This window comes from Arachis ipaensis, chromosome B01 (genome assembly GCF_000816755.2).
Source record: "Arachis ipaensis cultivar K30076 chromosome B01, Araip1.1, whole genome shotgun sequence".
NCBI lineage: Eukaryota > Viridiplantae > Streptophyta > Magnoliopsida > Fabales > Fabaceae > Arachis > Arachis ipaensis.
Window position 1 is genome coordinate 89,154,366 of NC_029785.2, and position 72,089 is coordinate 89,226,454.

The 72,089-nt window shown below is 38.3% G+C and overlaps 1 protein-coding gene and 1 long non-coding RNA gene across 2 annotated transcripts; both read right to left on the reverse strand.

The window, feature by feature from the left end:
• LOC110271198 (cinnamoyl-CoA reductase 1-like) lies at positions 36,561 to 38,127 on the reverse strand. The gene is made up of 4 exons (XM_021121597.1): positions 38,059 to 38,127; positions 37,312 to 37,454; positions 36,979 to 37,131; positions 36,561 to 36,819 (listed from the first exon to the last, which is right to left on the reverse strand). The coding sequence occupies exons 1-3, from the start codon at positions 38,081 to 38,083 to the stop codon at positions 37,042 to 37,044; spliced, it is 258 nt and encodes an 85-aa protein (XP_020977256.1). The 5' UTR covers positions 38,084 to 38,127; the 3' UTR covers positions 36,561 to 36,819; positions 36,979 to 37,041.
• On the reverse strand, positions 38,293 to 40,656 carry LOC110271590. The gene is made up of 3 exons (XR_002362189.1): positions 40,240 to 40,656; positions 40,056 to 40,162; positions 38,293 to 38,473 (listed from the first exon to the last, which is right to left on the reverse strand). It is a non-coding gene; the product is annotated as an uncharacterized LOC110271590 (long non-coding RNA).

A 72,089-nucleotide genomic window follows, 5' to 3' on the forward strand; every position in this document is an offset into this window, starting at 1 on the left:
AGGGATCTACTTGGATGAATAAGCTCTCAGGGGTGCTTTATCACTTGGTAACTTGGGTTAACTAACCCGGGATTATCAGCTAAAAATCCACTATCAAGAGTAACCCTCACTACAGAGCATTTAGTAACCCAAAGAGGTGCTGGACACCAAGGTCTCAAGAAAAGAAAATAAACAAACTATATGCCCTTGATTCAAGAATACATTGTGCATTTTACATTATTTCATGAGGATTTTGCATGAATTTATTGACAAATTGTATGCTGCATTACCCATGACTTGGTGAGGCAAAGGGGTACAATGGAATGTTAGTGAAAATGTTAAGTGTCACTAACGTCCTCGAACTTATACTTTCACTAAATGTTAACACCCCTAACGCCCTGAGCTGAAGTCTCTGCCCACTTAGCACTTTCTCTCTGCAAGTAAAGCCAAGCCCAAATGAAGAAAAGAACTGCTTCAAACTCAAGATCCAAAGGCCCAAGACTTGAAGAGCTAACTAGAAGCTGAGAGAAATAGTATATATAGGAGTAGCTTTGAATTGTTAAGGAGCTCTAGTAGGCTGGAAAAAGGAGAACTACTCTCTGTATTTTATCTTCTCTGCATTTTCTAGAAATATGATGTATTCTCCATCTTTGTTTTCATTTTTAAGAGCTATGAACAACTAAACCCCTTTCATTGGGTTAGGGAGCTCTGTTGTAATTTGATGGATCAATACTAATTTTCATTATTCTTCGTCTATCTTTTCTCTTGATTTTACTTGAAAACTTTCGATCTTCATCCAATTGAGTAATTATCTTGGAAGAGAAGCTATTCAAACTTGGATCTCTTTTGAACCTTGAAAGAGGAATGAAGAGATCAAGCTAGAAATGCTTTCTCATGCTGGACCAAATTGGGTTTGGATGGGTATGTGACTATAACCATTTTATTTTCTGCAATTCTCAACCCGAATTCTGGATTCGCTCAACTAGAACATTCTTCTAATTAAAGTTGCTTGATCAATCAATCCCTGTGGGATTCGACCTCACTCTATTGTGAGTTTTTACTTGACGACAAATTCGGTACACTTGCCGAAAGGAGATTTGTTGTGAGACAAGTTTTCCCCGCATCATGACCTACCAAAATTTTGAAAATTTCTGCAGTAAACTTGCTTTAAGAATGTATTTTGGAACATAGTGATTGAGTTAAGAACACAAGCATGAAAGTTTTGAGCCTATTGCATGGTTACATCTTTTAACCATTATTTCCATTCTTGTGTGCATATCTCTCTCTCTATGAGTGTGATCCTTGCTTTGTCTAATTCTATATGTCCATTGCTTTGTGTATGAATGCATTTGCATGATTGAGGCCATCATTTCAACAGTCAATTTTCCCAAATAGCCTTAAACCTTATATCTACCATTGCCAACCAATTTTGAGCCTTTGATAAACCCTCTTGTTCTTAAACAGAGCACATTAACAACCCTAAGTGAAAAACCATGAATGTCCCTAAATTTGAATCCTTGATTGGCTTAGGTAAGTTAGGATGTGTATCATTCAAATAAGGGGGTATACTTTGGAAATTTGGGTAGGTATATAGGCATGTATTTGTAGTGTAATTGAAAATTTTGGGATTTTGGAAACATACTCATGTGCTAAATGATTACACCGTATGCATTGACACTTTGGTTCACAAAGAAACCCCCAAAGAAAAGGGAATGATGATAATGCTTAAAAAAAAAAATGAAAGGGGACAAAAATGCCCCAAGATAAAGTAATAAAAATAATGCATATAGTAGGTGGATTGAAAAAAATGCATGAGTATGTAAAAAGGGTAAATTTCAAGGGTAGCTAGGAATGTATTGTAGTTGTATAGGTTGTTTTAGGTGTCTAGTGGGATCCGAGGTTGATCAAGGACTCAAATTTTAAGCCCACTTAGCCATATACATCCTTACCTTCACCCTAACCCCATTACAACCCATAAATAAGACCTCATGATACTTGTAAGTATGCATTAAGTAATTGTTGATTGATTAGATGAAAGACAAATCTTGGAAAGCATGATTAGGAGGAGATTGAGTGATGAACCCTACACACTTGAGCGAATAGAGCGGATACACTTCTGGTGAGGGTTCGAGGCTCAATGCTTGCTCCCGGCTTTCACAAGCGTTCGTTTAGCAAGTTATATGCACTCTATGGTGATGTTCAATTTGGTAGGATTCATGAATTGCATACTATTTTCACCCTATATGCTCACATGTATTCTTGAAGGATGGATTCACTTTTGACCAAGTAGGTAGATGATTTTACATTAGTTGCATGCATCCGTTTAGGTACTTAGCATTTCATAAATCCTTTCCCATCATAATCTTTGTTCACTTCCCAATACTACTCCATGATGAAAAACATGCTTATTTTGCCCTGAAATTGCCATATTTTAATCCTCTTCTATTGCCATTTGATGCCGTGATGTTTTTGTTGAGTAATTTCAGGAATTATAGGGTAGGAATGACTTAGAAGAGAGGGAGAAAGCATGCACAAAAAAGGAGGAACATGAAGAATTGAAGTCTTGGGAGCAGCAGCATCGGCTCGCCCGCGCACTCCACGCGCACGCGTGGATGGGATTGGCTGGAAGCGGCGCGAAAGGATGGACACATCCGCGCAGATTGGAAGATTTCTATCGACGCGCACGTGCAACTGGCGCGCACGCGTGGATCACAAAAGTAATCGGCGCGCGCGCACACATGGCGCTTTCCGCGTGGGAAGCTGCACGTGACCTCATTAAGAGAAATCGTGCCTGGCGATTTCTGAGGCCAAGGTGGCCCAACTTCAAGCTGTTTCTACATGGAAAAGACCCAAGGATGCTAGGGGGAAAAGAGAGATCACTCATTTTTACACTAGGACACAATTTTAGCTAGTTTGAGGTTCTTTGGTTATTCTAGAGAGAGAAACCCTTGTTCCTCTCTAGATCTAGTTTCCATTTTGATCTTCCCTTGTTGATTTGTGAATTGGATCTTGTTAATTACAGTTTTAATTGTTCAATTTGAATTCCTTATTACAATCTTACTTACATTTAGTGATAGTTTTATGATTCTTGTCAATTGCCATTTCATACCCATTTCTTGAATGTTATGAATCTTGACTTGTTGATGTTACATTGATGATTTCTATGTTTAATCTTGTTGATTGCTTGATTGTATGTTGATAATTGTTAGTGGGTATTTGTGGAATTTAATTCAATTGCTATTTTGAACATGTCTTTTATCAATGCTTACCAAGTGTTTGATGAATTGTTTACTTTAATTATGGAGTAGTCTTTTCCATTCTTGGCCTAGGTCAAGGGAATTGGGTAAACTTGAGTCATTGGGTCTAATGGATTTGATGATTTGGGAGCCCTTGGTGGTCAATTTGATACTCATTGACGCCAACCCACTACTAATTTAATTAGTAGGTAGGTTGGGACTTATGGGTTGATGTAACCAAAGCCATTTGACGTACTTCAAGTCTAGGGGTAGATATCACGTACTTAAGACTTTGGGGGTAGACTTAATGAGCTTGGTTCCTCATAATTGTCAAGATATAGTTGTTGGACAAGGATTGTGATCCCAATTTCCATGCCTAGCCAAGAGTTGTTTTTATCATTCATATTTGAAAACCAATTTCCAATTTCAATTGCCTTAGTTATAGTTGCTTGTTTGGTTTAAGTAGAATTTAATAGAATACTGCTTGTTCATTGGAATTGCTCAAGTTTTACTTAGGTGGTTGAATTAGTTTATTGAAATTTAAGATTACTTGCTTGTTAAGATTTCCATTTATTTTCATGCTCATAACTCACAACCCCGGATTTCTAACCAATGTCGAAGCACATGTTTGCCCATTCCTTGTGAGACGATCCGAGGTTTGAATACTTCGGTTATTTCTATTGGGGTTGAACTTGTGACAACCAAATCCCTCTTCTAAATTTGACCCCCCAAGGATTATTGTTGGTAGAGCTATACTTACAACGAGGTGTTATTAAAGAGAAATTTACCAATACACCCTTGGGTGCTCAGCCCGGTCATTCTTCCAACAAGATTTGATAAGACAACCAAGAAATTTTGTGAATTTATTTTTCAAACAAAAATGAGGAACTAACAAAACTGTCATGGTGGGGTCAAGAAATTTTTGGTGGGGCCCATGAAAATTGAATTCGGCGTTGCCTCCCCCTTAATTATAGCTCTTCCATCATGCCCTCATTTTTATCTCGTCCAAACCTACGAGACAAAACTGAACAGAGTCAAATATTCACAAGTTATTAATAGAACTTAAATCTAAAATTCCCAAACTTTTTCTCAAGGTGCAGAATCTGTCTTCACAGAGGGGTTTTGTAAAAATATCAGCAATTTGGTCTTCAGATTTTAGAAATTGAATATCAATATTACCCTTTTGCACATGCTCTCTAATAAAATGATATTTTATCTCAATTTGCTTGGTTCTTGAGTGCAGAACAGGATTTTTTGAAATGTTTATAGCACTCATATTATCACAAAATAAGGGTATACTATTGATTTTTAATTTGTAATCTTCCAATTGTGTTTTTAACCAAATTAATTGAGAGCAACAAGCAGATGCGGAAATGTATTCTGCTTCAGCCGTGGATAAAGCTACTGTGGCTTGCTTCTTGCTTGACCACATGTTGAGTGAGCTTCCAAGGAAGCAATACATGCCGGATGTGCTCCGTCTATCCACTCTATCTCCTGCATAATCTGCATCACAAAACCCTATTGCACAAAAGTCATCAGATTTAGGATACCATAATCCAAAATTACAAGTCCCCTTAATGTATCTAATGATGCATTTAACAGCCGTAAGATGGGATTCTTTTGGGTGAGATTGAAACCTTGAGCATACACCCACACTTTGGACAATATCCGGTCTAGAGGAGGTAAGGTACATAAGTGAACCTATCATTCCTCTATACCTTGTTTCATCCACATCTTGGCCATCATCATCCTTTTCAAGTTTTGTGTTAGGATGCATTGGTGTACCCATTGGTTTGGAATTTTCTAGGCCAAACTTTTTGATAAGTTCTTTTGCATACTTTCCTTGGTGAATAAAAGTACCACTAGGAGTTTGTTTGATTTGGAGGCCAAGAAAGAAAGTTAGCTCTCCCATTAAACTCATCTCAAACTCACTAGTCATAAGTTTTCCAAACTCTTCACACAAGGATACATTGGCCGATCCAAATACAATGTCATCAACATAAACTTGAACAAGGAGAATATCATCATTAGATGCTTTAATAAATAAAGTAGTGTCGGTGGTACCCCTTTGAAAATGATTTTCCAACAAGAAGGCACTAAGCCTTTCATACCAAACTCTTGGAGCTTGTCTAAGACCATAAAGAGCCTTAGATAGTTTGAAGACATGATTTGGGAAATCTTTATGTTCAAAACCGGGGGGGTTGAGCCACATACACTTCTCTATCAATAAAGCCATTAAGGAAAGCACATTTAACATCCATTTGAAACATTTTGAAACCTTTATGGGCAGCATAGGCAAGAAGCAACCTAATTGCTTCCATTCTAGCTATCGGAGCAAAAGACTCATCAAAATCTATACCCTCTTCTTGATCGTAACCTTGGGCCACTAATCTAGCCTTGTTACGAACAACTTGTCCATCCTCACCAAGTTTATTTTTAAACACCCACTTAGTGCCCGTAACTTTCTTACCATCCGGATGAGGTACTAGTGTCCAAACCTCATTTTTGTCGAATTGAGCAAGCTCTTCTTGTATTGCTTTGACCCAAGATGGATCTTCAAGAGCTTGTTTGACATTGTTGGGCTCCATTTGAGACAAGAATGCAAAATTGCTTGGTTCGGATTGCCTTTTGGTGGAGGATCTTGTTGTTACTCCTTGAGAGGGATCACCAATTATGAAGTCATGAGGATAACCCCTCATAGACTTCCATTCTCTAGGCTTCCGAAGTGGTGTTGAGCTTTGATGAGTTTCTGATGGTCTCACTGTTTCAGTTTCTCGTGTCTGTTCAGGAGATAAAATGGAAATGTCTCTTCCAATCTGACGAGACAAAACTGGTCTGGCAGATTCTTCATTTTGAGCAGATTTGGGATTTTCTTCACTTGTTCCAGCCTCTTCACCATCTGAATCATTATCTATCACAACACTGGGAATTAAGTTAGAATCACAAAAAGTAACGTGTATGGATTCCTCTATGGTTCTATGTTCTTTGAGATAAATTCTATAAGCCTTGCTTGCGGTGGAATATCCAACAAACATTCCTTCATAGGATTTTGGATCAAACTTCCCAAGGTTTTCTTTATTGTTAAGTACAAAGCATTTGCATCCAAAAATATGAAAGTACTTAAGATTTGGAGGGGTTCCTTTCCATAGCTCATAAGGGGTTTTTTTTCAACCCTTTTCTAATGATTGTCCTATTCAAAATGTAACAAGCTGTATTCACAGCTTCACCCCATAAAAATTTAGGAATCTCATTCTCACAAAGCATAGCCCTAGTCATCTCTTGAAGGCTCCTATTCCTTCTTTCAACCACCCCATTTTGTTGGGGGTTCTAGGGCATGAAAAGTTATGAGAAATTCCTAAGTCATCACAGAATTTTTCAAAGTGTTGATTTTCAAATTCTTTTCCGTGATCACTTCTCAAATGAGCAATTTTTAAATCTTTTTCATTTTGAATTTTCTTGCAAAGAGTTGAGAAAGCATGAAAAGCATCATTTTTATGAGCAAGGAAAAGTACCCAACCAAATCTAGAGTAATCATCTACCACCGCAAGACCATAGTGTTTACCTCCTAAACTTTGAGTTCTTGTTGGTCCAAAAAGATCAATATGTAACATCTCTAATGGCCTTTTGGTTGAGACTCCATCCTTAGGTTTAAAGGAGGATTTTACTTGTTTGCCCAATTGGCAAGCATCACAAGTAAGATCCTTATCAAATTTGATGTTTGGAATTCCTCTAACCAGATTTTTCTTAACAAGCTTAGAAATTTGGTAGATGCTGCATGACCCAACTTTCTATGCCATAGCCATTTTTCAGATTCAAGAGATGTAAAGCATGTCACATTTTGTTCTTTTAAGTCCTCAAGAGTTAATCCATACACATTATTGTATCTTTTAGCTTCAAATAAAATATCCCAAGTTTTCTCACAAACAACTAAACAAACAAACTTCCTAAAAATAACTTCAAAACCTAAATCACACAATTGACTAACATTAAGCAGATTATGTTTCAATCCATTTACAAGAAGGACATCATTTATACAAGATGAAAAATTTTTACCAACTTTCCCAACAGCCACTATTTTTTCTTTTGCATCATCACCGAAAGTGACAAGTCCTCCATCATATTCATCAAACTTTATGAAGAAGGTTGTCTTTCCGGTCATATGCCTAGAGCATCCGCTATCCATATACCACATATTTTCTTTTCGTTTGGATGCTAGGCACACCTACAAAACAAGCTTAAGTGACCTTAGGTATCCAAATTTTCTTGGATCCTTTCACATTAAACCATCTCTTATGTCCTAAGCCATTGTAATCAAAAACAACTTTACAAACTTTATCACCAATCATTCTTTTACCAAAAAAACATTGAATAGGAAAGTGTCCATTTCGATTGCATAGTCTACAAAATCTTGGAGTTGCTGTTTTGTTAAAGTAGGTGGGATCTTAAAATCTTGTATCATTAGAGGATGAAGCAAAGTTTTCAAAATGAGATTTTTCAGCAGATTTATAAAACCCCAACCCAGCCTTATCATAAAGAGGTTTTTGACTAGCCAAGATTTGATTCAGATTTTCAGAACTTTGGGTGAACTTGGCTAAGTCTTCCTTAAGCCTCTTAACCTCGTTAAGCAACTCTTCATTTCTTTTAAAACAGTCTATATATGCAAGAACAGAATGATCACTTTCATAGCTCTTAATTTGGGCTTTTAACTGCTTGTTTTCTTCAACAAGATCACAAGCAGTTTCGGCCTCCCTCACTTTTTCTTTAAGAAAACTGTTTTCAGCTTTAAGAATGGTGATTTGTTGTTCAAGTTCTTGATTTTCCAGCAGAAAGCATCTTATTTTTTTAGAAAGGTGGTCTATCATAAGATGAAGATCTTCAGTGTTAGGGTTATGAAAGACTACCTGATCTATGTGATCTGCCATGAGACAAGGTTGTGACTTGGTCTCGGATTCTTCATCATCATCATCCGAGTCATTTTCCAAATCTTCTCATGAAGCCATCAGTCCCTTCTTCTTTCCTCTTTTTGGCTTCTCTTCCTTCTTTAACTTGGGACAATCAGATTTAAAATGCCCCATTTCCTTGCAGTTGTAACAAGTTACTTTGCTAAGGTCTTTCTTCATTTTCCTTGAGCTGCTGCCTTTGCCTTTGAGCTTCATGATTTTCCTGAATTTTTTTGCAAACAACACAAATTCATTTTTAGATGAGTTTTCACTGGATTCATCATCTAGAGGGTTAGTAACAGAAGAAAAAGCTATTCCTTTCTTTTTTGAATCTTTTTTCAAGTAGGTGTTTTGAAAAGCAAGTAAATTTCCTCTCAAATCATCATAAGTCATAGAGTCAAGACCACTACTCTCAGAGATAATTAAAGCTTTTGTTTCCCACTCTTTTGTGAGACATCTCAACACTCTTCTCACTAGCACAGATTTAGGATACTTGATTCCCATAGCGTCCAAGCCAACAATAATGGTGTTGAAGCATTCAAACATCTCATCAATGGATTCTCCTTCCTTCATTGCAAACATTTTATACTCTCTGTTTAACATATCAATCCTGGTCTTTTTCACAATGGTTGTTCCTTCATGAGTAACTAGGACTTTATCCCAGATTTCCTTTGCTGTTGTGCAACGTGATACCCGTCGGTACTCCTCAAAGCTGATAGCACAGTTGAGCAGATTGATGGCCTTGGCGTTGAGCTCCACCTTTTTTCTATCTTCATCCGTCCAACTTGCTTCTGGTTTGAGAGAAACAACTCCTTCGGCACTTGTAACAGTATTGAGGCCCTCCCAGGATGATTTTCCACAGTCTGTAATCCACTGCCTGCACAAATATCTTCATCCTCTCCTTCTAATAGGTATAATTTTTCCCATTGAAAAGAGGAGGTCTGTTGCTTGATTGTCCTTCGGTCAGATTGTAAGATACCACATTTGAGCCACTATTTTCTGCCATGAGGATCTTTACTCCAAGCTGCAAAGCTTGATCTCTTTGAGACCAAGCTGTGATACCAATTGATGGTTATCAGTGGCTAAGAGAAGGGAATGGGTTGAATCTTAGCCTCCTTTTCGCTTGATAAGACTTGCTGACCTTTGAAACCAATTTTGAAAACTTCTTGTCTTTTTATCTCGTCACTAGCCACGAGACTTTTTCTTTTGTCTCGTCCCTAGCCACGAGACTTTTCTTTTTGTCTCGTCACTTGGCACGAGATATTTTTGGTTTTTTCTCCTGTGCAGTAGAAACAGAAATGGAGTAGAGAAGAGAGAAAATTACACCCAGATATATCCTGGTTCAACTGCTAAGTGCAATGCAGCCTACATCCAGTCTCCATCACAAACATGATGGAATTTCACTATAATCTTCCTGATTACAATCTGTAAAGTGCTAACCCAACTTACAAGGGGATTCCCATAGAATCATGAAACACAACATAGATGAACAAAGGAACTCTAAGGACATCTATGGCTTTTTCTTTTAATTTTGCACTCTCTGCCTTTTTCCGCTCTATGGCTTTTTCATACAAACCTCACTGTTTCCCTTTTCCATGAGACTCAAGACATGACAAAATTAAACAGAAAAATTACAAAACAGAATATATTGAAGGAGAAGAGAAAACTGTTAGCTCAGATAGCTTTGAGAACCCTGTGCCTTTGCACTCTCACACTTTTTCCTTGCTCTAAACAGTGGCTGTTCTCCCTTTTTATAGAAGAGAGAAGCCTCTACTTTTGAAGCCAAAAACCAAGCCAACTTCTTCTTCTCCAAGAAACAGATCCAGTTCGGCCACACAGAGAGAGAAGAGATAACCATGCAAAACCCAACATGCAATTACCTCTAGTCCTTCCTTGATCATCACTCTTCATCAATCCGAGCGCTCCATCCTTGGCTTGCTCTCCAAGATGGATTTTTGGCCCTTAATGCTTCATGATGATGATGGCTTCATCTGCTCCAATCTCTGTCTCTTCCATTACTTCGCCACTCTAGCTACTTCCTATGGTGGTTGAGCAGAATCAAAGACAAGCCATGCCTCCAAGAATCTCTTCCTTGTTGGCCGAATCTTCTTCTTTCTTTTTGAGTATGAAGAGCTCGAGATTACCTCACCAAATCTTACCATTTATGGTGAAAATCTCAGCCACATCATACTTTTATTTTGTTATGTTTTCTTGCCATCATTGAGATGGTCTTGTAGAGTGTTCTTCTTTCACTTTGGTAGCTAATTTTTGCTTTCATGGTTTCCTGGGTAATGACCAAAACAGAGAAGGAAAGAGATGAGAGAGAATAAACAACTTGGAAGGAAAGAAATTAAATGAGTTAATCAATTTAATTCAAAAGATGCTTTTACTTCCCTTTAGAGTGGCGTGTAGCTTAAACACATCAATCATGTCACTCATTTTCTCTCTCTCATTTAAAATCCATCCTTAATGAAAGTTGGAATCCATCCTTAATGAAAGTTGGAATCCGTTGGAAAGCATAGGACAAATGATAACATTTGCTTTCCTGATGGATTTTGGATCAAGCATTGGATCACTTATCATAGATCTTGGGCTTGTAACAATAATAAAATCAATTTGGCCTATTATAACAACTAGCTTCAGCTACATTAATTTGGACATTCAAAGCTGAGCTAATAGTAAAACACTTGGGCTTGTCAATTTTCTTTTGTTTCGGCCCAAAATCAATTCAGCCATACTCATCATGTATTCTTGCATTAAATCAAGGCTGAGTATAATTGGGCTTGCACCAGAATTTTATTTTCGGCCCAATTAAAATCTGCATCACAAAATTATTAATTAACATATGTTAAATGAAAATCAAATTAATAATATTGTGATTAAATATTTCAATAATGTTTGTTCATCATCAAAATTAAATTGGAGTTTTCCAAACTCATCAAAGTTGTATGATTCTAATATTTTTCCATGACTAGTGTATAAGAAGTTACCTGTACGGTTTGATGAGGAATGAGGGGGACTTCTGAACTGGTGGAAGGAGCCAATAAACTCTGTAATTGACGTGGGGATGATACCTGCAATGACACTCCAATACTCAAGTCAAAGAACTACAAAAGTAGGGAATTAGTGTTTAGCGTTGGAAAGTTCATACCTGGAGGAGGCACGGTGTCCCTTTTTTTTATAGAGTTGCTAGCTTATCTTATTTGAAAGGGTGTCTTTCCTTTTATAGAGGGTTTTCCAGGGTGGTTAAGCTTGTTTTGGCCGAGCTAGTGATGAGCAAAAATTCACTGTATCACTACAATAAACCCCTCTTGGCAAGTATACCAAATTATCGTCAAGTAAAAACTCACAATGAGTGAGGTCGAATCCCACAGAGATTGATTGATTGAGCAACTTTAGTTAGCAGGGTACTTAGTTAAGCTAATCAAGAATAGTGTTGATTGCAGAACTCAAAATTACAGAATTGTAAATGACTGGAAGATAAAGGAAAGCAATAAAGTGCAAGAATGTAAAGAGCATTAAGGTAAATTGCTAAAATGTAAATGACAGAATTGTAAAGGGGAATGGGTTGATGAACAGAAAGTAAAGAAAGCTATAAAGAATAGGAAAGATAAGAATGGGGAAGATTTATTGGGGTTAGGAGATGTTGCTCTCTTTGGATCAAATTCAGATCATCTCATCTTCAATCATGCAACTCATTGACCTCTTGACAATCATGATTGATTGAATCCCAATTCCTTGGTGATTCAATCTCTCAAATCTTGATACTCAGCCAATTCCTTGGTCTAATTGCTCATGAAGAGAGATAAGCTTGGTCCCTGATTTTACCACACATCCTTATAGATCCAAGTAATGGGTAAATTTCATGTCACCATATCTAATCCCAAAATCCAGATCTACTCAATGTGAGAAGGGATTTCAAGCATGATTTCATTTTCCTCTTCCAAGGTTCCCATGAAACCGAATTTGTATTCAATCTCTTTTTCAAGATAATTGAACAATAAGCATGAAGAACGAAATTCCTTCTAGCAAATCAAAGAGAGATGAAGAGAAGAAAAAATTCATTATCATTAATCCATCAAGTACAACAGAGCTCCCTCCCCCAATGAGAGAGAGTTTAGCTACTCATAGTTTAGAGAAAAGTACAAGAGATGGAAGAAGATGAAAAGTAAGTCAAGTAAAAGTTCCCAGGCCCCTTTCAGTACTCTTCAAGGGGTATTTATACTAATCCTATTCTAGAAATGAAAAATTACAAAAAGAAAAGAAAATTACTATTGAAAACAAAAGAGAATAACCATTCATTAGAGGCATGTGAGTGGCGTGCCACGCCCAACTCTCAAGTGGCATGCCCCAGAGTGAAGCTGGCTTTGGCGTGCCACGCCCAATTCTCAAGTGGCATGCCCATGATGATTGGCCTGGCGTGCCACACCCAAAACTCAAGTGGCACGCCCCATGGTGCAGTCTTCCATCTTCTTCTCTAGCTATTTGAACTGGCGTGCCACGCCCTTAGAAAAATCTTCATTCTTCTTCTCTGGAAGGTTGGCTTGGCGTGCCACGCTAAGGTTTGGCGTGCCACGCCCTTTGTTGGTGCATACACACTCCTCTCTGGTCCAGTAAGCTGGCGTGCCACGCCCATGGTGCTAGCAAGGTTAGCGTGCCACGCCCAAAACACCAAGTGGCATGCCCTCGATGAGGTCTTGACCTTTCTTTTCTAAATAATTGGCTTGGCGTGCCACGCCTTAAACCTGGCGTGCCACGCCCTTGTTGGAGTCCTCAATCACCCCTTCTGGTAAAGTGAACTGGCGTGCCATGCCCAGGACTCAAGTGGCACGCCCATGATGATGGTTTGTGCTCACAAGCTTGGCGTGCCACGCCCCTAGTACCAAGTGGCACACTCATTTATGCTGCTTCTTCCCTTCTCCTCTGGTCAGTTGCATTGGCGTGCCATGCCCTTGATAGCTCTTTAAAACCCCTTTCTGGAAATCATAACTGGCGTTCCACGCTCATAGTGAATCATGGAAAGCCTTCTCTGGACATTCTGCCTAGCGTGCCACGCCGATAAACTTTCAACATTCTTCTTTGGAAAAGATAACTGGCGTGCCACACCCATTGTAATTCTTCATTGATTCTCTTATGGAATTTATAACTGGCGTGTCACGCCTGGCCTTGGCATGCCACGCCATTGAAATTCTCTAAAGACTCCTTCCTAGTTCATATGCCTGGCGTACCACGCCCAGCAGTGGCATGACACGCCCATAGTAAAGCTCCATTGCTCCTCTCTGGGAAGTATAGTTGGCGTGCCACGCCCAGCTCTGGCGTGCCACACCTATAGTAAAGCTCCAAATTTCCTTCTTGGAGATAATAGCTAGCGTGCCATGCCCAATAGCTGGCGTGCCACGCCCAGTCAAAGATCCTGGTGTTTGCTTAAAGTGGCACGTCCCACACACACGCCAGCATCCTTACTTGATTTCTTCCTCTTTTGTTGTTTTTTTCACCTGAAATCCAAGTAGAACTCATTTCAAAGTATATTCTTATAAATCTATGATATAACTCTTATAAATGCATCAAATGAATGAGAATTAATCACTTCTATGGCCCTTTTTGTTGAGAGAAAGAGGTAGATAATACAAGTCATCAGCTAGGTCGAACCGATTGGCGAAGCCTGCATGGCATTCCTAGAACAGTTACTTCCGGAGCATGATTTTCCATTGGGTCGAGTCCCAATGATACGGTGACAGGCTTGATACAAGGAGCTGTGAGGTCGCTGCAGTTTGTAGCCTTGTGCAGACAGGCATGGTAGAGTCATTTTTGTTCGAGACTCTTTACCTGCTTGTTGCACTTTTCGATGATGGGATGTGTCTTATTTTTTAAGGTTCCATAATGGCGCAATGGTGGGTGAGATGAATGGTTAATTTCCAAATTTGGCCTCCATTTTTGATTTTTCCTTTTTGCCCTTCGGCCTTACGTATTTTTGTTTTTTTGGGGGGGGGGGGAGAGGTTAATTCTCATTCAATCGTTAGCTCCTTCACTTTCACCACTTTTTTCACTCTCTTTTTTCTTTCTCTTCTACTGAGTTAGCCACACTCTTTTCTCTCTTGTTCTATCATTTCTTCTGTAACTTGGCTTGGTTCTCCACTTTGCATCTGCTGTGTTGCTACTACTTGGGTGGACTTCTGACAATTTTGCCATCTTCTCTTGCATGAAAGGTATGCCCATTGTTCCTTCTTTATCATTTTTTGCTTCTTTCTTTTCTCCTAATTTGCATAGGGAAGCTGAGTGTTGTTGGTTTTTGGGGTTTTATTTTCTGTATCTCCTATACAATGGTGGTAGGTAGGGGGAGGGTACCACAGTATTAGCATAGTTGGAAATTGGTAGGTTTAGCATAGCTTTGATTTTTTTATGCTTTAATTTTTGGTAGGTTAATCATTCTCACTATCTCTCCATTAACGTGATTGACCTCGTCCGCGAGTTACCATTTGGGGTCCTGTCTATACCAAACAATTGATATCGAGGTGATCAATCTTGATATCTCAAGTCTAGTGCTTCAATTATCCCCTAAGGCACTCACAAACAAGCATGCTATGAATATGAAGTAGATAACCTAAATAGCATGAAAGAAAAATGACCCAGAGTGTGCAACAAAGCATATTCGGTCCATCCTTTAGGCTCACCAGGACGAACCGTTCTGATACCACTAAATGTAACACCCTATCACCCTAAGCCTTACCTCGCGTCGTAAAGTGAAAGATAAAAAAGTTCCACAACAGTTCTAAGGCTCATATAATATTATATAAAGAAAGAATTAGTAATACTAGAAGCCCGATGAAGGAATAAAAGCTCAAAAAAGAGATAGAAAAGCGGAAAGCGTTCACACATGATAACTAACCGCATCGGTACGAACAGAACAAGACATAATATATGTAAAACCTTGTAGATAGCTTTAGAATACACAAGGTAATAATTAAAATAAACAAGATATAAATATATAAGTATGATATACAAAAAGAGGACTAGTCACAGCCTGCGGAGTTTAGGCCGGCTAATCAAACTGAAATACAAAAGAGTTTTAGAAGTTTAAAATAACTTATACAACTTATCTCTCAAATCAAGCCTCTAAGGCCATAAAGTATAGAATACAAAACGATGAGAGAGTAACTATATCAAACTAAAGTAGAATAAAATAAAGGAGAAATCATATTCTACTCTGTCACCATGTTCGTAAACTGATGAATGGATAATTGATGGTTTAGAATTCACTAATGAAATCTCATTGTAAAGTATAGTTTCTAGACCAATCAATAATCCTTTCATACAAACATTTGTTTGTCACAAGTACAAACCCCTAAAGTTATAAACTGAAGTATTTAAACCTCGGGTCGTCTCTCAAAGGAATTGCAGGGTAGTGTTCTTGTTATTCGTTATGAGTTGTATATTTTAGGGTTTTGGATAAGAAACAAGAAAAGTAAATGACAATGGAAATGTAAATGATAAAGCGGTCTTGGCAAGGTTTGGTGGTCAAGGATCTCTATCCTTATTACTAACCACAACATGAGAATTGGCAATAATCAATCCCATTAAATCATCCTCTAACTAGTAGTAAAGGAAAGTCAAATGAGCTATATCAATCCAAGTCCATAAGTCCTAGTTCTCCACTAATTCAATTAGTGAGATCTAGAGTTAATGGCTCCCAATCGTCAATTACTTGGACATTAGTAACTCAAGAGTTCCTAAGTTACCTTCCCAAGCCAAGAGCATAAAATTCTATTCTAAAATCCAACCAAGCATTTTATCAAAAACTTGGAAGGCACAAAAGGAAGGCATAGTAAATTGACAACAAGAATAGAATCTAACAACAATTATTGCAAGAAATTAATAACAACAATCAAAAGAAACACAATTATCATGAATTACCTCAAATTGAATTGAAAGAAAATAGAATGAACAAAAGTAGATCTACAACAAAGCCTAGAAACAAAGTAGAAGAAATTATAACAAACAATAGAAGAATGATAAATGTAACAACAAAGAATTGAAGAGTAGAAGTAGATGAAAGCATGAATTAAAACCTAGATCTAAGATTATTGACCTAAACCTAATCCTAATCCTAATCCTAGAGAGAAGCGAGAGCTTCTCTCTCTAAAACTAACTAAAACTAGTCCTAAGTGTGTTGTGTGAAGTGATGATGTGAATGATGCCTTCCCCTTCATTCCTTCGTCTATTTAGCCTTTTCCCGCCAAAAACTCAGTTTCAAATGGGGCCAGAAACCCTCCAAAATCGCCAGGCACGAGTTCTTCTTTAAAAATCACGTGCGACCTTCGGCGCATACGTGTACAGTGCGCGTACGCGTCCCTGGAGTATTTCGCAATCCGCGCATAGGCGCATAGTGCGCGCGCGCGCCCATGGGCTTTTTCCAAATCTTTGGCTTTTCATAATTTCTCCACTTTGTATGCTTTCCTTTCACTCCTTTGATCCTTTCCTAGCCTTTTTCAATTTGAAATCACTAACAAACACATCAAGGCATCTAGTGGAATCAAAGGAAGATTAAAACTATCAAGTTAAAGGTTTAAAAAACATATTTTCACATCTAAGCACAAATACGGAGACAATCACAAAACTATGGTAATTCATTGAATAAATGTGAGGAAAGGTTATCAAAATGCTCTAAATTCAACACAAGATGAACCCTAAAAATGGGGTTTATCACAAACTCACCGAGGTAGATTTGCGACATGCGTCTGAAAAATAACAACATATGGTATGAGAACCGGAGGTTCTCAATATGGTAAGAGTGCCCAATATATAAGATGTAAGGTTCTGGGACACAAAAGGCAATCCTAGAACTTCACATCGATACAGATATTCAAGCTTAACAAAATAAATAACTTAAACCATAAACAGGTTATTCTAACTTAAGGAATTTCTAACTAGCACTAGTCTCTCCTGTCCCACAGCCTTCACCAACCTATCCTCCATGCGATCCCATCGCCACCACCTACAGAGCCTCCTCAATCCCAGTAGAAAACATAGGTAATGGAAATAAGTAAAGCACAAGTAATATACATATACAGCAAGTAAACAAATAGCAAGTAGGCATGTGATTCATTTAGGCATAACTGAAGTTAAGCAAAGTGATGAATCCACATTTCATGATATTTATTTGCTCTATTTGGGTGGATTTCATCAACTTTTGTTGTATTTATCTATTGAAATAGCATAGTGGTGCGTGAAATTTGAACTCACACAACTGAACCGGTGATAATGAGATTTGCTCAATGGTCTAGATTTTCTTCTTATGGAAAAGAATTACTTCGTTGTAAGCATAGCTCCAAACCAACAAACAATTCTCACATAAAAAATTTTGGTTGTCACAAAGAACAAACCCCAATAAGAATTAAATGGAGTATTTGGACTCCGGGTCATCTCACGAGGAATTGCAATGAAGTGTTCAATTATTGGCTATGAAAATGCAAGGGGGTTTGGTTTATAAGGGGTGAAAAATAAATGGCAAGAGAAATAAATCAAGCATGCAATTAAAGAAAGCAAGTAAAGAAGAGAGACATTCTTGGCAAGGGTTGAGATCATAGGCTTTCTATCCTAGTCATACAATGATTAATTCATCTTATTTAGTCAACTCCAACAAACGGAAGAAGGTATCATGTCATCTTCACATAGGGAGAATGTCAAACAAGACTAATTAATCATGTCACAAATATAAACAAGAATTTATCTTATTACGTCATCTCCAACATTGGAAGAAGATATAGGTTATCTTCCATGAGAGAAAGTCTAACAAGACTAGCTAATCTCAATCCAAAAGTCCTAATCAACTTACTAATTAAATTAGCAAAAGATTAGCGTTAATGGAAACAATATTAGCTAACAACTCTAGATCACCAACATAAGTTGGGTTTTTATGACTCAAGATTGCCTAATTACTCTTTCCAAGCCAAGAATGCTCAAAATCTACTCTAAGGCCCAACTAAGCATTTTGTCAAACACTTGGTGGGTATAAATGAAAAGCATGGTAAATATGCAAGAATTATAAATCTATCAACTACCAATTGCAATGAAAGTAAGATTACTATTCAAATCAATAATAAAAGAACATCAAACATTAAATTGCATTAATAGAAAATCCAAATCCAACAAGTGTTCATCAATCCTAAACAAAGAGGCATGAAAAGGAAAATTAACAAGAGAGAACAAAAAGATTACATCACTAGAGCATGAAAATGTAGAAGAAACAAGATGAAAGCAAGGAATTAAACATGGATCTATGATGCAATTAATCCTAGGAACCCTAATCCTAGAGAGAAACTAACCTACATGATGCTACACTACAAACAATTGCTCCCCACTTGTCCAAGCTTGAATTTTGCATGAAATAGCATTAGAAATGAGTTGGGTTGGGCCCAAAGTGCTTCAGAAATCACTGGGGCTGATTTCACTTTAGTGGGCCACGGACAGCATCGGCGTGCACGCATACATGGCACGTGCGCGCCCCTATACACGAAGCAACATATGAAATATTTTATATCATTTCGAAGCCCCAGATGTTATCTTTCCAACGCAACTGAAACCGCCTCATTTGGACCTCTGTAGCTCAAGTTATGGTTGATTGAGTGCGAAGAGGTCGGGCTTGACAGCTTTACGGTTCCTTCATTTCTTCATGAGTTCTCCCACTTTGCATGCTTTTCTCTTCACTTCTTCCATCCAATAATTTCCTTATGAACCTGAAATCACTTAACAAATATATCAAGGCATCGAATGAAATCAAAGTGAATTAAAATCACCAATTTTAGGGCCTAAAAAGCATGTTTTTACATTTAAGCACAAATCAAGGGAGAATTACAAAACCATGCTATTTCATTGAATAAATGTGAGAAAACGTGATAAAATCCCCTAAATTAAGCACAAGATAAACCACAAAATTGGGGTTTATCAACCGGCAAGTGCACTGGGTCGTCCAAGTAATACCTTAGGTGAGTGAGGGTCGATCCCACGAGGATTGTTGGATTGAGCAAGCTGTAGTTATCTTGCAGAGCTTAGGCAGGCGAGTAGAAGGTAGTTGTTGTTGTTGGGGTGCGCATAAAACAAAATAATAAAGAAAGTAATACCAAACTGGTGTAGAAACAATGATAGAAAATTAATTAAGGCTTTGGAGATGCTTATTCTTCCGGATTAATACTTCTTACTGACTACTTTAACACTGAGTGATTTATTTAATGGCAAAGCTGTAAGTGATTAAAGCCGGGGCTAATGGTCATTAATCTCCTCTGATCCACATCAAACGCCAGTGCTAATGGTCATTCAATATGAACGAGGGTGAAGCTCACACAATTCAATCTCTGGTGATCCTACTCAAAACTCCACAGACAAGGTCAGATCTTCCGGATCGGAGAATGATGCTCAGTATTCTAGCCTTAATGCTACACAGACCTCAATTACCCATGGCTAACAAGATTTTATGTCACTTATCCCAATTAGCCCAGATACGTGTTGGAACCTGTGATGTATCCTCAAGCTGCAGCTTAATACTATCTGGCTAAGGCTTCGCAAGAGCTCATGTAGAATAAGGGGTCATACTCTCGTTCCACCCCAAATTCATAAAGATGAAGAACGACAATACATCATAGAACAAAATCAAACATTTATTAAAGTAGAAAAGTAATGATATTAATCCATAGGAATGAGCAGAGCTCCTATTCTTAACCTAGGCGGTTTAGTTGCTCATACTTTACAAAGAAAATAGAAATAATGTATGATAAATCTGGAGAAGATCCTAAACATGAGTGATCTTCTCCTATATTTACTAATCTAATAATTAGAAATTACAAAAATAAGATAAACTAAACTAAAGGGTGCGAAAATCCACTTCTGGGCCCACTTGGTGAGTGTTTGGGCTGAGCTTAGCATCTAACTTAGATGAGTGGGCATTGAACGCCCACTATGGGGTGTCCATGCTGCCTTGTGCTCCCTTGGTGGCGTTGAATGCCAGTTTTGGGTGTTCAACGCTGGCCTTGGTCCTTCTTGGGTGTTGAACGCCAGAGAGGGGTTAAATTGGGCGTTCAACGCCCATTTTAGAAAGACATTTCCAAAGAAAAGTATAAACTATTATATATTGATGGAAAGCTCTGAAAGTTAGCATTCCGACGCCATTGAGAGCGCATCAATTGGACCTCTGGAGCTCAAAATATGCTCGTTGGAATGCATGGAGGTCAAGATTTAACAACATCTGCTATCCTTTCTTTGCCTCAGAATTAGACTTTGCCAAAACTTGCCAGTTTCACCAAAAAATCACCTAAAATCATAAAAAAAATACAAAAACTAAAAGTAGCATCCAAAAGGTAAATTTTGCACTAAAACATATTAAAAATAAATAAAATACTACTGAAAACACTCTAAAATTGCACTGAAAAAGGGTATAAGATGCTTCGTCATTAGAACAGCAAACTTAAACTGTTGCTTGTCCTCAAGCAACCAAAAATAAAGTGGGACTAAAAAAAGAGAAATATACAATAGACCTCAAAGTGTCAATGAAGCTCAATTCCAAATATTGAATTGGACTATTAGCTCTTTACTTCTGAATAGTTTTGGCATTTCATTTTCCTTTGATGCTCAGAAATACTGACATCCCTTGGAACTAGAATCCGGATGATATTATTGATTCTCTTCTTATAGCTTTTCTTGATTCTTGAACACAGCTTCTTTTGGTGCTTTGCACCTTTTTTAGCCTAGCCGTGACTCTAACCGTTTTCAAGTATTACCGCCGGATACATAAACGCCGCAGGCACTTAACTGGGGGAACCCTTTGGATTCGAATTTAGCTTTGCTTAAATTCCCAGACAGTGGTGCCCAGAGTTCTTAAGCATACTCTTTAGCTTTGGATCACGACTTTAAATGCTCAGTCTCAAACTTTTTACTTGACAGCTTCACACCACAAGCATTTAGTTCGGGATAGCAACTCATTTGAGCTTTTTAGGCCAATTTTGACCCTCCTAACCATTGATTCTCAATGCCTTGGATCCTTGCTCTTTTGTATTTTCATTTTGAGATTTTTTTCTTTTTCTTTTTCTTTTTCTTTTTCTTTTTCTTTTCTGTTGCTTTTTCTTGCTTCAAGAATCAATATTTTTTATTTTTCAGAGAACCAATAATACTTCTCTAAATTCATTGTTCTTCAAGAGTCAACATACTCAACTCCAATATCAACTATGCACTGTTAATTCATACATTTAGAAATAAATGCAAGGCCTCCTCATCTAATTAATTGAAATAGCTCATGGTATACTCGAAACTTATGTATCTCACTATTCCTTTTCAATTAAATTTTTCTTTTAAGCTTGGTGAGGGATACATAGGATATCTTATAACCAAAACAAAGGAAAGGTAATAAAACTAGAAGGAATAAACTAGAACAGAAAACAGACAATAAATTAAAGTACCATGAAAACAGAAATAAAAAAATAGAGGGATAACGGGACTTAAGAACCTCAGTGATGGCGGCTGCTACTCCCTTTGTAAAATCCAATGGAGCGTTTGAGCTCCTCTATGTCTCGCCCTTGTCTCAGCTGTTCCTCCATCAATCTTCTCTGATCTTCTCTCATCTCATGGAGTTTAGTGGCGTGCTCCTTATGCTCTACCCTCAGCTGATCCACAGATGAAGTCAGCTCCCCTATTGATGTATTCAGTTGGTCACAATAGTCATGGGGAGGAAAATACATCCCTTGATGCATCTCAGGGATTTCTGGTGGAGGTGGCTGCACAAGTTCTTGCTGTGATTGATGTGCAGGTTCTCTCACATGCTCCATCCTCCTCTTTTTGATGGGCTTGTCTATCTCAATGAGGGAGTCTCCAGCTATGCCAATTCCAGCTGAATTGCATAGGCGATATATGAGGTGAGGAAATGCTAACCTCGCTTGGGTGGAGGGTTTGTCAGCCACCTTGTACAATTCTTGAGGTACCACCTCATGTACTTCTACAACATTCCCAAGCATGATGCAATGAATCATTATTGCTCGGTCAATGGTAACCTCAGATTGGTTACTTGTGGGGACGATGGAGCGTTGGATGAGCTCCAACCATCCTCTTGCCATGGGCATCAGGTCAAGCCTACTGATGAGCGGATAATTTATACGCTTTTTGGCATTGTTTTTAGTATGTTTTTAGTATATTTTAATTAGTTTTTATTATATTTTTATTAGTTTTTATTTAAAATTCACTTTTCTGGACTTTACTATGAGTTTGTGTATTTTTCAGTGATTTCAGGTATTTTCTGGCTGAAATTGAGGGATCTGAGCAAAAATCTGATTCAGAGGCTGAAAAAAGGACCGCAGATGCTGTTGGATTCTGACCTCCCAGCACTCAAAGTGGATTTTCTGGAGCTATAGAAGTCCCAATTGGCGCGCTCTCAATTGCGTTGGAAAGTAGACATCCTGGGCTTTCTAGCAATATATAATAGTCCATACTTTGCCCGAGATTTGATGGCCCAAACTGGCGTTCCAAGTCAGCTCAAGAATTCTGGTGTTTAACTCCAAAACTGGCACAAAAGCTGGAGTTAAACGCCCAAACTGGCACAAAAGCTGGCGTTTAACTCCAAGAAAAGTCTCTACACATGAAAGCTTCAATGCTCAGCCCAAGCACACACCAAGTGGGCCCGGAAGAAGATTTCTGCATTAATTACTAATTTCTGTAAACCCTAGGCTACTAGTTTTCTATAAATAGGACCTTTTGCTATTGTATTTTAATCTTTTACTCATACTTTTGATAGACCTCATCACGTTTTGGGAGCCTGGCCTCATGGCCATGCCTGAACCTTGTTCTTATGTATTTTCAACGGTGGAGTTTCTACACACCATAGATTAAGGTGTGGAGCTCTGCTGTTCTTCAAGAATTAATACAAAGTACTATTGTTTTTCTATTCAACTCAAGTCTATTTCTTCTCCAAGATATTCATTCGTTCTTCAACTTGATGGATGTGATGATCCGTGACACTCATCATCATTCTCACCTATGAACATGTGCCTGACAACCACCTCTGTTCTACTAGCAATGGCTTGAATGCGTATCTCTTGGGTTTCTAATATAAGATTGGAACCTTCGTGGTATAGGCTAGAATTATGGCGGCCATTCCTGAGATCCGGAACGTCTAAACCTTGTCTGTGGTATTCTGAGTAGGATCTGGGAAGGGGTGACTGTGACGAGCTTCAAACTCGCGATTGTGGGGCGTGTGACAGACGCAAAAGGATCAATGAATCCTATTCCGACATCATCGAGAACCGACAGATGATTAGCCCTGCGGTGACAGCGCATTTGGAACATTTTCACTGAGAGGACGGGAAGTAGCCATTGACAACGGTGATGCCCAACATAAAGCTTGCCATGGAAAGGAGTATGAATGATTGGAAGAAGGCAATAGGAAAGCAGAGGTTCAGGAGGAACAAAGCATCTTCATACGCTTATCTGAAATTCCAACCAAAGAATTACATAAGTATCTCTATCTTTATTTTATGTTTTATTCATCTTTTAATTATCAATTCTCCATCATCATCTGAATTAGCCTGACTGAGATTTACAAGGTGACCATAGCTTACTTCAGGCCGACAGTCTCCGTGGGATCGATCCTTACTCACGTAAGGTATTACTTGGACGACCCAGTGCACTTGCTGGTTAGTTGTGCGGAATTGTGACAAAGTGTGATTCACGTTTAAGAGCTCTAAGTCCTTTGGCGCCATTGTTGATGATCACAATTTCGCATACCAAGTTTTTGGCGCCGTTGCCGGGGATTGTTCGAGTTTGAACAACTGACGGTTCATCTTGTTGCTTAGATTAGGTACTTTTCAGAATTTTTAAGAATGAATTCTAGAGTTTCAAGGTGATGTTCTTAGCATCACAAAAGCTGATTGATTCTCATCAATTTAGTTATTGAATGTAATGTCCTGCTAAAGCTTGGCCAAACATGTCTAATCTTTTTAGACTGAAGCTTTAGACTAACATTGCATGATTCCTGGAATTCTCATTAAAAGTTTTGATTTCTCTTTATTTTCTTTTCCATATAAGTTTCGAAAATCACAAAAAATTTTATAAAACCATAAAAATCAAAAATATTTTATGTTTCTTGTTTGAGTCTAGTATCAATTTTTAAGTTTGGTGTCAATTGCATTCTTCTTGCATTTTTCGAAAACATGCAATATGTTCTTCATTGATCTTCAAGTTGTTCTTGATGATTTCAGTGCTCTGATCTTTAAATTCTCTCTTTTTGTGTGTTTTGTTGTTTCTCATATGCATTCTCAATTTGTTAGTGTCTCTTATATGAATTTTTTTTTAAGTTTGGTGTCCTGCATGCATTGTTTGATTTGAGTTTCCTAAGATTAGTTGTATTTTGATTGTTTCTCATCTTTAAAAATTCAAAAATATTTTCAAAATCGTGTCTTTTCAAGTCAATAATATAGAGAATTGAAGATTCAGAACATTCAGCAGAGGAATCAAACAGAAAAAGCTGGGCGTTCAAAATGCCCAGTGAAGAAGGAAAATTGGCGTTTAAACGCCAGCCAGGGTACCTGGCTGGGCATTTAACGCCCAAAAGGGTAGAGTTTTGGGCGTTAAACGCCAAAATGGATGCCATTCTGGGCGTTTAACGCCAGGATGACACTAGAGGGAAGATTTTGTTTTTAATTTAGAATTTTTTCAAATCTTCATAATTTTTCAAAATCAAATCTTTTTCAAATCATATCTTTTCAATCATATCTCTTCAAAATCAATTTCTTTCCATTTTTTTATTTATTACTATTTTCGAAAATCCTTGTTATAATTAATGATTTACTTCAAAATTTTCTAGTTGTTACTTGCCTATTAAGAAAGGATCAAAAGTTTTAATTCTAGAATCATATATTCTAATTTCTTGTTAGTCAAGTAAATCAACTTTAATTTTAAAACTTTCTCTTTTTAGTTTGATTTTCAATCACATCTTCTCAATCATATCTTTTCAATCACATCTTTTTCAAAATTAACTCTCAATCACATCTTTTTGATTTCTAATTTCAAAATCTTTTTCAAAAATCACTTAATTTCTTTCCTAATCTTAATTTTCGAAAATCTCAATCAATTTTTTTCAAATTTCTTTTAATTATTTCAAAATCTTTTAATTAATTTTCGAAAATTCTTCTCCTCTTCTTACATCCTTCTATTTAAAGGACTAACACTCCTCCTCAAGGTACAATTCGAACTCCCTCCTTCTTTATATGTTCGAATTCTCTTCCATCTACCTCCTCCTTCTATTCTTCTTTTCCTCTGACACCACAAGGAATTTCTATACTGTGACATAGAGGATTCCCTACTTTCTTGTTCTCTTCTCTTTTATATGAGCAGGAACAAAGATAAAGGCATACTTGTTCAAGTTGATCCTGAACCTAAAAGGACCTTGAAGAGAAAGATAAGAGAAGCTAAAGCACAATTCTCTCTAGAGGGCCTAATAGAGCTCTTCAAGGAGGAAGAAGCCATGGCAGTCGAAAATAACAATGCCAACAATGCAAGGAAGGTGCTTGGTGACTTTACTGCACCTACTCCCGACTTCTATGGGAGAAGCATCTCAATCCCTGCCATTGGAGCAAACAACTTTGAGCTTAAGCCTCAATTAGTTTCTCTAATGCAACAGAATTGCAAGTTTCATGGACTTCCATTGGAAGATCCTCATCAGTTCTTAGCTGAATTCTTGCAAATCTGTGACACTGTCAAGACCAATTGGGTTGACCCTGAAGTCTACAGACTTATGCTCTTCCCTTTTGCTGTAAGAGACAGAGCTAGGACATGGTTGGACTCACAACCTAAAGAAAGGCTGAACTCTTGGGAAAAGCTAGTCAATGCCTTCTTGGCAAAGTTTTTTCCACTTCAAAAATTGAGTAAGCTTAGAGTGGGAGTCCAAACCTTCAGACAGAAGGAAGGTAAATCCCTCTATGAAGCTTGGGAAAGATACAAGCAATTGATCAGAAGGTGCCCTTCTGACATGCTTTCAGAATGGAGCATCATAGGTATTTTCTATGATGGTCTGTCTGAACTATCCAAGATGTCATTGGATAGCTCTGCTGGAGGATCTCTTCATCTGAAGAAGACGCCTGCAGAAGCTCATGAACTCATTGAAATGGTTGCAAATAACCAATTCATGTACACTTCTGAAAGGAATCCTGTGAATAATGGGACAAATCAGAAGAAAAGAGTTCTTGAGATTGATACTCTGAATGTCATATTGGCTCAGAATAAAATATTGACCCAACAAGTCAATATGATTTCTCAGAGTCTGTCTGGAATACAAGCAGCAACAGGCAGTACTAAGGAAGCTTCCTCTGAAGAAGAAGCTTATGATCCTGAGAACCCAGTAATGGAAGAGGTGAATTACATAGGAGAACCCTATGGAAACACCTATAATCCTTCATGGAGAAATCATCCAAATCTCTCATGGAAGGATCAACAGAGACCTCAACAAGGTTTCAACAACAATAATGGTGGAAGAAACAGGTTTAGCAATAGCAAGCCTTTTCCATCATCTTCTCAGCAACAGACAGAGAACTCTAAGCAAAGCCACTCTGACTTAGCAACCATTGTCTCTGATCTAATCAAAACCACTCAAAGTTTCATGACTGAAACAAGGTCCTCCATTAGAAATTTGGAGGCACAAGTGGGTCAGCTGAGTAAGAAAATTACTGAACTCCCTCCTAGTACTCTGCTAAGCAATACAGAAGAGAATCCAAAAAGAGAGTACAAGGCCATAAACATGTCTCACATGGACGAACCTGGAGAGGAGGAAGAGACAGTAATCTCCACTGAGGAAGACCTCAATGGACGTCCACTGACCTCCAAGGAGTTCCCTAATGAGGAACCATGGGAATCTGAGGCTCAGACTGAGACCATAGAGATTCTATTGAATCTACTTCTGCCATTCATGAGCTCTGATGAGTATTCTTCCTCTGAAGAGGATGAAGATGTTACTGAAGAGCAAGTTGCTAAGTACCTTGAAGCAATCATGAAGCTAAATGCCAGGTTGTATGGTAATGAGACTTGGGAGGATGAACCTCCATTGCTCATCAAAGAACTGGATGACTTGACTAGGCAGAAATTACCTCTGAAGAGACAAGATCCTGGAAAGTTCTCAATACCTTGTACCATAGGCACCATGACCTTTGAAAAGGCTCTGTGTGACCTAGGGTCATGCATAAACCTCATGCCTCTCTCTATAATGGAGAAGCTAGGGATCATTGAGGTACAAACTACAAGAATCTCACTGGAGATTGCAGACAATTCAAAGAAACAGGCTTATGGACTTGTAGAGGATGTCTTGGTAAAAGTTGAAGGCCATTACATCCCTGCTGATTTCATAATCCTAGAGACTGGGAAGTGTATGGATGAATCCATCATCCTTGGCAGACCCTTCCTAGCCACAGCAAAAGCTGTGATTAATGTTGACAGAGGAGAATTGATCATTAAAGTGAATGAAGACTCCCTTGTGTTTAAAGCTCAAGGATATCCCTTTGTAACCATGGAGAGGAAGCATGAAGAGCTTCTCTCAATACAAAGACAAACAGAGCCCCCACAGTCAAACTATAAGTTTGGTGTTGGGAGGCCACAACCAAACTTTAAGTTTGGTGTTGAACCTCCACATTCAAACTTTAAGTTTGGTGTTGGGAGGTTCCAACATTGCTCTGAACATCTGTGAGGCTCCATGAGAGCCACTGTCAAGCAATTGACATTAAAGAAGCGCTTGTTGGGAGGCAACCAAATTTTTACTTATCTATATTAAATTTCTATTTTCTTTTGTTATTTTATGTTTTTTATAGGTTGATGATCATGTGAAGTCACAAAAACAATTGAAAAAAATCAAAAAAATAGAAGGAAAAATAGAATGAAAAACAAAACACCCTGGAGGAGAAACTTACTGGCGTTTAAACGCCAGTAAGGGTAGCAGAATGGGCGTTAAATGCCCAGTCTGGCACCATTCTGGGCGTTTAACGCCAGAAATGGGCACCAGACTGGCGTTTAACGCCAGGAATGGGTAAGAAGCTGGCGTTAAACGCCAGAAATGGGTAGCAGCCTGGCGTTTAACACTAGGATTGGCAGCAAGGGGCGTTTTGCATGCCACATGGTGCAGTGATGAGAAATCCTTGACACCTCAGGATCTGTGGACCCCACAGGATCCCCACCTACCCCACCTCTCTCTCTTCTTCACCCATTCACCAATCACCTCAATACCTCTTCCCCAAAAACCCCTCACCTATCAAATCCTACCATCTTCTCCATAAACCCTTCACCAATCCACATCCATCCATCATAAAACCCCACCTACCTCACCATTCAAATTCAAACCACTTTCCCACCCAAACCCACCCATAATGGCCGAACCTTACCCCCCTCTCCACTCCTATATAAACCCATCTTTACTCCTTCATTTTCACACACTACTTCTCCCCCTTGGCCGAAACACTAAGCCCCTCCATCTCCTCTATTTCTTCTTCTTCTACTATCTTCTTTCTTCTTTTGCTCGAGGACGAGCAACCTTTTAAGTTTGGTGTGGTAAAAGCTAAAGCTTTTTTTGTTTTTTTCATAACCATTAATGGCACCAAAGGTCGGAGAAACATCTAGAAAGAGGAAAAGGAAGGCAAAAGCTTCCACCTCTGAGTCATGGGAGATGGAGAGATTCCTCTCAAGGGTGCATCAAGACCACTTCTATGAAGTTGTGGCCAAGAAGGAGGTGATCCCCGAGGTCCCTTTTAAGCTCAAAAAGGGCGAATATCCGGAGATCCGACATGAGATCCGAAGAAGAGGTTGGGAAGTTCTCACCAACCCCATTCAACAAGTCGGAATCTTAATGGTTCAAAGTTCTATGCCAATGCATGGATCACCAAGAACCATGATCAAAGTGTGAACCTGGACCCTAAGAATTGGCTTACAATGGTCCGAGGGAAATACTTAGACTTTAGTCCAGAAAATGTAAGGTTGGCATTCAACTTGCCCATGATGTAAGGAGATGCACACCCATACACTAGAAGGGTCAACTTTGATCAAAGGTTGGACCAAGTCCTCATGAACTTATGTGAAGAGGGCACTCAATGGAAGAGAGATTCAAGAGGGAAGCCGGTTCAACTAAGAAGGCATGACCTCAAGCCCGTGGCTAGGAGATGGTTGGAGTTCATCCAACACTCAATCATTCCTACTAGCAACCGATCTGAAGTTACTATAGACCGGGCTATCATGATTCATAGCATCATGATTAGAGAGGAAGTAGAAGTTCATGAGGTTATATCCCAAGAACTCTACAAGGTGGTGGACAAGTCCTCCACTGTGGCAAGGTTAGCCTTCCCTCATCTCATTTGTCACCTCAGCAATTCAGCTGGAATTGACATAGAGGAAGACATCCTCATTGATGAGGACAAGCCCATCACTAAGAAAAGGATGGAGCAAGTGAGAGAACCTCACCAAGAGCATGAGGAAACTCCTCATCATGAAATTCCTGAGATGCCTCAAGGGATGCATTTCCTCCACAAAACTATTGGGAGCAAATCAACACCTCCCTAGGAGAATTAAGTTCCAACATGGGACAACTAAGGGTGGAGCACCAAGAGCATTCCATCCTCCTCTATGAAATTAGAGAAGACCAAAGAACCATGAGAGAGGAGAAACAAAGGAAAGGAAGAGACATTGAGAAGCTCAAGCACTCCATAAGATCCTCAAGAGGAAGAACAAGCCGCCATCACTAAGGTGGACCCGTTCTTTAATTTCCTTGTTCTTTATTTTTTGTTTTTCGAATTATTATGCTTTATGTTTATTTATGTTTGTGCCTTTATTACATGATCACTAGTGTCTAAGTGTCTATGCCTTAAAGCTATGAAAATAAATCCATCACCTTTCTTAAATGAAAAATGTTTTTAATTGAAAAAGAAAAGAAGTGCATGAATTTCAAATTTTAAACAGTTTAATTATTTTGATGTGGTGGCAATACTATTGTTCTTCTGAATGAATGCTTGAACAGTGCATTTTTTTGAATCTGATTGTTTATGAATGTTAAAATTGTTGGCTCTTAAAAGAATGATGGGAAAAGAAAGACATGTTATCTGATGATCTGAAAAATCATAAAAATCGATTCTTGAAGCAAGAAAAAGCAGTGAAAAGCTTGCAGAAAAAGGATATATGCGAAAAAAAAGAGAAAAGAAAGAAAAAGAAAAGCAAGCAAAAAAAGCCAATACCCCTTTAAACCAAAAGGCAAGGGTGATAAAAAGGATCCAAGGCTTTGAGCATCAGTGGATAGGAGGGCCCACAGGAATAAAATCCTGGCCTAAGCGGCTAAACCAAGCTATCCTTAACCATGTGCTTGTGGCGTGAAGGTGTCAAGTGAAAACTTGAGATTGAGCGGTTAAAGTCGAGGTCTAAAGCAAAAAGAAGAGTGTGCTTAAGAACCCTGGACACCTCTAATTGGGGACTCTAGCAAAGCTGAGTCACAATCTGAAAAGGCGTTTTTATTATATTTTTATTAGTTTTTATTTAAAATTTACTTTTCTGGACTTTACTATGAGTTTGTGTGTTTTTCTGTGATTTCAGGTATTTTCTGGCTGAAATTGAGGGACCTGAGCAAAAATCTGATTCAGAGGCTGAAAAAAGGATCGCAGATGCTGTTGGATTCTGACCTCCTTGCACTCAAAGTAGATTTTCTGGAGCTACGGAGTCCGAATTGGCACGCTCTCAATTGCGTTAGAAAGTAGACATCCTGGGCTTTCCAGCAATATATAATAGTCCATACTTTGCCTGAGATTTGATGGCCCAAACCGGCGTTCCAAGTCAGCTCAAGAATTTTGGCGTTTAACTCCAAAACTGGCACAAAAGCTGGAGTTAAACGCCCAAACTGGCACAAAAGCTGGCGTTTAACCCCAAGAAAAGTCTCTAACACTCATCATCATTCTCGCCTATGAACATGTGCCTGACAACCACCTCTGTTCTACTAGCAATGGCTTGAATGCGTATCTCTTGGGTTTCTAATCTAAGATTGGAACCTTCGTGGTATATGCCAGAATTATGGCGGCCATTCCTGCGATCCGGAACGTCTAAACGTTGTCTGTGGTATTCTGAGTAGGATCTAGGAAGGGATGACTGTGACGAGCTTCAAACTCGCGATTGTGGGGCGTGTGACAGACATAAAAGGATCAATGGATCCTATTCCGATATGATCGAGAACCGACAGATGATTAGCCGTGCGGTGACAGCGCATTTGGAACATTTTCACTGAGAGGATGGGAAGTAGCCATTGACAACAGTGATGCCCAACATAAAGCTTGCCATGGAAAGGAGTATGAATGATTGGAAGAAGGCAATAGGAAAGCAGAGGTTCAGGAGGAACAAAGCATCTTCATACGCTTATCTGAAATTCCAACCAAAGAATTACATAAGTATCTCTATCTTTATTTTATGTTTTATTCATCTTTTAATTATCAATTCTCCATCATCATCTGAATTAGCCTGACTGAGATTTACAAGGTGACCATAGCTTGCTTCAGGCCGACAGTTTCCGTGGGATCGACCCTTACACACGTAAGGTATTACTTGGACGACCCAGTGCACTTGCTGGTTAGTTGTGCGGAATCGTGACAAAGTGTGATTCACGTTTAAGAGCTCCAAGTCTTTTGGCGCCATTGTTGATGATCACAATTTCGCATACCACCTACCTAGTTGGTAGGGCTTGCCTTGTGCATCCCTCATCCACTGAGCTCTTTCCACATAGATGTCCGCAAGGAATTGATCTAGTCTTTGGTCGGAGTTGACCCTTCTAGTGTAAGAGTATGGATCACCTAGCATCTGTGGCAATTGTAGTGCCACTCTCACACTTTCCGGACAAAAATCCAAGAGTTGCTCTCTCACCATGATGCACTAGTTCTTGGGCTTTGGGTTCACACTTGTGTCGTGCTTTTTGGTGACCCAAGCATTAGCATAGAATTCTTGCAACATTAGTGGTCCAATCTCTGAAATAGGATTGGCCAGAACTTCCCAATCCCTTTTCCAGATTTCTTGCTGGATCTCCGGATATTCACCTTCTTTGAGCTTGAAGGGGACCTCGAGAATCACTTTTTTATGCCTCACTACATCATAGAAGTGGTCCTGGTGCACCTTGGTGAGGAATCTCCATGATTCCCAAGGTTCAGAAGTGGAAGCGAGGGCTTTCCCTTTCTCTTCCTTGAGGATTTGTCGGCTTTTGGTTGACAATGAAAATTGTTGTGGGTAAGGAATTTCACAAAATATTTACGTTGCAAGTATAGCTCCAAACCAACAAACAACTCTCGCATCAAATTAAATTTTGGTTGTCACATGTACAAACCCCAAATAAGAATTAACCGGAGTATTTGGACTCTGGGTCATCTCACGAGGAATTACAATGAAGTGAATGATTATTGGCTATGAAGGAACAATGGGGTATGGTTGATAAGAGGGGCAACAAAATAAATGGCAAGAAGAGTAAATCAATCAAGTAAATAAAGAAAGCAAGTAATAAAGAGAGACATTCATGGCAAGAATTGAGATTATAGGCTTTCTATCCTAGTCGTACATTGATTAATTCATCTTATTTAGTCAACTCCAACAAACGGAAGAAGGTATCATGTCATCTTCACATAGGGAGAATGTCAAATAAGACTAATTAATTATGTCACAAATATAAACAAGAATTTATCTCATTACGTCATCCTTGACGATGGAAGAAGGTATCATATTATCTTCACACTCGAGGAAAGTCTAACAAGACTAGCTAATCTCAATCCAAAAATCCTAATCAACTTACTAATTAAATTAGCAAAAGATTAGCGTCAATGGAAACAATATTAGCCAACAACTCTAAGTCACCAACATAGGTTGGGTTCTCATGACTCAAGATCACCTGATTACTCTTTCCAAGCCAAGAATGCTCAAAATCTACTCTAACATCCAACCAAGCATTTTGTCAAACACTTGGAAGGCATAAAAAGAAAGCATAATAAATGTGCAAGATTAGTGAAATCTACCAACTACAAATTGCAAGAAAATAATATCAACAACCCAAATCAACAATAAAAGAACATCAAATATTAAATTGCATTAAAAGAAAATAGAAGAAGAAAGAGTGCATCAACAACAAAGTAAGCAATTACAAGAATGAAATACAAAATTAGAGAGAGAAAGAGTAGAGGAACAAGAAATTGTAAAGGAAAAGTAAATCAAAGCATGAATTAAACCTAGATCTAAGAAATTTTAATCCTAATTCTAGAGAGAAGAGGGAGCCTCTCTCTCTAGAAACTAAACTGCATGATGCGAAAACTTCAAACAATTGCTCCCCTTTTTGCTTAGACTTCAATTCTGCATGAAATACACTCAGAAACAAGTTGGATTTGGGCCTGGGCAGCTCAGAAATCGCCCCCGGCGTTTTTCCTTTAATTGGGCCATGTAAGAGTATCGGCGCATGCGCGCCATGTCCGCGTGCGCATCGATTCGTAAATTCTCCATCCGCGCGGAAGCGGCATGTACGCGTGCACGCCTTGTGCGCGTGTGCGTCCTTCGATACATTCCCAATCTCTATTTCTTCATGCATTCTCCCCTTTGTATGCTTTTCTACTCATTTCTTCCATGCAATACTTGCCTTATAAACCTGAGATTACTCAACACACATATTAAGGTATCGAATGGAATTAAAGTGAATTGAATTTAGCTATTTTAAGGCCTAAAAAGCATATTTTCACATTTAAGCACAAATCAAGGGAGAATTGCAAAACCATGCTATTTCATTGAATAAATGTGGGAAAAGGTGATAAAATCCCCCAAATTAAGCACAAGATAAACCACAAAATTGGGGTTTATCAAATCTCCCCACACTTAAACTAAGCATGTCCTCATGCTAAAATCAAAAAAGAAGCAAAGGGACATCAACATTTATTCAATGCAAACTAACTACATGCAACCTATCTATATGCAATCTATCTACATGAATGCATCCACTTAGTCAAAATAAATCAATTTTCAAGAATACATATACAAACACAAGGGCTAAGGCAATAGCAATCACTCAACCCACAATTGAATTGAATTATTTAAAAGATTTTACAAACTTGCAAGAAAAGAGATGATCATGGGTAGAAACATGTAATTGAGCAATCGAACCCTCACTGGATGTGTATCCGCTCTAGTCGCTCAAGTGTATGGGGTTGATTCACTCAATTCTCTCCTAATCATGCTTTTCAAGATTTGTTTTTTATCTAACAATCAACAATTACATCATGAGGGCTTTCCCATAGGTTGTAATGGGGCTAGGGTCAAGGTAGGATGCATATGGTCAAGTGAGCTTGAAATTTGAATCTTTGATTAACATAAACTTCCCACCTAACCTATGACAACCTATACAATTCTAAACAAACCTAACTACCCATTCTTCACTTTTTCACACACTCATGCATTCTCTTTTTTATCACCACCCATATGCATTGACTTTTATTGAGCCTTGCTTTGGGGCATTTTGTCCCCTTCTTATTGCAATTCTTTGTCCTTCTCTTTCTATTTCTATTATTTTTTTTAGAAATATATACAAGAACATCAATGCATATGGTTTACACATGATTAATACATGAGTATGTACCCAATTCCCATGATTTTTCAACAAAAACATAAACACACTTTTATCTCTACCCAATGTTCCCAACTCTCCCAAAATCAAATGATGGACACTCTTACTAGCCTAAGCTAATCAAAGATCCAAACAAGGAACATTTATTATTTTTCACTTAGGCTTGTAATGTGCTGACATTAAGAACAACCGGGTTAAGCATAGGCTCAAAATTGGCTAACAATGGAAGATAAAAGGTAGGCTATTCGGGTAAGTGAGCTATTTGAACAATGGCCTCAATCATATAAATGCATGTATACACAAAGTAATGGACATAAAGAATCAAACAAATCAAGGATTACAATCATAGGAAGAGAATAATGCACACAAGAATGAAAGTAAGTGGTTATGTATGATGTAACCACACAATTAGGCTCAAATCTCACATGCTTGTGTTCTTAGCTCAAAAATCATGTTCCACAAAGTATATAATTCAAGCAAGTTCTAAAAAAAATTTTTTTTTAATCAATCAATTGGGTTGCCCTATAGATAAAATCCTTGGAAAATATCATGATTTTGACTAAGCTTAATATATACATATGCAATGCAACCAAAAATCCTAAGACCTAAAAATGAAATGCAAAAGTGTTGGGATTAGAAACTTGTCACCCAAAAATGCCAAGCGGTCGGACGACCTCCCCATACTTAAAAGTTTGCACCGTCCTCGGTGCATCCAAAGATGAACAAGGGGGTACGGCGACTTTTCTAGTTGCTACCTTCAGTTGGTAGGTCAACCGATGCTGCGTGTTCTTCTCCCGCTTCCATTTTTACTTATGATGACTCATCCTGAACATAGACAACAGGAGATAATAAGACAAGTAAATGCACAAGCAAGGAAGCATGAATTGTTGGAATAAGATAAATCACTAGAAATGAGTGAGTGAATTAGTGTGACATTAATGAAAAGTAAGTGTGTGGGTCCTAACTTGCATGCGGTTTAGAACTCACACCCTAGTATTTAAAAATCATGTCACAAGTATACAAAAGAAAACATGCACTTCACTCATTCTAGTGTGCTTGAGATACTTTAAAAGACTTGTAGGTTAAGTCAACCACACAAGTAGTGAAGAGGCATGAAAACATTCAAGCAATTAATCAAGCAATTGTGAAATTGGATAATGCATGGACATTGATTGATGTGTAGGTAGACTTAGTGAACAAAATGGTATATGAAACTCACACAACCACTACAAGAAAATAAGCTTTCTGCCACGCTTTTAAAGCGTGCTGAAAAGTGCTAAAAAATGTGCTGATAGCTTTTCGCCACGCTTTTTGAGCTATCGGCACGCTTTTGAAAGGGTCACATCTGCCAGCGTGCCGGTTGCTCTATCACCACGCTTTTGTGGATCTATCGGCACGCTTTTTTTTTGTCACGCTTTCAACTCTTGCAACGCTTAAAAGCGTGGCCATAGGTGTTAATCTATCGGTACGCTTTAAAAACGTACCGAAAAGTTCACATATCGCCACGCTTTTGAAGCGTGCCGATAGAGCACATACAGCCACGCTTTTAAAAGCGTGGCTTTCCCACTAAAGCCTTTTGCCACGCTTTCAAAGCGTGGCCTATTCCTTTGTCAAATTAAAAAAAAGGAAAAAATTAGAATGCATAATAATAATTGAAAAATTACAATTCTATAATAATAATTAAAAAGAGAAAATTAGAAGGCATAAGAATTAATTTTTTATTGATTTACATGAATTATTTAAGTGCTATAATAATTTAAATTAAAACTATAATGTTCCCAAAGATATGAAGGATGGAAAACCAAAATGTGATATACAGCAGAACTATGATTAACAAAAAGTTGATGTGGGAAGAACTCCTGCTACCATTTGCTTTTAAAACTCCTCATCTTCACTGGCCGCAGCTTCTTCCTTATCATATTTTTCATCAGCCCTCTTCATGATCTCCTTCTCCTTCTCCCTTTTCTCTTCCTGCTTCAGCAACATTATAACTTTCCATAGCCTTCTCATATTCTGCTTTAAGCTGAGCAACTTTATCGGAATAAGGCTTCTCCTGAACCACATATCAAGACACTTGAATCAACATCACATTGACAAACACATCATAAGAGAAAGATAAGCTTTATAGACTTACACATTATATATTGTACTTTTATCATTTACTATTTCAATTTTCATTTTGACATGCAGAAAATAGAATTTTAAAAATTACCATTAGTTACATTCAAAACACCAGCAGCACTTGTGTTAAGTACTAGTTGCAGAAGAGGTCTAATCACCATTGCTGGGTTAATTTTTTTTTTTTTGCAAATTTCCAAGCAGCATCTTCAGCCAATGTCTTTGAAAGCACATACCAGTACCATGACTGAAAAAAAAAAGGAAAATGGGAAACAAAATTGGTGGTACCAAAGTCTCAAATTTACAAGGGATTGAGCTTATTCATATGAATCAAAATTAAATCAGCAACACATAAAGCTAATTTCACTCCTACTAATTTGGCCTAATTAGGGGAATATGATAACATTTGTAGGGACATGGCACATACCTTCGACTCCTTACAAAGTTTGTGATCGAAAAACCAGGTATCATCAACTACTGCTTTAGGAGTCAGAAGCCTTCCATTAAATGTAACAGCAGCAATTGAAGAAGTTAAAATAACGTGCTTCACCAACTGCGATTTCACAAACACTGCAAAAATGAATCAATTAGAACATGTTCACAAAACATAGCGTCTTCGCTTGCCAATAAAAAAGCTGATTAAACAACTTTGCAATGCAATATCAAAAATTTGACCTTCCACTCATTAAGAAATTATATATACTTTGCATATTAAAACTTAAGATTCCTACAGAAAACCAAATCCCCCCAAAACATAATATTAATAAATCATTCATCATGCTGGCCACTCCCAGAAAGGAAATAATCAAGCCATCAAAGGCAAGGAAATCCCTAAAAGTCATGGGCAAAAAATAGTTACTATTCAGAATCCCAAACCTAACATGCGAAAAACCAAATTGCAAAGCTCTGTCTCAAATAAAAAAGGTGCTATCTCCACTAATCAAACCAAGAGGAATGCTCTAATTAATCAAAAAGGAAAACAACAAGCAGCTCTGGCTAAGCCTAACTCTCATGAAACAAAAACAGCAGCAGAATAGGTTCTTAATAAAAGCAGGGATAAACAAGGAAACCATCAGGAATATTGGAAAAGCTTTAGCTATATGCTGAATGATCAATATAAGGTGTACAAAGAAGGAGGTTATGTGCCCCTAGCAGGTGAGGATAAAAATCTTACCATTAGTGACATGATGAGTTCTCATGGGGATGCATCTTGTTCAAAGGTGGTTCAGCAGCATCCTAGAGATTAAAATAATGAAAGACTAGAGAAAATTCTGAAACAGAGTAATGCCAAACAGAATAGAGCATTAATGAGACCGAAACTTACAAGGTTTATCATTCAGTTTCCTTTGTATCAAACTATTCATCTAATTTGTATAATTTGGTAAAAAAAATGAAAATCAAATTCAGCGAAAACTAATGCTCAAATATCTTTAAAAAAATATTAGATTCACACCAGATATTTTTTTCCTTAAAAAAAAAAAAGCAGTTCAGGAATCAACACAGATACTAAAACGGTATCTTGTGAAAGTTTTTTGGTTACCTTCTCCTCCCATGATTATTAATCTAATTAGCAAAAGAACAAGGTGGATCTGTATCAAGAAAAAGAAATACGTAAGTTAGGGGTGCTTCACTAACTATATATTGACAATTTATATATAATAGTAGTCACAAATATAAGATATATAAGGGCTTAATATAGATTAGTAACTTCAACTTGTGTAATATTATATGATTATCTTGTGTTATATATAAATAAATGTATTAAAAACTAAACCCAGTCCCAAATCAGTTTAGTTACTAATTCATCAATGTAATGGTTGGAGAAAAAGCCAACCCCTGAAGTGTATGTTCCAAAGCCAGACCATGACAATAGTAGCCACTGCTAGAAGGTGAGCCACAAAGGAATCAAAATCATTTGCTAAACAAACCATGCAAATTAAAGTTCAGATCAGTTCAATGACATTTGCTAAACAAATAGAGGAATCAAAACCATGCTCAAATTCTCAGGAAACAGAGGAATCAAAATGTTTACAATCAATTAACCTGAAAATAGACAATTGAAGAAACAATTTTAGAGCTCATAGACCCACCTCGGTTTATTAACAAGAGAATTAAAATGGGTGATGCAAAAAACAAAGAAACTCAGAGAGAGACAGAAAAAGAAACAACCTCATGAATATATAATGTAAAAATTGACCTGATCAGATTTGCCATCACTTTGTGCATTGATAAAAATAATAATAGCAGTAAGTAGAAGTAGAAGTAAAAGTATCGATATGAGGTGCTCCATTAAATGATTTACATCTCACCATGTAAACTTTTATATATATCAAAGAGTTAATTGCCTTCTGGTTTTACCAACTTAAATATTGGATTATACAAGGCAATGGATTTGTATGTATTAGCCAACCAGCTGTTGCAAGATAAAATTAGGAGCATGATAATGAATTAAGTAGACATATAGACCAAACACAAAAGGTTTAATTCTTGCAAGAAAGAGGATTTTATAATTTCAGAAATCATTGCATCTCCATTATCACAGTTGCAGTTTTATTTACCTCTTTTTACTGTATAAGATGAAGAATGAGTTTTAATAATACCCATGCATCCCTTCAACAAACTAAAGCATGTATAACAAGCATTTGTTATAGAAACATTTTCAAAAGTATAGTAACCATCAATTAAGACATTTGTTTCCTATTTAGAAAATCTTAATATCAAGGTAATATTAATTAAGAAGTAATGGCTAAGTCCAATTATTCTGACAGTTAAGTACCATTTTTCTTGCTAGAACATGCAATACGACCCCCAATGCTTAGCCCATCAATACAGTTCATGGCAGCAACCCTTATAGCCTAAAATGAAATTCAAAAGATTGAAAATTTGGACCAAAAATAACAAAAACATAATATAAGATGAGTACTCAAATCACGAAAATGTTATCAGTATGAAAAAAGACGAGAATTGTGGTGTTGTCTAAGAAGCTATTGTATTGAGTTGTTCATATTAGAGAAGAAGAAGCAGAAGAAGAAACAAGTCATGATGTGTCTCGTCATATGAAGTCCAGTGAGGTATTTTCACAAACAACAAATATTCAAGAAACAGAAAATGAAAAAAAAAATCCTAAAACAGAACTGAAATTCAAGGAAACAGTTAGTTAGAAGTTAGTACCCGGGTTGGGTAGATGAAGTAGACTAGAATATTGCATAGCTCCACTGGATGCTTCTCACAGACAAAGCAAGCTGTTCTTTGAAGTTCTCTGGCAACATTTCCTTGTTCTTTGGGTTCCGGAAAACATTAATCAGCGTTATGGTGAGGGTTGAAATAGAGAAACAAAAAGGGATTAAATCTGTACCTTCTTGTGTTACGATGAGGGTTGAGCGCCGATTGAGGGAGGAACGACGATTGAGGGAGAGGCAATGATGATTGAGTCAGCGTCGATGGAGGTAAGGTTTGAGCGAGAGAGAGCGAGCGCCGATGGAGGCCTTGCGAGCGAGACTGAATGCCAACGGAGGGCCCACCGATGGAGGGTGCGCCGACGGAGGCAGCACCGATTGAAGTTTCCAAGAGTTACAAAAGTGGGATAAAGGATTGCAAGAGAAGGATAGAGTGTTGCAAGTTAAGAGGGGGCTACGAGCTGAAAGATGAAGGGATTCTCACTTCTCAGTGATGAAGAGGGCTGCGAGCTGAGAGGGCTGCGAAGGTTTAGGGTTCTTAGTTGAGTAATGAAGAGGCTTCGAGGGTTTGGTTCTCACTTCTAAGTGAGGGATGTTTTGAGAGTTTTGATAAAAAAATGAAGTGTTTGAGTGAGAAATTAAATTAATTGGGAACCCTATTGTCACGCTTTTTTAGGGTTCCAAATCACTAGAGGATATAGGCATGCTTTAAAAATGTGCCCGTATCCCGACAAACCAGCCATGTTTTAAAAGCGTACCTATTTCTCTCTATGGCCATGGTTTTGAAGCGTGGCAAAAAAAATGGTGGTCAAATCATAAATTAGTGGTCACCCTCATAAAAGCGTGCCAAAATCTCTCTATGGCCACGCTTTTGAAGCGTGACAAAAAGAAAACGTGGCCAAATCACAAATCAGTGGCTACCCTCATAAAAGCGTGGCCATTGACCACTTTTGGCCACGCTTTTAAAGCGTGGCAAGAAAAAAGGGTACCGATAGGCCTTTTTTCTTGTAGTGAACAATCAATGACACCTATTGAAGTTGTTGCAACACCTAAGTGACATAGAGGTGAAACACATGGATGCTATGGAACTTAGGACAAAGAAGATAGAAGTGGAAATCAATCACATAGCAAGCATGGTCCACAAAGCTTTACAAAGCTCAAAAATATGTCACTAGGTAAGCTTTGATCCAATTTCACAATTCCACAATCTCAATGCATGAAATAAGTGACGTGAATATGGGTAAACCATAAACAAGCATCACCTAAAAAAATGCAATGAGAATATACAATTGCCTAACAATGTATGATGAATGCATGGTGGCCAAAACATGCAATTCAAAAAAAAAGTTAAGAAGCTTAAAGGCAATGTAACACTCACTTGGTATTCACAAATGTTCAACACGAAAATTTAAGACCAAGTAATAAATTGCAACCTCAACAAAGGAATCCAACAATGACAATAGTGACAATGATGTTAAACTAACATCCCATTAGTAATAAGCAGCAATAAATGGTAAACAAGATTAGTAATCCAACACTTATAATGGAAAACAAAAATTAAACTAACTAACTAACTAAAAGAAATGGTGTTATATGATGCTTGGTAGTGTTGGATGATGATTGAAGGGTGGAAAGAGAAGAGAAAAAGGAAAGAAATGGAAAGAGGAGAAGAGAAGAAGGTGAGTGAAACAGGGCAATCCACGCGTGCGCGTCATGTGCGGGTATGCATGCATGGCAAAGCAGAAAGTCGATGCGTACGCGCAAGGTACGCGTTCGCGTGCCCTGGGCACAAAGTTGGCACACTTTAGGCATAACTCTCGGGTGAATGTATGTGAGGTGGGGAAAATTAAATCCACGCGTACGCGTACATGGCGCGTCCGCGTGGATGGCTGAAATTGCTTGATTCACGCATACGCGTGGAGTGCGCGTGCGCGTGGGTGGTGCTCTGTTTTGCAAAATTTCTATGTTTTTGCACCAAACCAAGCATTCCAAACCTCCAAACAACTACCAAAACATAAAACCTTATTTAACCTACTAGACTCCCAAACAAACTTAACAAATCAATCAAAACATGAGATTAAACCTATTTTACCAATATGTACAAAAGGGAAAATGAAAAGATGTTACCATGGTGGGGTGTCTCCTACCTAGCACTTTTGTTTATTGTCCTTAAGTTGGACTTATGGGGAGCTCCTCATCAAGGTAGCTTGTGCTTGAATCCATCCTTGAACATCCACCAATTCTTGGACTTCCATTGTGCTTCATCATTCAAAGTGAGTAACTCCAAGCTTTGATGGAGTTCTTCACAAACCATAGGCTCCCAAAGTTGATCTTCCTTGTGCGATCTGGGATCCCACACTTTGTTTTGACACCCATCTTCAAATTGATCATTATGATTCCAATTGGGTGGCATGACCTTAGAATTCTCAATTAAGTATCCAAACATTCTCCTAGACCCATGCAATTTTGTTCTACACCAACCATTGCTATTCAACTTTGAGCATGCAACCATCATGAACTTAGAGTGATGTGTCCAACCACTACACAAATCTCTCTTACTCTTAACTCCACAAAGATCTCTAAGTTGACCATCATTTTCAATCAAACCATATTCAAGTGAGAAGGTAAAGCTTAGGAATAAGGATTTTACCCACTTGAATGTTGTGTAGGATGGTGACTTAGGAAGGGAAACCTCCCCACACTTAGCCAATGTGAGATCCATTCCCTTGTGCTCTTCCCTTGTAACTTCCTCCACCTCTTACCAACTTTCCTCAACTTCAACCTCTTCCTCTTCCTCTTGGTGGCTCACTTCCAATTCAATTTCTGCTTCATTGCTCACCAAGGGCATGAGAGATTGTGTATCTCCTTCTTTGACTTCAATTTCAAGCCCAATGGGAGAGGATTCAATTGTAGATAGGAATTCCTCAATGATTGAATTTATCTCTTGATCAACCTCTTCAAAGTTTTCAATCAAGATATGCTTTGGAGGTTGTACACCCTCCTCAACATCAATATCAAGCTTCTTGGAAGAGGACTCTCTAATTCTACATTCCCATGGACTTCCAACATCTCCTAGGTCTTCAATTACTTCTTCCGGCTCATTCATCTCAACTTCTTCCCCTTGTGACAATTCTTGCTTCAACTCCTCTTCTCCACCTTGAAGCTCTAAACTCACTCCCTCACTATGCTCCTTGATTGCTTCTCCCGATTCAATAATGGGAGTTCCTTGATCGCATAGGCTTAGGCGGGAGGAGACCATATTGCGAACGGCTTCCGCTATGGTAGCTATCTTGGCTTCTAACTCCTTGAACTCATTTTGGTTCTCTTCTTGCCTTTGAATGTAAGAACTAACACATTCTTGGAGAGAATCATCCATTGGAGGTGGTGTGGAAAAAGAAGGTTCATTGTTTGGGAAGGAGGTTTTATAATTGGAAGTTGGTTCATCTTGGCAAGGGTATAAAGATGGTGTATATTGAGGTGGTTTTTGAAAGTAATTGTGTTGGAATGGTGGTGGTTTCATGTGTGGTTCATATGGTTCATAAGGTGGTTGGTATGGTGGATAAGAATTAGGGTCATAATGAGGTGTTTGGTGGTAGGGGGTTTGTGAGTAAGGTGGTTCAAAGTCATGTTGAGGGGGTGGTTCATAGGCATGTGGTGGTGGTTGTTGACAATTACAATAAGGGTCACCACATCCATTAGATTGATATGCATTAGGATTAGAATTATACCCATAAGAAATCGGAGGGGGTTGTTGCCAATAAGGTTGATCAATCCCTTGAGCCTCCTTCCATCTTTGATTCCCAAATCCTTGATGCATGTTACCATTGTAGTTCCCATTCCCTACAACATAATTTGAGCCAAACTCATAGCCAAAGTGAGGATGAGAATTCATAATAACAAAGAGAAACAAAAACTAACAAAAATAAGCAACAAAGTTCTAAAGCTAACAAAAACTAACAAATAAGCAAAAAAGACAAACATATTCACATATTCACAAGAGCCAATAATATAACACCATTGCAACTTCCCGGCAACGGCGCCATTAATTTGACAATGAAAATTGTTGTGGGTAAGGAATTTCACAAAATATTTACGTTGCAAGTATAGCTCCAAACCAACAAACAACTCTCGCATCAAATTAAATTTTGGTTGTCACATGTACAAACCCCAAATAAGAATTAACCGGAGTATTTGGACTCCGGCGTCTCACGAGGAATTACAATGAAGTGAATGATTATTGGCTATGAAGGAACAAGGGGGTATGGTTGATAAGAGGGGCAACAAAATAAATGGCAAGAAGAGTAAATCAAGCAAGTAAATAAAGAAAGCAAGTAATAAAGGGAGACATTCATGGCAAGAATTGAGATTATAGGCTTTCTATCCTAGTCATACATTGATTAATTCATCTTATTTAGTCAACTCCAACAAGCAGAAGAAGGTATCATGTCATCTTCACATAGGGAGAATGTCAAACAAGACTAATTAATCATGTCACAAATATAAACAAGAATTTATCTCATTACGTCATCCTCGACGATGGAAGAAGGTATCATATTATCTTCACACTCGAGGAAAGTCTAACAAGACTAGCTAATCTCAATCCAAAAATCCTAATCAATTTACTAATTAAATTAGCAAAAGATTAGCGTCAATGGAAACAATATTAGCCAACAACTCTAAGTCACCAACATAGGTTGGGTTCTCATGACTCAAGATCACCTAATTACTTTTTCCAAGCCAAGAATGCTCAAAATCTACTCTAACATCCAACCAAGCATTTTGTCAAACACTTGGAAGGCATAAAAAGAAAGCATAATAAATGTGCAAGATTAGTGAAATCTACCAACTACAAATTGCAAGAAAATAAGATCAACAACCCAAATCAACAATAAAAGAACATCAAACATTAAATTGCATTAAAAGAAAATAGAAGAAGAAAGAGTGAATCAACAACAAAGTAAGCAATTACAAGAATGAAATACAAAATTAGAGAGAGAAAGAGTAGAGGAACAAGAAATTGTAAAGGAAAAGTAAATCAAAGCATGAACTAAACCTAGATTTAAGAAATTCTAATCCTAATTCTAGAGAGAAGAGGGAGCTTCTCTCTCTAGAAACTAAACTACATGATGCGAAAACTTCAAACAATTGCTCCCCTTTTTGCTTGGACTTTAATTCTGCATGAAATACACTCAGAAACAAGTTGGATTTGGGCCTGGGCAGCTCAGAAATCGCCCCCAGCGTTTTGCCTTTAAGTGGGCCATGTAAGAGTACCGGCGCGTGCGTGCCATGTGCGCGTGCGCATTGATTCGTAAATTCTCCATCCGTGCGGAAGCGGCATGTACGCGTGTGCGCCTTGTGCGTGTGCGCATCCTTCAATGCATTCCCAATCTTTGTTTCTTCATGCATTCTCCCCTTTGTATGCTTTTCTACTCATTTCTTCCATCCAATACTTGCCTTATAAACCTGAGATCACTCAACACACATATCAAGGTATCGAATGGAATTAAAGTGAATTGAATTTAGCTATTTTAGGGCCTAAAAAGCATGTTTTCACATTTAAGCACAAATCAAGGGAGAATTGCAAAACCATGCTATTTCATTGAATAAATGTGGGAAAAGGTAATAAAATCCCCCAAATTAAGCACAAGATAAACCACAAAATTGGGGTTTATCATTGGTGCCATAGAGAAAGAGTAAAAAGCAAAAAGCGGAGCTTTTGCAACACCAAACTTAAGAATTCTTCTCATCCTCGAGAAAATAATTACAAAAGAAAAGGGAAGTAGTAGAAGGAAGAAGAAAATATAGAGGAAAAAGAGGAGAAGGCTTCGACCAAGTGGGGTTTGAAGAAGGAAGAGGAAGAGTGTGTAAGGTGTAAGAGGGAGAGAGTGATGGGTAGGTGTGTGTATGAAGGGGAAATAAGGGGGTATTTATAGGGTTGGGAGGGGGTAGGGTTCGGCCATATGGGGGTGGGAAAGGTTTGAAGTTGAAGTGGGTGGGGTTGGTGGGAAATTGAATTGATGGGATTTATGATGGGTTTGGGGAAGAGGGAAAGGTGATTGTGTATGGGGAAGAGGGAAAGTAGGGAGTGAGTTTTAATGTTTGAAAAAGTAGGAGAGAGAAGTAAGGGATTGAATGGTAGGTGGGTGATGAACGGAAGATTGATGGTTTAGAATTCATAATAAATTCTCGTTGCAAGTATAGTTTCTAAACCAAGCAATAATCCTTTTATACAAAAACTTGTTTGTCACTTAAGCAAACCCAATAAAATTGATAACCGAAGTATTGAAACCTCGGGTCGTCTCTCAAGGAATTGCAGGGAAGTTTGTTTATTATTGGTTATGGAAAAATGTGTATTTTTGAGTTTTTGAAATAAGGAACAAGTAAATTAAATGACAAGAAAAATAAATTAATAATTAAGAAAACTTTTGGCAAGGTATGAGAACTGAAAATTCCATCCTAGTTATCCTTATCAGGTGTGATGAGAATTGTTTACCGCTCCCACTTAGTTAATCCTTACTAAATAAAAGAAAGTCAAGTGGACCAATCAATTTGATCCTCAAGTCCTAGTCAACTCCTGTGGAAAGACTAGCTTTAGAGCGATCCAAATCAATCAGCGAGAATTCCAATTTTCAATCAACTGCTGAGTTTGATAACTCAAGTGTCACCAATTACTTAACCAAAACCAAAAAGAAGAAAAATCTAAATTAAATTGAAAGCATTATAAATAGAATAAAACAATCATAAATCTGAAATACCTCAAATTATATTAAATAGAATATTCAAATCTAACATGAGAAGTTCATAAGCCAATTTGGCAACATAAAAAATTAACAAGTAAAAGCATCAGAGTAATTAAAAGTAGAAGAGAACATAAAATTAAAGTTGGGAACATTGAACCTAGAGTGGAGTAATAACCATAAAGTAAGAGAAATCCTAATTCTAAAACCTAAGAGAGAGGAGAGAACATCTCTTTCTAGAACTACATCTAAAACCTAAAATTGCGTATTCTGAATGTTGTATCAATTGTCTCTCTTGATTCCCCATTCTCTGACTTCTATTCTGTGTTTCTGGGCTTGGATTTGGGCCGTAAAAGGGCCCAGAAATTGCTGGAGGTGACTTGTGCAATTTTATGCACGTGGCGTCCGTCACGCGTGTGCGTGGGTCACGCGTTCGCGTCATTTGGAGTTTTTTCTTGTCACGCGTATGCGTCAGTAGTGTTCTACTCTAGGCACGCGTCCGCGTTGTCCATGCGTGCGCGTCACTTCCATTTCGCACTAGGCATGCGTCCGCGTTGTCCACGCGTACGCGTCGCTGCCTTTTCTTTAAAACTCCATTTTTGTGCTTTCCTACCATTTTTGTATGTTTCCTTTCTGTCCTCTAAGCCATTCCTATCCTATAAAGTCTGAAAATACTTAACACACAAATCACGGCATCGAATGGTAATAAAGAATTAATTAAAATTAATATTTTTAAAGCATAGGAAACATGTTTTCACATATATCATAAAATAAGGAAGGAATTATAAAATCATGCAAATCTTATGAATAAGTGGGTGAAGAATTGGTAAAAACACTTAATTGAGCACAAAATGAATCATAAAATATGGGTTTATCAACCTCCCCACACTTAAACACTAGCATGTCCTCATGCTAAATCCAAGAGAAAAGAATGAAAGTAGAATGGTGGAATCTTATGCAATGCAATCTATTCTAAATGCAAGCTACCTAAATGAATCATGCAATTCTAATTATTATCCACCTATATATATAAAACTTACATGTGGTTAAATGGAGTTAAATTTTTCAAAGAATCATTTATGCACAATAAAAGGGCCAAGCCATATTAGAATGTGTTCACAATTGAGTTGAGTTAACCAAAATATTGACAAACTTGCAAGACAAGAGATAATTAAACATGGATATATGGAATTGAGCTATTTAACCCTCACTGAATTTGTGTTTACTCTCTAATCACTCAGTGTTTGGGGTTAATCACTCTATTCTTTTCTAGTCATGCTTTCTAAAACTTTGTTCTTCATCTAACCAATCAACAAATATATAATGTATACATGCAAACATCATAAGGTCTTTTTCAAGGTTGTAATGGGATTAAGGTAAAGGTGAGGGTATATATATAAGGCTAAGTGAGCTATAAATTGAATCCTTGATTAGTCTAAGATCTCACTTAACATATACATACTCTATACATTTTTAAAATTTGCCTAGCTTTCCCATAATTTTCCCACTTTCTTATCACATACTCATGTACCAATTTTATTTTTGATTTTATCCCATGTGCATTGCTTTTTCTACTTAATAATGAGGTAATTTTGTCCTCTTATTTATTTATTTAATTAAAAGGGATTTTTTTTAAAACATAAACACAACATATATCAATGCACATGGTATTTTAATTTAATTTGGTTTCACATAAGCATGCTCCTAAATTTCTGATTATTTTATTGATTTAATCATTTCCTATCAACCCATGTTCCCATGCTTCCCCACACTTAGTGGTTACACAATCTCTATCTTAAGCTAACCAAGGATTCAACTTGGGATTTATAATTTGTTTTTTTCGCTTAAGGCTAGTGATGTGGTTATAGAACAAAAGGGGATTAAAAGGCTCAAGGGGACTAACAAGGGTGACATAAAAGGGTAGGCTTATTTGGGATAAGTGAGCAAAAACAAGTAATGGCCTCAATCACATGCAAGTATGTAAATACATTCTATATTGGACATATAGACTAAAACAAAGTAAAGATTGCAAGCATAGAAAAGAAGGGCGAAACACACAGGAATGAAAATTATGGTTAAATGTAACCATACAAGCAAGCTCAAAAACTTACGGGTTGTGTGTTCCTTGGCTCAAAAATCATATATCAGTTATGTATATCATGCAAGTAGAAATCAAGAGTTTCTATTCAACTCAACGTGAATCTTAGAATGGCTCTTATAAAATTTAGTATTTTCCTTGAAAAATGTTGTCAACTAACCAACATTTATATATATATATATATATATATATATATATATATATATATATATATAGTGTGTGTGTGGATTGTTGTGATTCTGAAAAACTAAAATTTCTAATTTACTCTTTTTATTTTCAATTAAACCAAGTTATCGTATGCTAAAAGGGTAAACTAAACTAATTAATCCATATTTTATATATCACAACTTAATAAGCTAAAAGTGCAAACTAAACTAAATATCTAAGATATATATAAAACCAAAGTGTGAAATATAATAAAGTATAAATAGATGAAAGTACAGTAAAAGAAAATGTGCAAGTACTGAAAGACAAATAAGATAAGATAAAATAAAATAAAAATACAGAAAATAAGCAAAATAGGATAAAAAGAGTTCGAAAATGGTTCACCAAAAATAGAGTTCGCTAGAGATGGCGACCTCCCCACACTTAAATAATAGCATCGTCCTCGATGCTCAATCAAGCTGGGTGTGAAGAAGTGTCATCTCCGGAAGGATGTGCTGCTGGTGTCTCGGTGGTGGCCTGAGGGTCTGCAGTCTGTATGAGTGTCAGAGGATCTGCTTGCTGAAGTGGAGGGTCTATCTGTAGAGGGACCTCTGGATCTGCTGGCTGTATCTGATGGGGCTCCTCATGACGTGGTGCAGCCTGCTCAGGTCCTGCCTGCTCAGCTTCTACACGTGCCTCCTCCTCATGATCGTCCGCCTCCGCATCAGATGGCTCCGATGGTGTGTCAGGCTCGGAGGGGATGTCAATGTCTGATCGGATCATCAACTTTAAGTGCTCATAGCGTCGCTTGCTGTGACGCTCCATATGATCCAGGCGCGCGAAGAGTCGGTGCACGAGGTGATAAATGGGCTTGGGAGCAGGTGAGGGTGCAGTGGTGGTGGCTGGCACAGTAGATGCTGAAGGAGCAGCAGAAGATGTGGCTGTTTCAGCGGAGGTAGTGAGAAAGGGCGTCCTGTAGCCCAAAGCTTGGAACTTCCTGCTGTGAGGGATAATCTTCTTGCAGTCGGCGGCAGTTGGCTTCTCATCTGCGAGCTCCCAGGGCACCTCAGCGCGGCGGCCCAGCTAAGTAATCAAATATGGGAAGGGTAGGGTGCCTCTGACATGGACCCTGGCCATGTAATACCAGATAAAGCAGGGAAGATATAGGTCCTTGCCCTCCATCACACACTAAATGAGGGTAATCATGGCAGCTGGCACCTCAGTCTCGTGAGTGCTCGGCATCATATAGTTGCTCAGAATCTGCTGCCAAAGCCGAGCCTCATCATTCAGATAGATAAGCTTAATTCCCTTTGGGGCCACTGTGGACTTGCCCATGACCCATGGGACAGTAGGATCAAGAGCTATAGTCCTCTTCACTACGTCCCAGTCAAACCTCATGAATCTCATATCCTCTTCAGCCTTTCGGTAACCATCTGGCTTATCTGATTTAGGCTGGAGGTTGAGGATTTCTTCAATTGCTTCCTCAGTAACCAGAATCTGCTTGCCTCTGAGTTGTACTACATCCAGGGACATTTTGAAGTAGTTGCAGTAGAATTCTCTGACCCAGGATGCATTGACCTCAGTCAAGTTCCTCTCCAGGAAGAACCAGCCTCTTTGTTTAATTTGTTTTGAGGTGTATTGTTTGAGTTCTTCTGGGATTTTGAGGCTCTTTTCCAGGTATAGGTTCCTAGAAGTTGCAAAGACCGGATACTTGAGTTCACAGTATCTATTGGAAAACTTGATGGGGTCTCTCGCAGGCCCCAACTGATCAGCCTTTTCCTGCGGGATAAAATTCTTTTCCCGCTAGGAATCATCATAGAGGATATCTAAGATGGTGGTAGAGGATTCGCCTCTTTTCCTTTTTCCTGTGGTTGCTTTGCCCTTTCCTTTACTTTTGGGGGTCAGACATCCTGAAAAGCAGAAGTTGTAACAACCCTAATTTTTGAGTACATGAGATCTTTTCTGAAAGTACGGATTTTTCCGGAAGATCAGTAAAGGGAACACCTCTGTTATATCATCAAGCATCTCAATCCTCATTATCATTATGTCATCCTTAAGCTAGAACCTCCTCTGAGGCAAGCTCGATAATGCAATCGGGAAGAACCGAGTTTTTGAACTGTATCAGTTGGCAGTTTTGATTCTGATTTTCGTAAATAGTCTCTGTTTGATGAACCGGACTCGATTCATGAGAGAAGAGATATAATATTATAATATTATCATTATATTAGTATTAGAACATGCTTGAATGATATTATAAGGTTACCTGGTCTGTTTTTGTTAAAAATAGAAAATCGGTTTAACCAGGTTTACGGTTTACTAGTGCAGCTTAGCACCAGTACTCTCTGATGAATTTAGCAATGCTAAGGCCTCATTATACATGTTCTATTCTCATAATAAATATGTTAATAGTGTCATTTATGCTAGTAGCTTAGAAAATAATTTTTAGAGATGTTTTTACGAGTGTTCCGATACACCTAGTTTTAGTAGTTGTACACCAGAGATATTTTAATATTATTTTAACCCACCTCCAAGCTAACTAATCACAACTCACCTTACACCCCCAAGACACTCCAAGGCTGGTCATTTACTCCCTTTGGCCAAAATTGAAAGGAGAGAAAAGAGAGAAACTTTCATGAACACTTAACCTTCAAAGCTTGATTTCTTCTAAACTAAAACTCAAATCAAAACTCCGATTTCACCAAAATGATCCTCTCTTCTTCCTCTACATAACCATGTAACTTATCAAGGATGGAAATAAGGTGAGATGGCTATCTCCCTCCCATTTCAATTCGGTTTTCAAGGAAAACCATGCAAAACATGTGTTTTCTTGATGTTCTTCCTTAGGAATCATGCTTAACTTGACTTATGAATGTGTGTTCTTGTGGATGATGGAAAAACAAACCCTAGAGCTTAAATTAAGGTTCAATTTGTGTTAAAATCTTGTAGAAAAGATGGGGTTTTAGTGGCTGGAAATTTATTTTGAATTTTGGTAAAAATCGGTTGCTGAAAAGACTGAAAAACGGGTAAAAACAGAGAAAGAATTTGAAGAATATACGAAGAACATGAAGAACACTTTGAGTGTGGTGAAGAATAATGAAGAACACCTTTTAGATCTTAGAAAGGGCAAGGAAGTAAATATTTTGGTGTTTGAGGGGTTATTTTGTAATTTCTGAAAATTAGGGTGGTTAAAGTTGAAATATTAAAAGTTACCGGGGTAAAAAGTTAATTTTAAAGGTTAAAAGGTAAAGGCAAGGTAATTTTCGAAAATTTAATGATAAAATAATAAATAATAATAAAATATTAAATAATAATATTTAATTAAAAATAATATTTTAATAAAAATAATAAAATAATGCAGAAAAGGCAGTTTTTTGTAAAAGCTTTAGAAAGACAACTTTAAGCGCAGAATCTCATAATTACCTTCATAAAACACTTAGGTAGTGGTAAGCACATATTAGTGAGGCAAAGATAAAGGATAGATAAAAAGTTAAAGAAGAGATAAAAATCGAAGAAAAAGTCTGTAAAGTATTAATGATAGAAAAATAGACAGAGACTAGCGAACGAACTAGGGCAACATAGTTAGTCCTTGAATTGCAAATAGGGTTAGGTATTATATGAAAAGTTAAACCGTTTTAGTATAGACTTAATGAACCTATACTTGGGATAGGTTAACTATTCATACCGAAATTTACATAAGCTTTAAATACGTACGTTAAACAGAGAAATTAGGCAGAGTAGAGAAACACAGAGCACAGAATAACCAGAGAAAAGTAAAAAGATACAGAGAAAAGAGTAACCAGAGTAGAATAAAGGGATACAGAGAAAAGAGTAATCTGATAAAGAGAAATGGTTTGAGTTAAGATGTTGTAAAAGTAAAAGCTGTAAACTTTGTATAGTATGATTGAACAGAGAAAGAAAGAAGTACTGCATAAGAATGTGAAAGTGATGATGAATAATGAAAATGATAATGAATGATGATAATGAGAAAATAGTAATATCACAAAGAGAATAGAGGAGAAGAGTATAAGAATAAAGAGTTAAGCCTTGTGGCATGATGTTCTGTTGTATGTTCATCTGCTGCTTTTCCATTGGCCCTAGAGGTCCTGTAGGCCCAAGTTCACCTACAGTAAGTTGTTATTCCTGTAGGCCGAAGTTCACCTACAGTGAATATTAATTGTGTATCTCAGGGTGTTGCTCCTGTAGACCGAAGTTCACCTACAGAGAGTTGTGATTCCTGTAAGCCGAAGTTCACTTACAGGGGCGCTATTTCTGTAAGCTGAAGTTCACTTACAGAGGTGTTATTTCTGTAGGCCGAAGTTCACCTACAGAAAGTTGTTGTGTTGTGTTTAGGCTATTCCTGTAAGCCAAAGTTCACTTACGGGAGTGCTATTTCTGTAGGCCGTAGTTCACCTACAGAAAATAAGCCATATCTAGGACTAGTTCCTAGGTAATGTCGGGCTGCAGGGTGTAAACCGACACATGAGCTCATGGCCTGCATAGGACAGACATGCATCATACTTGGTTGCGCATTTCCTCTATTATGATTGTTATTTGAATGTATGCTTTCTTTGTTTTCATTCTATTCTCTGTGTCTGTGTTTTTTTTCTTGTATTCTTTTGTTTGTGTTTTGCTTTCTATTTTTTCTATTTATCTGCTTTTTCTGTCTACTGCTTCTCGGTATTCTGCTATTTATCTGCTAAACAACACGGAATTAATGAACTTAACTAATAACCCCGACCCTATTAAGAACTCCCCAGTTCTTACCCCTTCTCTCTCCCTTCCCCCTTCAGATGGAAGTAAGAGTACCTTACAGTAGCTCGTTGATGATGGTTCTGCAAAGAGGATTCTGCTCTAGATAGTCTTCTGAGTCTAGGGTGAATATCGTTCCCTGTTTATATGTATATACTGTGAGACTAGCCAATGTATACTCCCCGTTTGTTCTTGAAGTTTAACTTAAATCCTGTGTACGAGACTCCTGTTGTGTGGCTACTTGATGAGGTACAGAGAGACGTTATATGGCAATGTCTGATCGTGCAAAGGAGTAGTAGATGATGTTCTACCTTTTGCTGATGTTCCACCTGACTTGATTTTTGAAGACTTAGAACGTATTTTCCCTCGCTTTAGAAGTTTAAAGGGACTAGGTGGGTATAGAATCTAGGCTAGCCTAGGTGCCAGCTTAGGGACCTCTTGAACAGGTCAGGACCTGGGATGTTGTATGTATGTATATGTATATAGTTATTATCTAGCTATATCTAGGGGTGTTCTAACTAAAGGTCTATACTCTAACAAAGGCTGGATCACTAAATGTTGCTAGCTACTTGTGATGTATTTATGTGTGGTTGCTTATAACTATTTTATCTGTTATCAGTTGTGAATTGATTATGAATGATTCCGTCTATTAATCCAATTCAAAAAAAAATACCCTGCAAATTAACTACGTTTTTAACAACGAATCAAGCTCATATGATAAATAATAGATAATAATTAGGAAGACAAATTGGTAGCGCTCAGTTTCTGGTATGATCTAGACATATTGAAAATTAGGTCGTTACAGAAGTTCCAGGATACAGTTTAAGAAACTAAAGTAGGAAAACAGGTAAGCAAATAGGATTTTATCAATATAAGCATAGAGGGGAAAAAGAGGAATAAAGTGACAATATAAGCATGAATCGAGTTAAATAAATGTAAAATTTTGGATTGTATGCAAATTAAAAGTTAGAGAATAAAAATCACAATCCAATATTTATGATATGCGTAATTCTTGTTAATCAGGAACAACAATAATCATGCCTTGAAGTGGTTTGAAGGTAGTTAGGTAAAAACCAAAAGAGAGGTTAGAAAGTTGAAGCAGTTAGGAGTTAAAAAGTGAAGTTAAAGTAAGTGGCATGGTAATGTGGTTCCTAGTAAACAAAAATTGCAGAAGCTTGAATAACAAGTAACTCACATGCAAGTAAATATTGCAGATTATTGATGATAAATCATATAAAAGAATTGCAAAATGAAAGTGAAATCATCAATAATGCGATTTAATTAATAAGGGAATCAGAAATAATAAGAAAGCTAGCCCGTGCATTCATGAATTGGCTAGGTTGAAACCAATTAGTGCAAAACTTGAATTTACCAAAACCAATTCATGAATGGTAGTTTAGTGAAACAATTTGGAAAAAAATTGGGTAGCATTCCGGCTAAAAATTCGACATTACCGGGTAATAATCAGCAACAGAAATCAGTTCATATGACATTAAGGTAGGGCAGAAAAGAGTAACAATTATCAAGTCACATGAAATCAGAGTAAACAGACTTTAGCTTCAACAAGAATTGCAATTGAGATCAAGACAACAATAAATAGTAATGAACAGCATAGTAATGTCAGAATTGCGAAATAGATAAAGCAAGCACTAAGAACGGTGCAATTATCAGGCCTAAATCCACTAACCACATCCTAGCTACCTAACCACCTAAAATCCACTACGATCATGCATCTCTAACAATCCTAATTTGAATAGAATTTGAAAAATATGCAACTAACTAACTAACTTGGAAAGGAATTAGTGTTTGGCAGAACCGGGTAGGCAGAGGAACAGAAATTTGACTCAGAGAGATGGTGGTAGTGTGGTAGTGGTGCTGGCGATGCGGCGGCACTGAGAGGCGGCACGGCAGCAGTCCTTGAAGGAGGCAGGGCGGCGATTTGGTGGTTGGGGAAGAAAGGGGGTTATGGGGGGTTTCGCGTGGATTGCGTTAAGTGAATTCAAATCCACGCAGACACGTGGGTCACGCGATCGCGTGGATGAGGTGGAAACGTAACAACGCGGACGCGTCATTGACGCCATCGCAATAGTGGGGGATAATGAAAGTGACGCGTACACGTGGAGCACGTGTATGCGTCACTCAGAATTGTGCTAAGCGCACAAATCCAGCATCGTTTTGGTGCAACTCTCTGTTTCAATTGAGGGGCAATAATTTTCATGCGACGCGTATACGTCGCCCACGCTTTCGTGTGGTGTGTGTGAAGTGAAAGTGACACGTTCGTGTCACTGACGTGAATGCGTGGCCCAAATTGTGCCTAACGCATACCAGCCGCACGATTCCAGCCCAACTTTCTGGGCGTTGGATGTTGACGCCGATTTGCAATCGACGGCCACGCGTGGGCCATGCGCACGCGTGGGGTGATTTTTTTTATGCAGAATGCAAAATGCAATGCTGATCTGGATGCTATGAATAATTCCAAGTACAATAAAATAAAATAAAATAAAACTTAAAAACAAACAAAACGAAATAAAATTGAAAAGGAAATGATCATACCATGGTGGGTTGTCTCCCACCTAGCACTTTTAGTTAAAGTCCTTAAGTTGGACATTCGTTGAGCTCCCTGTTATGGTGGCTTGTGCTTGAATTCATCCAGGAATCTCCACCAATGTTTGGAATGCCAACAGCCTCCGGGGTCCCAAACTAGGCATGTAAAGCCTTTGAGCAAGTTAAAGCAGGTTTTCAGGCTTCACGGGTGTTGATTATCAGAATGAATCCCAGGATCCCAAACCTTGCTTTTGTACCCGCCTTTGTCTCGATCTACATTTTTCCAGCCGGGCGGTATGGAATTTGTATTCTCACTAAGATGACCAAACATCTTCCGAGACGCTTTCAATCAAATTCTGTACCAATCCTTGCACCTCAAATTGAAGCATGGAACTTTATTGAATCTCAGGTACCAGCCCTGATTACTAACCATTTCCCTTTTACTCTTAAAGCCGCAAAGAGCTCTAAGCTGGCCATCTGTTTCAAGCAAACCATATTCAAGTGGAAAAGTAAAGATAAAGGCTAAGGATTTTACCCACTTGAAGTTTGTATTGGGCTGTAATGGCCTTGGGATAGGTGTTTCCAGTGGTTTTGCAAGCGCTACTCCCTTGTATTCTTCTGTGAATTCCTCCACTTCTTTGCAAACTTCTTCAACTACAACCACGTCTTGATCAAAGTCTCCGATATCTTCCTCATCACTCAAGTCATAATTTGGAGGTTGAGAAAAGTCTACCTCCGCATCATCTTCGTATTCACTTGGGGAAGATTCTTCAATCTCAGAGAATTCACTTGCGGATGCAAGTTCATTACTAGGAGAACTTGATTCGTGATTATCATTATCAAGGAAACTCGCTTTTTGAGTTGTTCCGTCCAGTTCTTCATAAGATACCTGCTTTGGGGGGTTGTGCACTATCCTCCTTAGCATCAATTGCAAATTTCTTGACGGAATTCTCCACAAGTTTGGATTCCCATGGAGGTTTAGCATCTCCTAAGTCTTTAACCAATTTTCTTCTTCGATAATTTCGGCTTCCTCCACTTGTTCCAGTACAAAGTCACGCTCCTTACTATCCATCGGAGTTTCTAGTATCTCCCTCATGCTACATTCTTCATTAGATTGTCCACAAGAAGCCATGGGGATTCCTTGAGTGTCCGAACGCCGGGAAGGTAATCGATTGATCGCTTGCTCCAGTTGGTGAAGCGTTGCATGAAATTTTTCCACTGTTTCCTTGAGATGCTCCTGTAATTATCGGGTCGATGGATATGGACATGGTGCATAGGGAAGTGGTGGTTCTTGGGAGTAATTGGATTGGAATTGGGGTGGATATGGGTTATGGTCATATGGAGGTGAATGGTGGTAGGTGGCTTGTGAGTGTGGTGGTTCAAAGCTATGTTGAGGAGGTGGTTTATAGGCGTATGATGGGGCTTGTTGGTAACCACAAGGGGGTCCACCATATCTATCATCTTGGTACGCACCTCGGAATGGCTCTTGACCATAGTAAATTAGTGGGGGTTGGTTGTCACGAGAAGGTCCACCGTAACTATTGTCTGGGTGTGCATCGTAGAATGGTCGTTGTCCATGGTATCTTGGAAGGTGTTGTTGCCGAAAGAGTTGATCGGATCCTCGTGGCTCCTTCCATCTTTGATTGTTTTGACCTTGATGCATGTTCCTGTTATAGCTCCCTTTCCTTGCAACAATATTAGAACCAAACTCAAAGCGACGGGGGTGAGAGTTCATAGTAGCTAATAAAAATTAAAAACAAAAATAAAAGCAAACAAACAAGCAAAATAAAATATTTACAATAACCAATAATAAGGCACACAATTACAATTCTCCGGCAACGACGCCATTTTGACGAACGGAAGATTAATGGTTTAGAATTCACAATAAATTCTCGTTGCATGTATAGTTTCTAAACCAAGCAATAATCCTTTCATACAAAAACTTGTTTGTCACTTAAGCAAACCCAATAAAATTGATAACCAAAGTATTGAAACCTCGGGTCGTCTCTCAAGGAATTGAAGGGAAGTGTGTTTATTATTGGTTGTGAAAAAAGGTGTATTTTTGGGTTTTTGAAATAAGGAACAAGTAAATTAAATGACAAGAAAAATAAATTAATAATTAAGAAAACTTTTGGCAAGGTATGAGAACTGGAAATCCCATCCTAGTTATCCTTATTAGGTGTGATGAGAATTGTTTACCACTCCCACTTAGTTAACCCTTACTAAATAAAGGAAAGTCAAGTGGACCAATCAATTTGATCCTCAAGTCCTAGTCAACTCCTGTGGAAAGACTAGCTTTAGAGTGATCCAAATCAATCAGCGAGAATTCCAATTTTCAATCAACTGCTGAGTCTGATAACTCAAGTGTCACCAATTACTTAACCAAAACCAAAAAGAAGAAAAATATAAATTAAATTGAAAGCATCATAAATAGAATAAAACAATCATAAATCTGAAATACCTCAAATCATATTAAATATAATATTCAAATCTAACATGAGAAGTTCGTAAGCCAATTTGGCAACATAAATAATTAACAAGTAAAAGCATCAGAGTAATTAAAAGTAGAAGAGAACATAAAATTAAAGTTGGGAACATTGAACCTAGAGTGGAGTAATAACCATAAAGTAAGAGAAATCCTAATTCTAAAACCTAAGAGAGAGGAGAGAACATCTCTCTCTAGAACTACATCTAAAACCTAAAATTGCGTATTCTGAATGTTGTATCAATCGTTTCTCTTGATTCCCCCATTCTCTGACTTCTATTATGTGTTTCTGGACTTGGATTTGGGCCGAAAAAGGGCCCAGAAATCGCTGGGGGTGACTTCTGCAATTTTCTGCACGTGGCGTCTGTCACGCGTGCGTGTGGGTTACGCGTTCGCGTCATTTGGAGTTTTTCTTTGTCACGCGTACGCGTCAGTCACGCGTTTGCGTCATTTGGAGTTTTTCTTTGTCATGCGTGCGCGTCACTGCCATTTCGCGCTAGGCATGCGTCCGCGTCGTCCACACGTACGCGTCGCTGCCTTTTCTTCAAAACTCCATTTTTGTGCTTTTCTACCATTTTTGTATGTTTCCTTTCTGTCCTCTAAGCCATTCCTGCCCTATGAAGCCTGAAAATACTTAACACACAAATTACGGCATCGAATGGTAATAAAGGATTATTAAAATTAATATTTTTAAAGCATAGGAAACATGTTTTCACATATATCATAAAATAAGGAAGGAATTATAAAATCATGCAAATCTTATGAATAAGTGGGTGAAGAATTGATAAAAACACTTAGTTGAGCACAAGATGAATCATAAAATATGGGTTTATCAGTGGGGTTTGGGTGGGGCCCACTGGCTTGGAAAGCCTCAAAGCTCGAGTAGCCTGCCCCTGCCTATCGTTCAACGCTAGGTCTGGGCGTTGAACGCCCACAGGGGACCAAAATGGGCCTGAGCTACTTCATCAAGGGCGTTGAATGCCCAACCTCTTCTCTTATTCTGGCATTCAACGCCAGCTAATATTCCTCGATGGGCGTTGAACGCCCAGAGGGGATCAAGGAATGGTTATTCTCAGCTCCTGAATGGGCGTTGGGCACCTTCTCCCTTTTCTGGCGTTCAACGCCAGCAAGTGTTCTTTCATGGGCGTTGAACGCCCATTGGAGGCCAAAAAGGTGGCCTTGGCTGCTCCTGTATGGGCGTTGGACGCCCAGATTGCTCCTATTCTGGCGTTCAACGCCAGTGATATATCCTTAATGGGCGTTGAACGCCCAGCTTCCCTCCTTATCTGGCATTCAACGCCACTCAGGGGCTCTCTCCAGGGTGTTTTGTTTTCACTTCTGAATGTCTCTGTCTCTATTCTAAGTGCTGCACATGATCAAAAACATTAAAAAGTAAGGGAAAACTATTGAAAGTAATTGAAAATAACTAAAAATGAAATCAAATGAGAATAAACAAAAGAAAGGAAAACAAAAGTACTCTACTCATGGTTGGGTTGCCTCTCAACAAGCGCTTCTTTACCATCACTAGCTTGACAGATAGCTCTATTACGGAGGTAGATAGGGGCTCAGATCTTCACCCATCATGGTAAACCTTCTTCCTATGCTCTCATGGATTAGCTAAACAAGCTTTAGAGACAGGATCCGATTCACAGTATGTGGAATGGCTGGACTTCTAGTGAAGACAACTCTTATTCCTGGTGAGAGGTCTTCAGTTGGAATCTTCTTGTTCCTCTAGCCTTTAGGTACCTTCTTCTTGGTGCCTCCTTCTTCAGTAGCTGGTAATGGATGCTGATGAGCGGATATTTTATACGCTTTTTGACATCATTTTCATATAGTTTTTGTTATGTTTTATTTAAGTTTTATTATATTTTTATAGGTTTTAGAGTAAAATTCACATTTTTGGATTCTACTATGAGTTTTTGTATTTTATGGTGATTTCAAGTATTTTCTGGCTGAAATCTGAGAGTTTTGACAAAGACTGATTCAGAGGCAAGGAAAGCGTAGCAGATGCTGTCAGGATTTGACCTCCGTGCACTCAAGCAAGCATTTATTGGGCTACAGATATCCACATGGAGCGTTCCTAATGGCTATGGAAAGCTAACATCCAGGCTTTTCAGCAATATATAATAGTCTACACTTATCTTTGGAAAAGAAGGCCCAAAACGGGCATTCAATGCCAACCATCTACCCTCTTTCTGGCATTAGACGCCCAAAAGGGAGCAGTTGGCGTCCAACGCCCACAAAGGTATCCCAAGAAGGCGTTCAACGCTCAAGGAGCCTACTAGCACATGGAGACACCCTTAGCTCAGCCCAAACACTCACCAAGTGGGCCCCGAAAGTGGATTTTCGCACTACAAGCCTAAGCCTATTATATTTCTGTAATCCTTAGTTATTAGATATAGGAGAAGATCACCCTTATTTTAGGATCTTCAACCACCATAGAACATTATTTCGTATTTTCGAGTTTCATTGTACAGTATGAGCCACTAAACCTCCTAGGTTAAGGTTAGGAGCTCTGCTGAGTTTTATGGATTAATAAAAGTACTACTGTTCTGTTTTAATTCGTGTTTGATTCTCTCCTAAGATGTATCTTCATTCTTGGTATGTGAAATTGTGATCATCAACAATGGCGCCAAAGGACTTGGAGCTCTTAAACGTGAATCACACTTTGTCACAATTCCGCACAACTAACTAGCAAGTGCACTGGGTTGTCCAAGTAATACCTTACGTGAGTAAGGGTCGATCCCACGGAGACTGTCGGCTTGAAGCAAGCTATGGTCACCTTATAAATCTCAGTCAGGCGGATTCAAATGGTTATGGAGAATTGATAATTAAAAGATAAATAAAACATAAAATAAAGATAGAGATACTTATGTAATTCTTTGGTTGGGATTTCAGATAAGCATATGAAGATGCTTTGTTCCTCCTGAACCTCTGCTTTCCTATTGCCTTCTTCCAATCATTCATACTCCTTTTCATAGCAAGCTTTATGTTGGGCATCACGGTTGTCAATGGCTACTTCCTGTCCTCTCAGTGAAAACGTTCCAAATGCGCTGTCACCGCACGGCTAATCATCTGTCGGTTCTCGATCATGTCGGAATAGGATCCATTGATCCTTTTGCGTCTGTCACACGCCCCAAAATCGCGAGTTTGAAGCTCGTCATAGTCATCCCTTCCCAAATCCTACTCAGAATACCACAGACAAGGTTTAGACATTCCGGATCTCAGGAATGGCCGCCAATAATTCTAGCCTATACCACGAAGGTTCCAATCTTAGATTAGAAACCCAAGAGATACATATTCAAGCCTTTGCTAGTAGAACAGAGGTGGTTGTCAGGCACATGTTCATAGGTGAGAATGATGATGAGTGTCACGGATCATCACATTCATCAAGTTGAAGAACGAATGAATATCTTGGAGAAGAAATAGACTTGAGTTGAATAGAAAAACAATAGTACTTTGTATTAATTCATGAAGAATAGCAGAGCTCCACACCTTAATCTATGGTGTGTAGAAACTCCACCGTTGAAAATACATAAGAACAAAAGGTCTAGGCCTGGCCGAATGGCCAGCCTCCTAAACGTGAAAAGGTCTATGAAAGTATGAGCCCAAGATTTCTCAAAATTTGATTCCAAATATAATAGCAAAAGGTCCTATTTATAGAAAACTAGTGGCCTAGGGTTACAGAAATGAGTAATTAATGCCGAAATCTTCTTCCGGGCCCACTTGGTGTGTGCTTGGGCTGAGCATTGAAGCTTTCATGTGTAGAGACTTTTCTTGGAGTTAAACGCCAGCTTTTGTGCCAGTTTGGGCGTTTAACTCCAGCGTTTGTGCAAGTTTTGGAGTTAAACGCCAGAATTCTTGAGCTGACTTGGAACGCCTATTTGGGCCATCAAATCTCGGGCAAAGTATGGACTATTATATATTGCTGGAAAGCCCAAGATGTCTACTTTCCAACGCAATTGAGAGCGCGCCAATTGAGACTTCTGTAGCTCCAGAAAATCCACTTTGAGTGCAGGGAGGTCAGAATCCAACAGCATCTGCAGTCCTTTTTCAGCCTCTGAATCAGATTTTTGCTCAGGTCCCTCAATTTCAGCCAGAAAATACTTGAAATCACAGAAAAACACACAAACTCATAGTAAAGTCCAGAAATATGATTTTTATTTAAAAACTAATAAAAATATAATAAAAACTAATTAAAATATACTAAAAATATACTAAAAACAATGCCAAAAAGCGTATAAATTATCCGCTCATCACAACACCAAACTTAAATTGTTGCTTGTCCCCAAGTAACTGAAAATCAAATAAGATAAAAAGAAGAGAATATACAATGAATTCCAAAAACATCTATGAAGATCAGTATTAATTAGATGAGCGGGGCTTTTAGCTTTTTGCTTCTGAACAGTTTTGGCATCTCACTTTATTCCTTGATGTTCAGAATGATTGGCATCTATAGGAACTCAGAATCCAGATAGTGTTATTGATTCTCCTAGTTAAGTATATTGATTCTTGAACACAGCTACTTTATGAGTCTTGGCCGTGGCCCTAAGCACTTTGTTTTCCAGTATTACCACTGGATACATAAATGCCACAAACATATAACTGGGTGAACCTTTTCAGATTGTGACTCAGCTTTGCTAGAGTCCCCAATTAGAGGTGTCCAGGGTTCTTAAGCACACTCTTCTTTTTACTTTGGACCTTGACTTTAACCGCTCAGTCTCAAGTTTTCACTTGACATCTTCACGCCACAAGCACATGGTTAGGGACAGCTTGGTTGAGCCGCTTAGGCCAGGATTTTATTCCTGTGGGCCCTCCTATCCACTGATGCTCAAAGCCTTGGATCCTTTTTATCACCCTTGCCTTTTGGTTTAAAGGGGTATTACCTTTTTCTGCTTGCTTTTCTTTTTCTTTCTTCTTTTTTTTTCGCATATATCCTTTTTTTTTCTGCAAGCTTTTCACTGCTTTTTCTTGCTTCAAGAATCAATTTTATGATTTTTCAGATTATTAAATAACATTTCTCCTTTTCCATCATTCTTTCAAGAGCCAACAATTTTAACATTCATAAACAATCAAATTCAAAAATATGTACTGTTCAAGCATTCATTCAGAAAAACAATAGTATTGCCACCACATCAGAATAATTAAACTGTTGTAAAATTCGAAATTCATGCACTTCTTTTTCTTTTTTAATTAAAAACTTTTTTTTTCATTTAAGAAAGGTGATGGATTCATTTTCATAGATTTGAAGGCATAGACACTTAGACACTAATGATCATGTAATAAAGACAAACATAAATAAACATAAGCATAAAAATTCGAGAAACAGGAAAATAAAGAACAAGGAAATTAAAGAACGGGTCCACCTTAGTGATAGCGGCTTATTCTTCCTCTTGAAAATCTTATGGAGTGCTTGAGCTCCTCAATGTCTCTTCCTTGCCTTTGTTGCTCCTCTCTCATGGTTCTTTGGTCTTCTCTAATTTCATGAAGGAGGATGGAATGCTCTTGGTGCTCCACCCTTAGTTGTCCCATATTGGAACTTAATTCTCCTAGGGAGGTGTTGATTTGCTCCCAATAGTTTTGTGGAGGAAAATGCATCCCTTGAGGCATCTCAGGGATTTCATGATGAGGAAATTCCTCATGCTCTTGTCCATGAGTGGGATCTCTTGTTTGCTCCATCCTTTTCTTAGTGATGAGCTTGTCCTCATCAATGAGGATGTCTTCCTCTATGTCAATTCCAGCTAAATTGCGGCAAATTGAATGCCAACCTTACATTTTCCAGACTAAAGTCTAAGTATTTCCCTCAGACCATTGTAAGCCAATTCTTAGGGTCCGGATTCACACTTTGATCATGGTTCTTAGTGATCCATGCATTGGCATAGAACTCTTGAACCATTAAGATTCTGACTTGTTGAATGGGGTTGGTGAGAACTTCCCAACCTCTTCTTCAAATCTCATGTCGGATCTCCGGATATTCGCCCTTTTTGAACTTAAAAGGGACCTCGGGGATCACCTTCTTCTTGGCCACAACTTCATAGAAGTGGTCTTGATGCACCCTTGAGAGGAATCTCTCCATCTCCCATGACTCAGAGGTGGAAGCTTTTGCCTTCCCTTTCCTCTTTCTAGAGGTTTCTCCGGCCTTTGGTGCCATTAATGGTTATGAAAAAACAAAAAAGCTTTAGCTTTACCACACCAAACTTAGAAGGTTGCTCGTCCTCAAGCAAAAGAAGAAAGAAGAGAGTAGAAGAAGAAGAAATAGAGGAGATGGAGGGGGCTTAGTGTTTCGGCCAAGGGGGATGGGTAGTGTGTATGTTGTGTGAAAATGAAGGAGTGAAGATGGGTTTATATAGGAGTGGAGAGGGGGGTATGGTTCGACCATTATGGGTGGGTTTGGGTGGGAAAGTGGTTTGAATTTGAATGGTGAGGTAGGTGGGGTTTTATGAAGGATGGATTCGAGTGGTAAAGAGAATGGTGGGATTTGATAGGTGAGGGGTTTTTGGGGAAGAGGTATTGAGGTGATTGGTGAATGGGTGAAGAAGAGAGAGAGATGTAGGGTAGGTGGGAATCCTGTGGGGTCCACAGATCTTTAGGTGTCAAGGATTTCTCATCCCTGCACCATGTGGCGTGCAACACGCCCCTTGCTGCCAATCCTGAAGTTAAACGCCAGGCTGCTGCCCATTTCTAGCGTTTAACGCCAGCTTCTTGCCCATTCCTGGCGTTAAACGCCAGTCTGGTGCCCATTTCTGGCATTAAACGCCCATAATGGTGCCAGACTGGGCGTTTAACGCCCATCTGCTACCCTTACTGGCGTTTAAACGCCAGTAAGTTTCTCCTCCAGGGTGTTCTGTTTTTTCTTCTGTTTTTACTTTTTCAATTGTTTTTGTGACTTCACATGATCATCAACCTACAGAAAACATAAAATAACAAAAGAAAATAGAAATTTAACATAGATAAGTAAAAATTGGGTTGCCTCCCAACAAGCGCTTCTTTAATGTCAATAGCTTGACAGTGGCTCTCATGGAGCCTCACAGATGTTCAGAGCAATGTTGGAACCTCCCAACACCAAACTTAGAGTTTGAATGTGGGGGTTCAACACCAAACTTAAAGTTTGGTTGTGGCCTCCCGACACTAAACTTAGAGTTTGACTGTGGGGCTCTGTTTGACTCTGTATTGAGAGAAGCTCTTCATGCTTCCTCTCCATGGTGAAAAAGGGATATCCTTGAGCTCTAAACACAAGGGAGTCTTCATTCACTTGAATGATCAATTATCCTCTGTCAACATCAATCACAACTTTTGCTGTGGCTAGGAAGGGTCTGCCAAGGATGATGGATTCATCCATACACTTCCTAGTCTCTAGGATTATGAAATCAGCAGGGATGTAATGGTCTTCAACCTTTACCAAGACATCCTCTACAAGTCCATAAGCCTGTTTCTTTGAATTGTCTGCCATCTCCAGTGAGATTCTTGCAGCTTGTACCTCAATGATCCGTAGCTTCTCCATTATAGAGAGAGGCATGAGGTTTATGCTTGACCCTAGGTCACACAGAGCCTTCTCAAAGGTCATGGTGCCTATGGTACAAGGTATTGAAAATTTTCCAGGATCTTGTCTCTTCAGAGGTAATCTCTGCCTAGTCAAGTCATCCAGTTCTTTGATGAACAAGGGGGGTTCATCCTCCCAAGTCTCATTACCAAATAACTTGGCATTTAACTTCATGATTTCTCCAAGATACTTAGCAACTTGCTCTTCAGTAACATCTTCATCCTCTTCAGAGGAAGAATACTCATCAGAGCTCATGAATAGCAGAAGTAAATTCAATGGAATCTCTATAGTCTCAGTGTGAGCCTCAGATTCCCATGGTTCCTCATCAGGGAACTCCATGGAGGTCAGTGGACGTCCATTAAGGTCTTCCTTAGTGGAGATCACTGCCTCTTCCTCCTCTCCAGGTTCGGCCATATGAGACGTGTTTATGGCCTTGCACTCTCTCTTTGGATTCTCTTCTGTATTGCTTGGGAGAGTACTAGGAGGGAGTTCAATAATTTTCTTACTCAGCTGTCCCACTTGTGCCTCAAAATTTCTAATGGAGGACCTTGTTTCAGTCATGAAACTTTGACTGGTTTTAATTAGATCAGAGACAATGGTTGCTAAGTCAGAGTCGCTTTGCTTAGAGTTCTCTGTCTGTTGCTGAGAAGATGATGGAAAAGGCCTGCTATTGCTAAACCTATTTCTTCCACCATTATTGTTGTTGAAACCTTATTGAGGTCTCTGTTGATCCTTCCATGAGAGATTTGGATGATTAGGTGTTTCCATAGGGTTCTCCCATGTAATTCACCTCTTCCATTGCTGGGTTCTCAGGATCATAAGCTTCTTCTTCAGAGGAAGCTTCCTTAGTACTGCCTGTTGCTGCTTGCATTTCAGACAGACTCTGAGAAATCATATTGACTTGTTGGGCCAATATTTTATTCTGAGCCAATATGGCATTCAAAGTATCAATCTCAAGAACTCCTTTCTTCTGAGCTATCCCATTATTCACAGGATTCCTTTCAGAAGTGTACATGAATTGGTTATTTGCAACCATTTCAATGAGTTCTTGAGCTTCTGCAGGCGTCTTCTTCAGATGAAGAGATCCTCCAGCAGAGCTATCCAATGACATCTTGGATAGTTCAGACAGAATTTTTGAGGTGGAAAGAACTTTGCCAAGAAGGCATTGACTAGCTTTTCCCAAGAGTTCAGGCTTTCTTTAAGTTGTGAGTCCAACCATGTCCTAGCTCTGTCTCTTACAGCAAAAGGGAAGAGCATAAGTCTGTAGACTTCAGGGTCAACCCCATTGGTCTTGACAGTGTCACAGATTTGCAAGAATTCAGCTATGAACTGATGAGGATCTTCCAATGGAAGTCTATGAAACTTGTAATTCTGTTGCATTAGAGAAACTAATTGAGGCTTAAGCTCAAAGTTGTTTGCTCCAATGGCAGGGATTGAGATGCTTCTCCCATAGAAGTCGGTAGTAGGTGCAGTAAAGTCACCAAGCACCTTCCTTGCATTGTTGGCATTGTCGTTTTCGGCTGCCATGGCTTCTTCCTCCTTGAAGAGCTCTATTAGGCCCCCTAGAGAGAATTGTGTTTTAGCTTCTCTTAGCTTTCTCTTCAAGGTCCTTTCAGGTTTAGGATCAGCTTGAACAAGTATGCCTTTATCTTTGTTCCTGCTCATATGAAAGAGAAGAGAACAAGAAAGTAGAGAATCCTCTATGTCACAGTATAGAGATTCCTTGAGGTGTCAGAAGAAAAGAAGAATAGAAGGAGGAGGTAGATGGAAGAGAATTCGAACATATAAAGAAGGAGGGAGTTCGAATTGCACCTTGAGGAGGAGTGTTAGTCCCTTAAATAGAAGGATGTGAGAAGAGGGGAAGAATTTTCGAAAATAAATTAAAAAGATTTTGAAATAATGAAAAGAAATTTGAAAATTTGATTGAGATTTTTGAAAATTATGGTTTAGGAAAGAAATTAAGTGATTTTTGAAAAAGATTTTGAAATTAGAAATTAAAAAGATATGATTGAGAATTAATTTTGAAAAAGATGTGAATGAGAAGATATGATTGAGAAGATATGATTGAAAATCAAACTAAAAAGAGAAATTTTTAAAATTAAAGTTGATTACTTGACTAACAAGAAATTAAAAGATATGATTCTTAAAATTTAAAATTTGATCCTTTCTTAATAGGCAAGTAACGACTTGAAAATTTTGAAGTAAATCTTTAATTATAGCATGGATTTTTGAAAATAAAAAAATGGAAAGAAATTGATTTTGAAGAAATATGATTGAAAAGATGTGATTTGAAAAATTTTTGATTTTGAAAAATTATGAAGATTTGAAAAAAATCTAAATTAAAAACAAAATCTTCCCTCTACTGTCATCCTGGCGTTAAACGCCCAGAATGGCATCTATTCTGGCGTTTAACGCCCAAAACTCTACCTTTTTGGGCGTTAAACGCCCAGCCAGGTACCCTGGCTGGCGTTTAAACGCCAGTTTTCCTTCTTCACTGGGCGTTTTGAACGCCCAGCTTTTTCTGTTTGATTCTTCTACTGAATGTTCTGAATCTTCAATTTTCTGTATTATTGACTTGAAAAGACACGATTTTGAAAATATTTTTGAATTTTTAATGATGAGAAACAATCAAAATACAACTAATCTTAGGAAACTCAAATCAAATAATGCATGCAGGACACGAAACTTAAAAATTTTCATATAAGAGACACTAACAAATTGAGAATGCATATGAGAAACAACAAAACACACAAAACAAGAGAATTTAAAGATCAGAGCACTGAAATCATCAAGAACAACTTGAAGATCAATGAAGAACATATTGCATGTATTCGAAAAATGCAAGAAGAATGCAATTGACACCAAAATTAAAAATTGATACTAGACTCAAACAAGAAACATAAAATATTTTTGATTTTTATGGTTTTATAAATTTTTTTGTGATTTTCGAAACTTATATGGAAAAAGAAAATAAAGAGAAGCAAAATTTTTAATGAGAATTCCAGGAATCATGCAATGTTAGACTGTCGGCTTGAAGCAAGCTATGGTCTCCTTGTAAATCTCAGTCAGGTGAATTCAAATGGTTATGGAGAATTGATAATTAAAAGATAAATAAAACATAAAATATAGATAGAGATACTTATGTAATTCTTTGGTTGGGATGTCAGATAAGCGAATGAAGATGCTTTGTTCCTCCTGAACCTCTACTTTCCTATTGCCTTCTTCCAATCATTCATACTCCTTTCCATAGCAAGCTTTATGTTGGGCATCACCGTTGTCAATGGCTACTTCCCGTCCTCTCAGTGAAAATGTTCCAAATGCGCTATCACCGCACGGCTAATCATCTGTCGGTTCTCGATCATGTCGGAATAGGATCCATTGATCCTTTTGCGTCTGTCACACGCCCCACAATCGCGAGTTTGAAGCTCGTCACAGTCATCCATTCCCAGATCCTACTCAGAATACCACAGACAAGGTTTAGACGATTTGGATCTCAGGAATGGCCGCCAATAATTCTAGCCTATACCACGAAGGTTCCAATCTTAGATTAGAAACCCAAGAGATACGCATTCAAGCCTTTGCTAGTAGAACAGAGGTGGTTGTCAGGCACATGTTCATAGGTGAGAATGATGATGAGTGTCACGGATCATCACATTCATCAAGTTGAAGAACGAATGAATATCTTGGAGAAGAAATAGACTTGAGTTGAATAGAAAAACAATAGTACTTTGTATTAATTCATGAAGAACAGCAGAGCTCCACACCTTAATCTATGGTGTGTAGAAACTCCACCGTTGAAAATACATAAGAACAAAAGGTCTAGGCATGGCCGAATGGCTAGCCTCCCAAACGTGAAAAGGTCTATGAAAGTATGAGTCCAAGATTTCTCAAAATTCGATTCCAAATACAATAGCAAAAGGTCCTATTTATAGAAAACTAGTGGCCTAGGGTTACAGAAATGAGTAACTAATGCAGAAATCTTCTTCCGGGCCCACCTGGTGTGTGCTTGGGCTGAGCATTGAAGCTTCCATGTGTAGAGACTTTTCTTGGAGTTAAACACCAGCTTTTGTGCCAGTTTGGGCGTTTAACTCCAACTTTTGTGCCAGTTTTGGAGTTAAACGCCAGAATTCTTGAGCTGACTTGGAATGCCTGTTTGGGCCATCAAATATCGGGAAAAGTATGGACTATTATATATTGTTGGAAACCTCAGGATGTTTACTTTCCAACGCAATTGAGAGCGCGCCAATTGAGTTTCTGTAGCTCCAGAAAATCCACTTTGAGTGCAGGCAGGTCAGAATCCAACAGCATCTGCAGTCCTTTTTCAGCCTCTGAATTAGATTTTTGCTCAGGTCCCTCAATTTCAGCCAGAAAATACCTGAAATCACAGAAAAACACACAAACTCATAGTAAAGTCTAGAAATATGATTTTTATTTAAAAACTAATAAAAATATAATAAAAACTAATTAAAATATACGAAAAACATACTAAAAACAATGACAAAAAGCGTATAAATTATCCGCTCATCAATTCTTCAACCTTATGAATGAGTTTAACCATCACAAGTTATCTCTATTGTACATGGGTTCAGTGAGCGTCTTTCATCGGATATTACTGAACCACTAGCTTGAGGTTTCGTTTCTTAGACGACTAATCCACGACTTCGTTGGGAACTTCTCAAGACATCTGTTCAGCCGAGGTATGGAGAGATTAGGGTCTTTGTGGTAAAGGCAGAACCAAGGCACAACATTCTCTGATCCGAAAGATTCGACCTTGTCTGTGGCATTTTGAGTAGGATCACCAAGGGGATGAACTGCAGGAGCTTCACCGTCATTCCTACTGGATGCGCACTAAACCTGGTGTTCAGCCTAAAGGAAGATTGACGGCCTCTCAACCGGTTTTGATCACATACAGCTTGCTATAGAAGAAATCATTCACAGATGGAGTAGACAATAAGAAAGTATTGATCCAGAAGAACAAAGCATCTCCAAAGCCTTAACCACCTTCTTATCATTGAATTTACAACCACTGAGTAACGTTATTTTTATTTTATTTTACTTTTATACGCTTAAACAACTAAACAACTTTTCTATCCGCCTAACTAAGATTTACAAAATAACTACTGTTTGATCCAAGCTAATAATCCTCGTGGGATCGACCCTGACTCACCTCAGGTATTACCTAGACGACCCACTGAACTTGCTGGTTCAGTTGTGCGAAGTTAAATTCTGCGCTCCAAGTTTTTGGCGCCGTTGCCGGGGATTGTTCGAGTTTGAACAATCTAACGGATTATTTTGTTGCTTAGATTAGGTATTGTTTTTAATTTCGTTTGAGTCTTTTATTTTCTTTTTTGAAAAAATCAAAATTTTATCAAAAAACCTTTTCTTTTTGTTTTTGATCTTTATCTTTTTTGTTTGAGTATTTGTTCTTGTTCTTGTCAAGGTTTCGAATTTTCTTGGTGTTCTTTTCAAAAATAGTGTTTTTTGTTTGAGTCTAGTGTCAATTTCTAAGTTTGGTGTCCTTTGTGTGTTCTTTGTTAAATTTGAATTTTCAAAAAGTTCATTGTGTTCTTTCTTGGTATTCAAGTTGTTCTTGATTCTTTTCTTGTTTTGATCTTAAAATTTTTAAGTTTGGTGTCCTTTGGTGTTTTTCTTTCTAATTTTCGAAAAAATATATCTTTTCTATTTTTAATCAATATTTTTGAAAATTTCAAAAGATTTCAAAATCATTATCT

Bases quoted from the DNA above. Each gene is read 5' to 3' on its own strand.
- LOC110271198 (XM_021121597.1), bottom strand. From the start codon at position 38,083: ATGAGAACTCATCATGTCACTAATG. The intron at 37,455-38,058 runs GTAAGATTTTTA...TCATTTTTGCAG, and splicing joins AACTCATCATGTCACTAATG to TGTTTGTGAAATCGCAGTTG. The intron at 37,132-37,311 runs GTATGTGCCATG...TTTTTTTTTCAG, and splicing joins AACTTTGTAAGGAGTCGAAG to TCATGGTACTGGTATGTGCT.